Raw genomic sequence first — 72,089 nt, forward strand, 5'->3', positions numbered from 1 at the left:
AGGAGTCTGTAAAAATTTGTGAGGGGATCATAGTTGCTTGAAAGGGAGGAACATTAAATAATACGGGGAAGGAGCAGGAGAGCGGGATTAGATTGAACATGAATGAAACCATTGGCATAAGCTTCAACGTGGCTTGTATCTGAGATGTAACATTCTAAGATACTGGACTGGATTCTCTACGGGTCTGCACCGCTACTGCTGCTAGCGAAGACGGAGAATTTGGCCGTGCCGTTCGCTGGTGGTGGGATTCTATGCTCCCTCCACTTGTCAATGGGATTTCCCATTGAAACCACTCCACACCTACGGGAAACCCGCGGGAGGCAGTGTGCTGCCGGTGGGACTGGAGAATCCTGTCGCCAGTGAATGGCCGGGGAATTCCAGTCACGATGAACTCAGTTTGTTCACAATGTCATCAATTGGTTTACGGGTGCGACAAATTTAGATTATTTTCTTTCCAATGTTGTCCCTTAATCTCCTCTCATTTGCGTTGAGTTCTACTGAATAGAACCACCTTCAAATATTTCATCCATGTGACAATTAGTTTTGTATGACACTTGACTATGTGCTCGATCCTCCGGTTACCCCAGCCCCATGTTTCTCGACGGCGCGCCATTCCCTGGCGGCAGGATTCACTGCTCCTGCCACTTGTCAATGGGATTCCCATCAAAGCCACCCCATGCTGCCAGGAAACCCATCGGCTGTCGATGCAGAAAAAAATCCCAATAGTCGGAGAATTCAGGCCTATGAATATCTGCCTGTGGATCAAATTATATCAAAATCCAGTTCTACTTTCACTGAATATCCACACCTACAAACTTACAGTAAGTGGTATTATGTGCTGATCAGCAGAGGGAATTATAATTAATTGTTCTTTTCCCTAAAGCGCTGGAACTAATTGTACCAAACAATCACTGCTGAGCTAAGGTCAGAACCAACAGGCAATTGAATCAGAGGCCTTCCTGCTCAGTGTGTTTCCAAGAATTTGCCACAGCTATCAGATAGCAGAAATGAATTTCTGAGCAAGGGTCAGATACAATAGAATCGCAGCAAGAAAAGTCAACTTGGAGCATTCCACAAATATGGTGCATCAAGTTGTCTGATAAGCCGGTGAGTAAATGCACCATGTGCTGTGCTGTTCAAACAGCCCTGTTTCTCAGATTTATGCTGCATTGTCTCATTTCAACCTGCACCGTGGTTAGGAGTGTGACAGTTCACTTCAGCAACTCTAGGCTAAAGAGGGGAAAGTTCAGTCTGAGCATTCACAAGAGATGCAAATTAAGAGGCCCTGGAATGACACTTCAATTCTGGGCTGCCTGCATGCTTTCAATACAATGCAGTTTGCAGAGGAGGTGTAACAAAAGGAAGTTGTGATTGGATTGCCCTCCTCATCCTTGTGACAAAGGTGATAATATCAAAGGTGGTGATAAAAAGTGAAGATGGAATGCCGTGAGCATCCATATGAGTGTGGCGAGAATATGAAGGAATGCTCTTCTTGATCCCAGGTGGAAGATAGAATCTCTACAGTGCAGAAGGAGGCCATGCGGCCCATCGAGTCTGCACTGACCCTCGAAAGATAACCCAACTTAGGCCCACTCTACTGCCCTAACCCCATAACCCCAGCTAACCTGCACATCTTGACACACTAAGGGACAATTTGATCATGGCCAATTAACCTAACCTGCACATCTTTGGACTGTGGGAGGAAACCGGAGCACCCGGAGGAAAGCCACGCAGATACGGGGAGAACATGCAAACTCCACACAGTCACTCAAGGCCGGAATTGAACCCGGGTCCCTGACACTGTGCCACCATGCCGCCCTTTTCTCTCTCTTGATCCTCCATTCCCCATAAACGCAAACTCCTTTATCTACATTCTATATCCGATATCAAGTCCTGCATATTTATTGCCTCTGTTCTCGCTATCCTGCATCAGCGGTCGATCACAGTTTGCCTAAATTATAAATTTTCATGGCCTTGCACTTCCCTGACTCTGTAACCTTTTCCACATAAAGGGCAGGATTCTCCGACTCCCCGCCGGGTCAGAGAATCCCCGGGGGGTGGGGCGAATCCTGCCCCGACGTCGGCTGTAGTATTCTCCGGTGCCGGTTTTCGGGCGGGGTTCACGCCACGCCGGTCGGGGGCCATTGGCAGCGGCCTCCCCGACAATTCTCTGGGCCCCGATGGGCCAAGCAGCCGTCCGTTTTTGCCCAGTCCCGCCGGCATGGGTTACGCACGGTCCCACACGGCGGGACCTGGCAGATAAGTCAGCGGGGGCGGTCCTCGGGCGGGCATGGGGGGATCCGTCCCCGGGGCGGGCCCCACCGGTGGCCTGGCCTGCGATCGGTGCCCACCAATCTGCAGACGGGCCTGTGCCATGAAGGCACTCCTTCCTTCCTGTAGGGCTCTGCAATGGCCGGCGCGGAGAGGAGAACAAAATGCAGTCTGCGCATGCGCCGAACCACGCCGGCGGTTCTGCTCAAGTGCAAACTCGTGCAGTCCCTACGGCGCTGGCTGAAGTGGTGCCAACCCCACCGGCATCCACCTAGCCCCCGGAAGTGCGAAGAACTCCTTACTTTTGGGAGCTGTTGACCCGGAGTGGTTGGCGCCGGTTTTCCCGCCGGCCTGGGGACTTAGTCCCCAGAAGGGAGAATCCCGCTGAAGTTCTATGTTTCCATAACTGCGACCACCACTTCTTTTTTCTCACTATTCGTTGCTATTCCTACAGCTGTCCGTGCCCTACACATTGAAATTCTCTCCGGAACCTTTTCCTTCTTTCCTGAAATCTTTCCATCTCTTCATATGCCTCTTCTCTTTTGAACATTTTGAACACAAACTTTCATCACCTCCCCTAATCTCTCCTCCTTGGGCTCAAGTTAAATTTTTATCAGATTATTTTAATCAAGCACCGTTGAATACCTTTCTACACTAAAGATGCTGTATAAATTCAAGTTGCTATTGTTGGATAGGATAGGATTAAGAGTTCCTGCAAACCTAAATTGGTACACAGGATAGATAAGCCTTGTCGTTGTCCATTTGCAGGCTGTTGAATTGCAATATATGTACTGGTTTGCCCAATTAACCAGTTTCAGCGTCATGCTGTCAATGTAAGGTAGGAATTCAGACCCAATGTTTTCAAAAAGCTTGAATAATTCACCTCTGAAACATATGACAATGCAACACTGTTGATGTCCTGTTGTGTATTTTCAAAACTTTCTGTTTATTTCCACCATTTACATTACCTGAAAAAAAATGTTCAATCTTGCAAAGTTGAAAGGGAATCGTTATGGCTCAGGGTGGGAAGGAATCATATACCATGATGGGCAGCACATGTAAACAATGCCCATGGTAGTCTCATGGTTATTGTAAATCGCATCAACGTGTTTTGTATTCATCGGCAATAGATAAACATTTCCTAATTAGTTTTCCGGTACCTGTAATTTGTCCGTAAATGGAAAGGAATTCTGGCACATACTTCATTGTTTTTCAAACGACAGAGTTAAACATTTCACACTTCCATCAGTTTAATACACTGGAATATCGTTTGAACTCTCAAATGTAATCACTGTCTTTAACTTCTGGTTTAATTTGTACAACACTTTGTTATTTGGTAACTTATTGAACTTCCTTTCAAGAAACACTTACGTTTTTATAGCACCTTTCCTCAGCTCAGAAACCTCTCAAAATACTTCAGAGTGAATTAATTTGAAGTGTGGTCAATCAGCAAATCTAACATATATTCATTTACACAGTGGCTGACAAACAGCAATGAGATGAATGAAGGGTAATCTTTTTTTTGGTTGAAGGGGAATTGGTGCTCAGAGCAACAGTATATCTCCTTCCTGTTGTTGAATCATTCTATGAGTTCTTTAATATCTACCTAAGTCACAATAATACTAATCTGGACCTTAGTATACAAATCATCTAAACAATAGGACATCAGTCAAAGCAACACTCCTTCAGTAAAGTAAAGTAAATTCACCATAGTCGCAGATGACCACAGGCTGCTTTCCCCTTTGAGGGGGAGAGCTGACTGTTGGTGATTTAACCTGAGGGTCACCACACCTCAGCGAGGGGCAAGGTTGAGAAGGCGAGGCCTTCACGAATAACCTCAACCGGTACGACAATTGAACTCAAGCTGTTGGCCTTGCTCTGCATCGCAAACTAACTGAACAGCCAACTGCTTTCTCAATCTTGTGTGGTGATCCTCAGGTTGAATCACCACCAGTCAGCTCTCCCCCTCAAAGGGGAAAGCAGCCGACAGTCATCTGGGACTACGGCGTCTTTACTTCTTCAGTATTCCACTAATAACTTGTGTGCTTAACTCCTGGAGTAGAACTTGTTTTTTAAATGAAGTACTGGGTTGGTCCTCCTGTAAGAAAAGGATGGGGACAAGAAATATGTCCCCACCATCTTGTCTATGACACTGGCCTCTCTTCTGTTCCTTTGAAGTGTGCTGTCTGTAGTGATCTCTGTACTAAATAATACATGATCAGACTATGTTAAGCAAGTACAGGCAAATGAACACTCAATGGCCTCACAGCAGGACCTAGATAAATATTTTCCCGCTCTCTCTTAGAGAAGTGTGTGTCAGGATTGCAGAGAGAACAGAAGTGAGAAAGCTAGTGATAAGAAGTTATTAGTTATCATAGTTTTATATCTACTTATTTAATAGTTAATATTCTACAGTTGTTGATTTGTTTTACTAGTTTAGTATTAAGTAAAAAGAACTCACGAGATTAGTTTGTGTTACTCAAAAAATTACTTAATCGTTACTGGAAGATTACGGCTATCATTTAACAACTCAGTTTGATTAAGAGAGTAAGAAATATATTACATATCGTAATATAATACTGCCTTCAGGCACTGCAGCAGGACAGTCACTTTAGCATGGAACAGTTACCACTTCTATGAAACAATAGAGCCGCAAAGATACGAGGGCTATGAAAGATAAATCTTTGCGACCTGATTGAAAATGGGATGCCCAATGCCTTGGAAGTGAACATCAGTAGGCTCTCCGCCACTGCACAGTGGTCTCTCACTACCCTGTGGTCACTAGTGTGAGTAACTGGGAGCAAGAAAGTTCATTGGATTGATTGATCAGGTCGGCCTCCCTACTGTCATTTCCATGAGGTAACAGATTTCCCTGTGAGTGGAGAAAATCCAAGTTGGAGTGGGGATGGCATACTTCATATTTTTTTTCTTTATTTTCCCTTGGAGTGCATCTTTGTATCAGTGTGACATCTAGATTGCTGCCAGTTTTGCAATTAGGTCTGGAAGCAGGTTTTTACAAGCAAAAAATATACATTGGAATGAATGACTTGCTAAAACCTCAAGGTAATCTAATGTTTTGAATGATATTTTCAGTGTCTTGTTGCTCAGGATTATTGCCTTTGATGTGGCGACTCATGTTAGTTGTGTTAGGAAGATAAGTGCTGCGTTGAAATGACATGGATAAGAATGAATTAAAGTTGTCCATATTTGGCATGAAAATAACAGCATTGCATAATGTGAACCATCGGAAAATGATCTTGTGGTGTTCAACTGAACTGGGAGAGAAAAGGAAAGGAAAGAAGTATCACAACTACATCAACACACCCAGTAACTAGGCAAATCTGGCTAACTAATTTCCTCAGTGAGTGGTAAGTTACAGCGAGTGCACCTGATTTTATTTCTGTGAGAATCATTGAATCCCTGCAGTGCAGAAGGAGGCCATTCAGCCCATTGAGTCTTCACCAACCCTCCGACAGAGAACCCTATCTAGGCCCAATCCTTCACCCTATCCCCATAACCCTAGAATACAAGAGGAGGGATGTACCTCTGAGGCTAGATAAGGCTCTGGCCAGACCCCATTTGGAGCACTGTGAGCAGTTTTGGGCCCTCAGGAAGGATGTTCGGGGCTTGGAAAGCATCCAGAGGGGGTTCACAAGAATGATCCGTGGAATGAAGAGCTTTTCATATGAGGAGCGGTTGAGGACTCTGGGCCTGTACTCTTTGGAGTTTAGAAGGATGACGGGAGGATTTTATTGAAACTTACAGGATACTGAGAGACCTAGATAGAGTGAACGTGGAGTGGATCTTTCCACTAATAGGAAAAACTAGAACTCGAGGGCACAGCCTCAGACTGAAGGGACAATCTTTTAACACTGAGATGAGGAGGAATGTCTTCAGCCAGAGGGTGGTGAATCTGTGAACTCTTTGCTGGAGAAGGCTGTGGAGGCCAAATCATTAAGACAGAGATAGGTAGGTTCTTGATTAATAAGGGGATCAGGGGTTATGGGGAGAAGGCAGGAGAATGAGGATGAGAAACATATCAGCTATGATAGAATGGCAGAGCGTACCCGATGGGCTGAATGGCCTAATTCAGCTTCTATGTCTTATGGTTTTGTACTCTAACTCCACCAAACCTTTGGACACTTAGGGGCAGTGTAGCATGGCCAATCCACCTAACCTGTACACCTTTGGACTGTGGGAGCAACCGGAGGAAACCCACGGAGACACGGGGAGAACGTACAAACTCCACACTGTCTCGTCTTTTAGTAGCAACAGCAGAATATTTATCCTGCAAACATTGTTCACTGTGGAAGAATACTGATGTATTCTAAGTCTTACACTCTTGCCGCTTAACCGCTTTGGACACTTTCCAAACTATGCTGTTATGGTCAGAGAAGATGAATCCTCAACTTATTATTGGTGGCACTTATCGTATTGCACTGAAGTTTCTGTGAAGCCATGTGATCTTCAAGCTAGTAGCATTTGATGATAAAAATGAAATATAACTGTAGAAGGATCTCTGGTTTTATCTGGGCATGGTGCAGAGGGATGTTTTGTGCTTGCCTGCTGTTTACTTTTGCATTGCAAGTGTTAAATCAGGGAAAATCTCTCACTTTGTATGGACTCTATCTACACTAATCCTTCGGCATAATCTTTGTAACTGCACTGCAAAAACCCAGTGAGAGAATATCAGCCCATTTTCATCTGGAAACTCCAAAATTATGCCTCACATTTGAATCATACAACATAGCAGCAAACTCAATTATCTCTCAAGAAAATTGCAAAGGTATTTGTTCAAATGTACTACCCAAGGCACAGTGGTTTGCTTGATTGATATCCACTCTTTTCACCACTGACTCATATACTGATAGTACATAAAGATCTTTGGCATGCACTGCTGCAAGCCACAGAGTTTAGTTGACAGCAATTCCCTCCTCTGCAACTTCTACCATCTCTACTAGTTGTAGCAAGGTCACGAGGACATCATCATTTCCAGGTTACCCTTCAATCCACATTCCACCCTAGAATATATGTCGCAGTTCCCTCATTTTTAGTGAACCAGCATCCTGGAAATTTATTTTATTCATTCTTGGTATGCGACGCTACTGGCAAGACCAAAATATACTGTCCATCCCTAGTTGCCCTGACAACTTAGTAACTAGCCAGTCCACGTCACAGTGGCAGTTAAGACTTAACACAATGGCGTGGTTTAAAAAAATTTTTTATTGTTAGCCCCGCTGGCTAGGCCAGCATTTATTGCCTTTCCCTAATTCCCATGGAAAGGTGGCAGTGAGCTGCCTTCTTGAATCGCTGCAGTCAGTGTTGTATTGCGACATCCACTTCGGAAGGGAGTTCCCGGGTTTTTACCAAGGAACAGTGTAGGAAGAACGGTACAGTTCTAAATCAAGGTGGTGTGTGGCCTGTGATGTGTTGGGTGCTCTGCTGCACAGACGAACCAACACGGTTGCGCATGGTACAACTCAGTTTTATTACTTACATATATTTATAGTGGTAAACTTGTTACTGTGGTTCGATCATAACCCTTGAATCTTTGGACCTATTCCTAACACTATCTTGGAGTGGCACTCAGCACATGGTGGATGTCTGAGTGGCTTGCTGTGAGCTCTGTGCCCTGAGCTGTCTCCTGCTGGAATGCGCGGGAAGTGTCATGTTCCCTGTTTTATAGTGTGTATGCTCTTGCCTGTGATTGGCTGTGGTGTTGTGTGTGTACTGATTGGTCCGTTGATCTGTCCATCAGTATGTATGTATGTTTGCACCATGATGTTTACCTGAATATCATGACATCCCCCTTTTTTACAAGAACATGAGCCTATGTGGTTTTAAATTGAGATGTGTACTGAGAGCAGCTGAATGTGTGTGTGTGCAATATCTACAGCATGTACATGAGGCTAAACTATATACAAGGGGCGATGTCAGGTGTGACATAGCAACGAGGTTGTACCATAAACAAATGACGGGGAAATGTTGAAGGTCAAAACGAACTCCTGTAACGACAAGGAAAAATAGAAACATATTAACACAGTGGTATTACGAGTTCAATGTTCAAACAGGCTCATAAGTCCAGTCTAGTAGGTGGGCGACGAATTCGGGTTGACCGCCTCAAGGTTGGGTCAGGATCCACCGGCTGAGGAATGGGCCTGGCCACTGGCGACGACGGAATGGGCATGGTGGCAGGAAGCTCCACAAAGTCGACATCAGGAACAACAGGAGGGCGTGGTACCGGTGTAAGTTCCCGTAGCGAGCGTGGAAGCAGGCGAAGAGCCCGGCGATTGCGCCTGCGAATGGAGCCATCAGGCATGCAAACCAGGAACGAGCGGGGAGCCACGCGTCGGAGAACTTCGGCAGGTGCTGACCAGCCACCTTCTGGTAGGTGGATGCGGACATCGTCTCCAGGCGCCAGGGCGGGAAGATCAGTTGCCCGTGTGTCATATGCCATCTTCTGGCGAACGCGCTGCTGTTGCATCCTGTGCAGTACCGGAGCATGGTTGGTTGTGGGTACCAGAATGGATGGCACAGTGGTCCTGAGGGCGCGACCCATCAACAGCTGGGCTGGTGAGAGGCCAGTGGCTAGTGGGGCCGAGCGATAGGCTAGCAGGGATAAGCAGAAATCCGATCCGGCAGCAGCAGCCTTACAGAGGAGCCGCTTGACGATGTGAACGCCCTTCTCCACCTTTCCATTGGACTGGGGATGCAGAGGGCTGGACGTCACGTGTGTGAAGCCATATGAAGCAGCAAAGGATGACCATTCCTGGCTGGCAAAACAGGGCCCATTGTCCGACATGACAGTAATCGGAACGCGAAGGTGTCTTTGCAGGCCCTTATAACAGCGGACGATGTCAAATCGTGCAGGCGTATGACCTCTGGATAGTTTGAAAAGTAATCAATGATGATTACATAGTCCCTGCCAAGCGCGTGAAAAAGGTCCACACCCACCTTCGCCCAGGGGGACGTCACCAGCTCATGGGGCTGAAGCGTCTCAGGAGGTTGCGCCGGCTGAAACCTTTGGCAGGTGGGGCAGTTGAGCGCCATATTGGCAATGTCATCGCTGATGCCCGGCCAGTATACCGCCTCTCGGGCCTTCTGTTTGCACTTCTCGGCCCCCAGATGGCCTTCGTGTAGTTGATCGAGGATCAGCTTGTGCATGCTGTGCGGAATCACAATCCGGTCCAGCTTTAGGAGGACACCATCAATGACGGCCAAGTCGTCCCGGACATTGTGGAACTGCGGGCACTGTTCTTTTTAGCCACCCTCCCATCATGTGGTGCATCACACGTTGTAGAAGGGGGTCAGCCGCCGTCTCCCGGCGAATACGGGCAGACTGGAGTCGTCGGCTAGCAGATTTGCCGATGTGAAGGCCACCTGTGCTTCGACCTGACAGACGAACCCCTCCGAGTCGGGCGGTGTGCTCACTGCTCTAGATAGGGCATCGCAATGATAAGGTCCTTTCCCGGAGTGTTGACCAGTTGGAAGTCGTACCTCCTGAGTTTGAGTAGGATGCGCTGGAGGCGAGGGGTCATTTCATTCAGGTCCTTATGTATGATGCTGACCAGGGGGCGATGGTCAGTCTCAACGGTAAACTGGGGGAGACCATACACGTAGTCATGGAACTTGTCTATTCCGGTTAGCAAACCCAGGCACTCCTTTTCGATCTGCGCATAGCGCTGTTCTGTGGGGGTCATGTCCCGCGAGGCATAGGCGACCAGGGTCCATGATGCAGTGTCATCCCGCTGTAGGAGTACCGCCCCAATGCTGGATTGGCTGGCATCAGTCGAAATTTTAGTGTCACGAGATGTGTCGAAAAACGGCAATACCAGGGCTGTGGTGAGCTTAATTTTGAGCTCCTCCCATTCCTTCTGGTGTGCGGGCAGCCACTGGAACTCCGTGGACTTCTTGACTAGGTGGCGAAGAGCCGTCGTGTGGGAGGCAAGGTTGGGAATGAACTTCCCCAGGAAGTTGACCATGCCTAGGAAGCGTAGCACTGCTTTCTTGTCTGCCGGCTGCGGCATGGCTGTAATGGCGCTCACCTTGTCTGCATCCGGACGTCCCCCAGAAACTTCAGCTCGGTTTGGCCGAAAGAACACTTGGCTCGGTTGAGGCGCAGGCCGTGTTCCCGTATCCGCGCAAAAACGCGCTGGAGACGACTGATGTGCTCCTGTGGTGTGGTGGACCAGGTGATGACGTCGTCACCATAGACGCGCACCCCTTCGATACCCTCCATCATCTGTTCCATGATTCTGTGAAAGACCTCGGATGCCGAGATGATGCCAAATGGCATACTGTTATAGCAGAACCTGCCGAAAGGAGTGTTGAAGGTGCACAGCTTCTTGCTGGACTGATCCAGTTGGATCTGCCAAAAGCCCTTCGAGGCATCCAGTTTTTGAAAGATTTTAGCCCGAGCCATTTCGCTCGTGATCTCTTCCCGTTTGGGTATTGGGTAGTGCTCCCTCATTATGTTGTTGTTGAGGTCTTTTGGATCAATGCAGATCCGGAGCTCGCCAGAGGGCTTCTTGACACACACCATGGAGCTGACCCATGGCGTGGGCTCCATGACCCGGGATAGCACCCCTTGGTCCTGGAGATCCTGCAGCTGCTGCTTGAGGCAGTCTTTGAGTGGCGCTGGGACCCTGCGAGGTGCCTGAATGACCGGGGTGGAGTCCAGTTTGAGCCGTATTCTGTAGGTATAGGGCAGTGTGCCCTTGCCCTCGAATGCCTCCTTGTTGTGGGCGAGGAACGATTGAAGCTGTGCCCTAAATTCTGCATCCGGGAAGTCTGATGTGCCTTCTGGAGACAGAGTATGGACCCGCTGCACAAGGTGGAGAACCTTGCATGCCTGTGCACCTAGCAGGGAGTCCTTTGATGATCCGACTATTTTGAATGACAGTGTGGCCGTGTATGTGTTGTGTGTCACCTGGAGCTGGCAGGATCCCATGGCCGGGATAACGTTTCCATTGTAGTCGACCATCTTGCAACGGGACGGCCGAATTGGTGGTCTGACCTTCATGGCGTAGAATGTTGACCATGCTATGAGGTTGGCGGAGGCGCCAGTGTCCAGACGGAATGTTATCGGTGATCGGTTGACCGTTAGGGTGGCACCCCATTCATCAACCGGATTGACACTACTCACTTGCAACGGCTGGTGGGTCCTGTCTGGAGACATCCAGTTCCTATCAATGACCGCAACACGGAAGGCGTCACAGTCGTCTGTGTCACTGGTCTGGATATCGTCTGGGCACGACTCGTAGTAAGGAGGCTGAATGGTCCGCACGTCCCTGCGAGGTTGTCGGAATTGGGGAGCATTGGCAGGTTGAGCTGCTCGACAGCAGGCAGCGTAGTGGCTCATCCTGCCACAGCGGAGGCATTGTCGGGTTCTTGCCGGACATTGTCGCTTTAAATGTGCGGCTCCGCAGTTGCTGCACGTCGTGACGTCATGGCGTTCGTTGCGCCACCGCGCATGCGCAGTTCGGTCTTGCATCGAGCGCGCCTGCGCAACACGTCCCTCTGTGTTGACGTCTTTTTTGACGCGCACAAACGCAGGAGGCCGCGGAAAGCGCGCGAAATGGCCGCCCTCGTCCGGGCCTAGGGCCGGGAGGAACTCGATCGCCTGGACCCGTTCGGCCTCGTAGGACGCCTGCCTTGCCGATCCGGCCACGTAGGACCCCTGCCGCGCCGATTTGGCCGCTTGAAATTGGGAGTAGCGGCTGGTCGCGTTTTCATGAAGGACACAGGCTTCGATTGCGGAGGCTAGGGTGAGGCCTTTAATTTTGAGGAGCTGCTGGCGTAGGGTGCCCGAGGTGACCCCAAAAACAATCTGGTCCGGAATCATTGAATCGGAGGCGGTGTCGTAACCGCAGGACTGCGCGTGGTGTGTTAGGAAAGATTGAAAGGGCTCATCCTTACCCTGCAGGTGCTGCTGGAAGAGATACCTCTCGGAAACTCTCGTTTACCTCGACGCTGAAGTGTTGGTCGAGTTTGAGAAGCATCGTCTTGTACTTGGTTTGGTCTTGTCCTCACCTTCCGCGAACACCAGGGAGTTGTAGACATGACTGGCATGTTGCCCTGCCGTGGAGAGGAGGAGGGCGATTTTCCTGGTGTCCGAAGCGCTCTCCCTTTTGGTGGCTTCCAGGAAGAACTGCAAGCGCTGTTTGAACAGCTTCCAATTGATGCCGAGGTTTCCAGCGATTTGTAACGGCTGCGGTGTGCTGACGGTGTCCATGGCGCAGGATGGCAGATTCCTGAGGATTCGTAGGTAGGTCTCACAGTTACCGGGTTCCACTCCTGGTACTATGATGTGTTGGGTGCTCTGCTACACAGACGAAGCAACACGGTTGCGGATGGTACAACTCAGTTTTATTACTAACATATATTTACAGTGGTAAACTGGTTACTGTGGTTCGATCATAACCCTTGAATCTGTGGACCTATCCCTAACACTATCTTGGAGTGGCACTCAGCATATGGTGGATGTCTGAGTGGCTTGCTGTGATCTCTGTGCCCTGAGCTGTCTCCTGCTGGAATGCACGGGAAGTGTCGTGTTCCCCGTTTTATAATGTGTATGCTCTTGCCTGTGATTGGCTGTGGTGTTGTGTGTGTATTGATTGGTCCGTTGATCTGTCCATCAGTATGTATGTATGTTTGCACCATGATGTTTACCTGAATATCATGACAGCCTGATGGGGAACATGCCAGTAGTGGTGTTCCCACGACCCTGCTACCTTGCTCTTCTAGATGGTAGAGGTCGCAGGTTTGAAAGGTGCTGTCAAAAGAGCCTCGGTGAGCTAATGGTGGGAAGAGTAAATGCTTAAGGTGCTGAATGGGGTGCAAATCAAGTGGGGTGCTTTGTCCTGGATGGTGTCGAGCTTCTTGAGTGTTGTTGAAGTTGCACTCAGACAGTTAAGTAGAGAATATTCAACTTGCACACTGATCTATGTCTTGTAGATGGTGGACAGGCTTTGGCGAGTCAGAAAGTGAGTTACTTGCTTCAAAATTCCCAGCCTCTGACCTTGCCTTGCAGCCACTGCATTTATACGGCTGCTCCAGATATGTTCCGAGTAATTGGTGACCCCCAGGATATTGGCATTGGCCGATTCAGTGGGTAGTGCTGTAAAATACCAAGGGTTGATGGTGTGATTCTCTCTTTTTGGTGATGCTGATGACATGGCACTTGCATGGACTGAATGTTACTTGCCACGTACAAGCCCAATCTTAAATGTTCTCTAAGTCTTGCTGTATTTGGACATGAACTGCTTCAGTATCTAACAAGTCTCAAATGGTGCTGAACTTGGCACAATCATCAGCAAATATCCCCACTTCTGACCTTATGATGAGGGGAAGGTCATTGACGAAGCAACTGAAGATCGTTGGACCTAGGACACTACCCTGAAGAACTCTGACAGTGATGTCCTGGGACTGAAATGATTGGCATCCAGCAACCCAACCATCTTCGCTTGTGCTCGGTATGATTCCAGACGGTGGAGGAATTTCCCCCAATTCCCATTGACCTCAATGTTGCTTGGGCTCCTTGATACTATACATGGTAAATGCTGCCTAGATGTCAAGGGGAATCACTCTCATTTCATCTCTGGAATCCAGCTTTTATGTCTATGTTTGGATCAAAACTAATTATGTCTGGAGAGGAATGGCCCTGGTGAAACCAAAATTGAGCATTCATGTGCAGGTTATTGGTGAGTTAGTGCCACCTGATAGCACTGTTGATGATAATTTCCATCACTTTGTGGTGATCAAGGGTAGACTGATGGGGTGGCAATTACTAGATTGGATTTGTTCTACCTTTTGTGAACATAATACATCTGGACAACTTCCCACATTTTCGTATCAATACCAGTGTTGTTTCTGTACTAGAACTGGTTAACCTGGGGTGTGGTAAGTATCAGATCATAAGTGTTTAGTACTACAGCCAAAATGTTGTCAGGGCCCTTAATCTTTGCTGAATCCAGTACATTCACCCATTTCATGCTCTCATGTGGAATGAATCGAATTGGTTGAAGACTTGCATCTGCGATGCTGGGTCCTCAGGAGGAGGCCAAGATGAATCCTCTACTCGGTGCTTCTGAGCTCCTCCATCACGGAAGATGGGAATGTTTGTGGACCCTTCTCCTCTGGTGAGTTGTTCACCATCATTCACAACTGGATGTGGCAGAACTGCAGAGTTTTGATCTGATCCTTTGGTTGTGGGATCGCTTCACTCTGACTATAACATGCTGCTTCGAGTGTTTAGCATACATGTCGTCCTTTGTTGTCGGCACCTGATGTTTAAGTATGCCTGCTGCTGCTCCTACCCTCTTCATTGAAGTAGTGTTGGTCCACTGATTTGATGGTAAAGAGGAATGGTAATACAGGGCCTTTGAGTTACAGATTGGAGTTGAATAGCACCCTGCTTCAAGATTATTTATAACAGGATCAGCAGAAAAATAAACTTCATTTTGAGAGCATTATCACCACAAGGACGCAGGGGTTAAAGAGAAGGCCTTACATCAGGATAACAAGGGAGGGAGGGACAAAATACTGGGGAGCACTATCACCACAAAATTGCAGCAATTATAAGGAGAAGGTCCAACGTCACCAGTCACCTATGGATGAGCAATCAGTGAAGTTTAGCCAGCATTGTCCATCCCTGGAACATACAATTCTTTCTATTCAGACTGCATGAAAGACAGGGTGCACACTGTGAAAATACCCCTGCCAAAACTTTTCCACGAGCTCCACCAGTGCTTAACAGAATCCTACCCTGAATTATCTTTGCTTTTTGATTGTCACGCGTACCGAGGTACGGTGAAAAGTATTTGAAAAGTATTTTTCTGCGAGCAGCTCAACAGATCATTAAGTACATGAAATGAAAAGGAAATAAAAGAAAATACATAATAAGGCAACAGAAGGTACACAATGTAGCTACATAAGCACCGGCATCGGGTGAAGCATACAGGGATGTTGTGTTAATGAGGTCAGTCCATAAGAGGGTCGTTTAGGAGTCTGGTAGCAGACGGGAAGAAGCTGTTTTTGAGCCTGTTCGTGCGTGTTCTCAGACTTCTGTATCTCCTGCCCGATGGAAGTAGTTGGAAGAGTGAGTAAGCCGAGTGGGAGGGGTCTTTGATTATGCTGCCTGCTTTCCTCAGGCAGCGGGAGGTGCAGATGGAGTCAATGGATGGGAGGCAGGTTCGTGTGATGGACTGGGCTGTGTTCACGACTCTGAAGTTTCTTGCGGTCCTGGGCCGAGCTGTTGCCATACCAGGCTGTGATGCAGCCAGATAGGATGCTTTCTCTGGTGCGTCTGTAAAAGATTCTGGTTTATAGCATCACTTCTGGTTTAGAGCATCAGTTTGCATCCAAAATAAGATTATTATTAATGTGTCTGTTCTTTATTTTACTGAATTCTTGTTGCAACATTATTAATGACAAAATATTACTTGTTATTAAAGACAACGGGTGGGGTCCTCCTTGACTGATGCCGAAATCGCGAAACGCGATTGGGCGGAGAATACGTTCCGATGCTAAAATCACAGCAGGACCCAATTTGACGCCAAATCACAATTCTCTATCACCTCGAGAGCGGCGTCAACGCGGTCCGGAATGCACATACAGTAAACACGTTTGCATGTCATTAGCGGGCCCGATCGGTATTTTCTGGGCCTCCGAGATGATCCACCTCCGATGGGTCAAGTTTCCAACGGCGCGGTTCACTTGTGCTTTTAAAAATGTGAAACTGCCATTGTGACTGCTGAGGGAGAGAGAAGGGGTACAGAAAGTGCCCAACATCGCCATACTTTGCTGACAGTTGTGCCACTGGCCGTGGGGGCTCCTGCCAGGGCGAGGGGTTGGCCTGGAGGTGGACTGTGGGGTTGAGGTGGACAGGCACGGAACACCTTTGCCGCATCCGGCAAGGCAGCCATGCAGCCGCACACACTAACAGCCCACTATGAACTTAAGGCCATGGGTCGTGTAGGTGTCTCCCCAGGCCATCCCCTAGGTGCCCTCTGGCCCCAGCCGACCCATCAGCTGTATGGGCATGCTCAAGCACAACCAGTGCCACCTTGTTGACTGGGATGAGAGTGCGTGTAGATTGTAATGTGTATATGCGGCTGCAGTTTGTTAGCCTCCCGGGTGTTGATCATGGACCCGGCAATTCCCGCACCGGTTTTATTGGAATCGATTGTGTTCCACGTGGTGTCAGTGCTAGCCCCTCCACAGTCGCTGAATCGGTCCAGGTTCAGCACCAGCTTTGCTGTGGTGAGAGTCCACGAATTCTGCATCAACATCAACACTTAATCTCAGAAATGGAGAATCCTGCCCAACATGGTTATAGCTTGGAGTATAAATCTGAGTGAGAGTTGCTGAAATTGGCAATACATTTCATATTGCACAGGGTATTCCCTGTGAAATGTGCACACTTGTGCTATTTCGCCATGTTATGCACCAGGGTTTAGAGAACCCCAAAGTGTATCATGGCGTTCACCTGACCCACAGCTTTTAATAGATTGTGGTATGGGGAGCACACAGCCCACTCTACAGGTGTGGTACAGCAGAAATGGAAAAGTGTTTTTTAAAGCAAAACAATGTTTATTCTATGAACTCACGTTAACCTTTTTAAAATATACAGTGAACATCTTAGCAACCATCAATTCAAATACAACCCCAAAAGAATACAACACTAAGTAATCCTTAATAACTTCGCAAACAACATCTAGAAGACAAAAGAAACACCTTTTAACAGAAGCACATATGTTTACATTCACTACTGAGAACATTTAGAATTCTGAATTCATCAAATGATCAAGAAATAGTATTTTCATGGCAGAGAGATCAACAGTACACCTGCTCTGTCTGGCTTCAGCTTCAACACTGAAAACGAAACTAAAACACACCCTGCAGCAAACAGCCTAAAACAAAAGTAAAAAGCTGACAGACAGGCCAGCTCCACCCACTCTCTGACACCACTGCAGTAGTAAACACCCATTTCTTAAAGGTACTCTCACTACAGAAATTTATATACACACTCATTTATAAACACCCATTTCTTAAAGGTACTCTCACATGACAATACACATGCACCAAATGTTTTGGCCAGGCTTTTGGGTTCAATTGTCAAATGCAAAATCATCTTCAGTGTTTCAATTTGCTGATTAACCAGGAAATGGTAATGGAGATATGTAATGTTTGGTCACAGCTCAAACATATGGAACACTGCACATTCAGACTAATTTTCATGGTTTTTTTTGTTTCAATACAGGGCTGAGGGCAAACATCAGTTGATATTAGTGGACGCCCTGCCTCAATAAGACAGGACTTACAGTCTGTTTCCATGCAATGCGTGACTTTTACTGCAGGCTCCATGAAATTGCGTTTCCAATTAATTTACTTTAATAGTTTGTGGAATTGACTGTGTTGGGGACTAAATAGGTTCATGCAAATAGTTATTTAATTTAGGATAAAATTGAACAGGATAATTTAAAATTAAGTTTGTTTTTTTCATTCTAATTTGTCTTGTTAATGAGAGGAAACAAGCTGTCTGGAACTATACGTAAAACAACGTCCATTCTTAATCTAAATGTTTTAGTGAGTGTAACATCTGTACAAGCGTTCCATCCATTTGAGCCTGAAGTATGTAACCCTAATTATGTTTAGCTTTTTTTCTGAATGTGATATCTCCAAGCATGAATAAAAATAGTGCCTCTGAAGAATATGATTGAAGAGATTCCACGGCGCAAAGTGAATCAGGTAAAGTTGCTGCTCTTGCAGGGACAGCACTGATAAAGATGAAAAGAAAGAGCCTGTCTGTGATTGACAGTTCAGGGCTATTTTATCCTTAAATCCAATGCCAAGCTTTATTTCCTGCGGATCAAATTTCACTGCAAGTGTCAAAATGTAAAACATGCTTCTTATATTGCAGCTTCAGTCCAACATTTTACATTCTAGGTTCAGAATTATCAAGAATCTGGATCAGTTAACATTTCCGTAATAGAACTGAGATGTGTTTGAATCTTTTTGAGCTGTATGTACTAAGATAGGCTGTGCGCTCTAAATAACTTGCTACCAAGTTCCAGTTTTACTCCCTATATGAGTCATTTTCAAACCCAGGGTGTCGGGAGAGTTGCGGGGCCAGGCGTCACGTTGTTCCTGATCGCACGAAAAAGTGCTCAATGACACAACCGGCTTTTAAAAATGTCAGCCGTGATCGGCTCTCAGAATTCCGGCCATTCTGCACATGCGTGCCCCCTCAGCAATGCGTGGGCCTGGAGCTTGGGGGCGGGGGGGGGGGGGGGGGGGGGGTGGGGGGGGGGGGTGCAGAACATCTCCTCCTGACATCAGCTCACTGACCGAGGAGCAGTTTTGTTTTAAATCGCTGGAGTCTTCCTGCCTGGAGCAGCAGCAGAGCCCAGATCACTGACGTCACATGTTCTGGGTGTGTGAGAGCGACACCTCCATTTTACAGCTGCCAGCATTGCTGGTGTGAACTCCAGGGCGTCTGGTGAACACCCCATGAAGAAGAAGTTGAAAACAGGAACAAAGCAGTATAAAGATGACTACTTGAGGTATGCGTTCTTAATTGTGCCACTGCAAATCAGGATTCAAAGTTCATATGGGTTATATGCAAGGAAGTACTGGCAAATGAAAGTTTAAAACCCTCAAAACTTCTAAGACACTTGAAGACTAAGCATGGCGAGTTCGAGGACAAACATTTTTTTTTCAATGGATGCAGTGAGATCTTAAATTATCATCGAAAGTCATTATCAGAAATGTAACTTGAATGAAAAAGCAAGTGAGATCGTGAGGACCGAGCAGGCTCACCTGCCATATTAAAGGTAAGTGAAAATGGTGGGTCGCGAAGTTCGGGCAGTGTGGGTCGTGAAGATCAGCTGCCATGGGTTACGAAGTTCAGCTGGCTAGGGCCCCGAAGGATGGCCGGTTGGTAAAAATGGGTCCCGGGCAAAAAGTTTGAAAAACACTGCCTTATATGATCAATAATGATTTGTCGTTTTGTCTATAGTGTTGCTCTCGATTACAGTAGAGATAAAATTAGTCTGAATCTTCAAAACATGTTGGATGGGAGAAGTAGGATATTAGAGAGACGAACTGCAAGGTCTGAATGGCCTTTATTTACTTTTTCCCCTTTCTTGATCGAGATAACTAGACTTCTACTCTCTCTGAAATGAATTTAGTGAAAGATGGCAATGTGATCGCAATTTCGGAATCTGACACGTCACCGTCTTTTTCAGTTATAACCTCCAACTAAAATGTGATTTTCTGGATAGTTATTGTGAGTAAGAAAAATAGCCATCTGTCCTTCAACTAATTCACCTAAGTGGGAATAGTCTTCAGACTGTGACAATAGCTAGCAATAAATGAAGGATGGTCATGTATATTTGTGATGACAATGTAGACTAAACATGCTTCTGCATATATAGACACATTTAATGAAGGTAAGTCAAAGGAGGAGGATCTCTGCCTACTGATATTCTCTTTTATACATAGTGAAGTGCCAGAAGCATTGGATTCTGGGGTAAAGGCCAAATAGCTGAGTCAATGGATATGACCAGCTCTGATGGACACTCTGCAATGATTGCTCTAATTCTTGCTTGACACTTTTTCTTCTCTCTCTTCATCTTCCTTTCTCAATTAGGCACAGGATTCAATTCAGTTTGTTAAAACATGTTTTTGTTAACTACTGACGTTATTTCATTGAGTTAGCTCCATTACCTTCATTGGATAAGCAATTTTAGCAAATGGGCATGTTCTCAACAAATATCAGAGCAACAGGTTAAATACTTTACATTACTGTCCCTTGTGTTTCCTGAAGGAATGGTGGCGCAAAACACAAAGTTCTGAGTGAAAGTGATGCAAATTGTAATACAGTTCAAAGCTGAGACATGGGATGGGATTTTCCAGCCCTTCCCACACAGCGGGATCTCCCAGTCCTGCTGAAGGTGACCCCCAAGCCGTGTTGCCCAGCAGTGGGATGGATGAGGCCCGCAAACGCCATAGACATCGGCGGGACCAGAAGATCCCATTGGCGGCCAATGGCGAGGCACTCCTGCCACCAGAAAACAGGCCGCGGGGAAGGGCTGGAACATCCCGTTCACTGATTTAGCCTTTCCCATAATTATGGAATAAATCAACTGTTTCACTCAGCTAGCAAGAATTAAAACCCTAAAGCTAGATTGCATCTTTCCTTTTTTCAACCAGTAGATCCTTCCAAAAGGGCATGCTAACCAATTAATTCCTGCGAACATACCTGTTTATATTCTTCAGACAGACTTCTTTTTATTCAGATATTGGCACAGTGCTGCAAAGTCTTTCCTTTTTGTTATGTGTTCTCAGATATAGAAAACTGAGGTAAATTCAATTGTTCCAACCACTCAGAACCGTCACAAATAAACAAGCAATGTAAAAACTCAGACGCCAAGTTTCATTTGCTACACCGATCATTTTTCATTTCACTGATGAAATCTGGACACAGGGTCTAAAAACTTGACAGTGAACCTGGAAATGTTCACGTTCACCTGTGCATCATGGACCTTTTTTTTTACCCTGAATGGATATCAAAGTTCAGCTGGTATTTTTCAGCCTGAAATAAAACAATAAATAACGAACAGCTCTGAAATTTCAGTTGTGGCCTCAGGAGATGTTTAGGGATTTTCTTTTAATCTGCAAGAAATATGCAGAGGATTTTAATTCTACATCAGCTTATTTGTGTGACTTGTGGTGGTTACAGTTTTCAAATTATGCAGTTTGTTTTTTATTTGCCTTTCAAAATAACCATTATAACATGCAGCATTGCAAGCTTATAATTTTCTGACTTAAAGCTAAATTCCATGTTATACTTATGACTTTTGGGTTGAACATATTATTCTCCTCACAGAGTTAATATAGCTTATCTGAGGGAACATAAAAAGCGAAGGGTCAAATTTTTGAAGCAAAGCTATTTGTGACTCAAAATTTTATGGCACTAATGGCTTTTTCATGACTGAGAGGTTTTTTTTGCCAAAGCATAAAATCCCAGTTGCCACAGGGGACTTACACCATTTCCTTCTTACAAAGAAAGTCCAGAATGTCCTTTCCACCCCCCCCCGCCCCCCCTCACTCTAGAGATATTGTGTGCTTTATTGGGAGCAAAAATCCAAATGATGGCTGTGTGTTGTCAAGAGGGGAGGCAGAAAACATTGCTGTCCAAAGTGAGTTATTATGTAGGAAAAGGTTTTCCACTTAACTGGGTGCTCCCTGGTGATCAAATGGTTTGTTACGTACTCCATTTTCAGCATTGGTAAGATTAGAATTTTTGAGCTCCGTATATTGTGATGTTCACAATTCACTGCCACATTTAATGATGTGGACAGAATGGGCTGGATTGCAATCGTCTGTGAAGGCGAGTACAGGTGCAGGCGCACATTAAAAATAGCATTCTCAGATGGCGTCACTGGATCTCAGTGCCCCTCGAACATGATGCATCTTTCAAAGGGATGGTGATGAAGGGTAGGTGGCAAATCACAAGTGTCCCGTTAACTGTTTGTTGAGCTCATTATAGGGCTTGTTAACAGTCTATTGAGCAGTAGTCTGCCTCTGTCATTTGTGAAGCAGGGGAAAATGGCGGGTATTGAACACCTGAGGGTGCAGCTGTCATGGACAAGGTCAGGAGCCATGCGAGCCAGTGGGTGCATTGGCCAAAATTTGTGGAAGATGGAGATTTAAACTTAGCTGCTCAACCAATGGCACAGAGTTCACATCACTGATGTTGAGAGGCTTGGGTTTGTGAATCAAGAGTGCCTGGGCTCCTGAAAGGGACGTGAGGAAGCTGGCATCACTTGGGCTTCAGAGGTAGGTAGAGAAAGCCCTGGTCAACCAAGGAGTAGTAGCTGAGGGAGTTGAGATGGAAGCCAGTTAATCTGCCACTGGACAGAGTAGCAAGGCGGAGTTTCAAAAGATGTATCCTACTGGTCAGGAAGAGGAGCATAACAAGGGGCTACGTGGAGAAGAAGGAACTACCCAAGGCAACAGTGTATCACCCAAGAGTCAGCTGCCTGCAAATGAAAGAGTATCAGTGCCTTAGGAGACTGTGCCTATCCAACCGCCCCCTCCGCCCCCCCCCCCCCCACCGGACTGCCGTCCTCCCCACACAGCAAACCCCACCCCGCGGCCCATGCAACCATCAAGATCACCGTGGCACTGAATGTTTATCCTTCCAAGGATCAGCTGTAGACCTGGGAGGCATTTCACAATAGGCAGTACATTGTGCCATCATGCAACTCATGGAAGCCCACCTCCTGAAGGCGGATGACTACATCCATTTTCAGATAGATGGTTTAGTGCAGGCACAGAGGACATTGGAATTTGTTGCCTTTGATGGATACCATCAGCTCTGAGGGCATATTTGATTATACCCACATAGCCATCAGCACACTGACAGATCAGACACTTAGAATCCTGAACAGGAAAGACTTCCACTCATTGGCTGTGGCCACAGATAGTACATCATACAGGTCTGCGCTGATGTGATGGGGCTGGTTCTGACACATCTCTCCTCACCAAGAAAGCTAGTGATAACTGAGCTGGTACATCCTGTTCACATTCTGCAAGTGATGTTGCGGGAAACTCAAGAAGGTGATGAAGAAAACTCCAGCTCCTCAGCAGATGCCTCAACAGAACCAACCCCATTGTTGATAGCAGCTGTACATTCACAGTGTGTATTGAGCAGGAGTATCCGCCATCTATATGCTGCACTGGCCTGCTTTGCTCCCTGCTACTCCATAGCTTCACTCAATGGTTCAGACTTTTCAAAGGACCCTCCCTTTCTATGTCACACCTCCTGGCACTGTTAATTGGGTGCCACACTCACCCAAGGAAATTATGTCATTTGCGTTTCAAAATTATATTGGATTACCGTGGCTGACACAACATGGGGTCAGGGCCCAGAAATGATTCCATTGTTGGATTCCTGACACCAAATTGAAAGCCCAGATCCATGTATCTGCTACATTATCATCATTGCATTGTAGAATACAACAGAAAAATTGCAGTACTCAACTCCTCAATATTTAACAGCAAAGGTGGACCTAGTCATAATGAAACAGTTTTCATTGCAACAAGCTATGATTTCGCAATTAGCTAATGAATTTTCTAAAGAATGGATCCTGTTGCACGCTGGGATTGTGCTGCAGTGAATTCTGTTCCCAATCCGCTATGTCATACATAGGTAAATAAGGGATGATGCTTGTGATTCTCCCAAGAGTTATGAGCCACTTACAGGCAATGGTGCAAGGTGCCCAGTCAGAGTAATCAAAGCAAAATCTCTGACTCATAATAGTAGTTCTGGAAATATTACAGAGGTGCAGGAGCAGGTTGCCTGTCCACTCTTTCAACTGAGAATAATGTTTCACATGAGGGGGCCTGAGAAAGGGGATGAGAGGAAATAAATACCAGCAATAAATGCCTGAAATAAATTGGACCCAATGAAACAATGACACATGAACATAGATGATATGGGTGCGATTCACTCGAAAAATTACGAAGGATGCGATCTAATGGTAATGCTGCATCCAAAAGCCTCCAACTACATGCCCTTTGGGAAGGGTAGTCCCTGGTGCTGCTGGTGTCAACTGAACACCCTGGCACTGCCCAGGTGGGACTGGCAGGGGCACTGCCAGGGTGTCAAGCTGGCATTTTTTGTGCATGTGTAATTGAGCTGGGGTGATGTGTGTGGGTATTTGGGGGGGTGGGTGGGGGGTGCAGGGACCCTCCCATAGTGAGTTCAGGCTGGGGGGGGGGGGGGGGGGTAGGGGGCCGCTTTGGGGGCTTAGGAGATTCGGACACTGTTTTTAATTGGCATCCCGATCTCTCGCTACACTGGGGAGTTCTGGCAAGCGGTGCTCCCCAGTGTACAAAACGGGGCTGTGTGCAGCCTCAGCCATGCGTTCACTGCGGAGGCCCCTTATACAACGTGAGTCGCATTGTATAGCTATGTGTTTTTCGGCACTGCGAGCGCCAGGAAATATGTGACTAAATGCCCTCGCCATGGGACTTTATTCCCAATTAGTTGAATCGTGCCCGAAGTCATTCTGGGCCAGTATGGCAGGATGTTTCACGTCGGCTGTAATGGGAAGATTGTAACCTGTATTAACACGCAATTAGTGCAAAAAATGATTCGCCTGACTCGCGCCTCAGCTGCTCACTGCTGACAAGGGGGAGCTGATTTTAAACCCGCCCTCGGCGCTAATTCACAGTCAGAATGCGAGGACGGCAAAGTGGAGACTTACTCCTTGCTTTGGGGATGCTGACCTGGCCAGGCCGCTCGACACCGTGGATGAGAGGCAGGTCACCCTGTTACCCCCCAGGGAGTCAGGGAACCAGCAGCAGGGTCAGCGATGCTGCCTGGGAGGCAGTGGCAGCAGCTGTCTTGTAGGCAGCATGACCTGGAGGACTGCCATCCAATCTAGGAAGAAGATGAATGACCTCCGACGAGCTGCAAGGGTATATTACCACCTCTCTCCAGGCATTAGTCCCCTTGCAACCCTTCAATTTCTCAATCCCCCCCCCTCCAATCCACTGGCTGATACCTCACACCCTTCCAGCAACTGATCTCCAAGCTTGTTCCTCAGTATGCCCGGGCACTCACCATCACAACCCCTTCATGTCTAGATGCACTGCCCACACATGCCACCTGCTTTAGACCCAGCTGACCGATCAAGCATGCGGTTCACAATGTCCTCTCTTTGTTCCCGCAGGAGAAGATTGTCCATAATAGATCGGAATCCTAGATATCCGGGAGGCAGCACGGTGGTGCAGTGGTTAGCACTGCTTCCTCACGGTGCCAAGGACCCATGTTCGACCTCGGCCCCGGGTCACTGTACGCCTGGGGTTTGCACATTCTCCCCGTGTCTGCGTGTGTCTCATCCCCATAATCCAAAAATGCGCAGGCTAGGCAGATTGGCCACGCTAAATTGCCCCTTAATTGTAAAAATAAAAATAAAAAACAAATCCCAGAGATTCGAGTCCTCAACCCATATAAGGAATGGGCCCTGGAAATTGCAGGGTTGCACAGGGAGAGCGCAGTGCCTGACAGCGAGGTTGGCCTACCAGAGAAGTGATGCCCCTTCTTCCAGAGTTGTTCTCTCAAGTGAGTTGTTGATGCCCCAGACAATTACCCTTCCCTTTCACTGAACCCATGTCCATTGTCTTGTAGGATCAACATCCGATGAGGCAGGGCCATCCGGGGTCACTGCCCCCTCTGCCACCCAAGAAAACACCTTGGAGGAGGGTGCCAAGGAGAACGCTGGAAATATGCCACAACTTTCACCCCCACCTTCCCCCAGTGCAGTGACACATACTTTGGAGGGTGATATTAGTAGACAGGCTTTGGGGCACTATCTGGTGAGCACCACACAGCTGCTGATGCACATCAGGTGGAGACAGGAACATCCAAGAGAAACAGCAGTTGGAGGTCTGCTGGATCCCAGGGCTCAGCTGGATCCCAGCCAGATGTCGAGCCTCTGGACAAGGTTCTCCCAGAGTTGATGCGGATGATAGGACATGGCCGTGACATTCAGGAGGGAGTGTCAGTGACATTCCAAGAGCGTACAAGGCTGATTGGAGGAGTCCCAAAGTCTTCAGGCACAAGAAATGGTGCAGACATTCAATGGCACTCAAACCAACACTGCTAGGTGGTGACCTCTGTTGCAATCCTGGAACATGACATTCATGCCTTGAGTGGTGGTGCCCAAGACATTGATAAGTCTGTGACCATGGCTGAGGGACATTATGTCTCATTCACTGAGCGACATATCCCAGACACAGGTGGACATTGCTGAGACACTGCAGAGCGTGGCCTGTCACTGAGGACCAATGGGGGGCCTCCAAGACTGGCAGCGCTTGATGGCTCAGAGGCTTCTGGAGCTCACTCCAGCTGCCCCTCCATTTCATGGAGTCACCCGAGGCCCTACGTTTACCCTCAGGCTGGAGGAAGCGCTGGAGCCCATCCCAGGGCTTTCCACCAAGGAGACTAAGGCAGTGTCCAGTTTCTCTCAATCGCCCCACTCCCCACACCGACTTATCTCAAGGGCAGCGGGCAGAACAGGATGACACGGCAATGCCTGTGACACCGGTAAGTCGACTGAGGCACCCAGACTCCAGGCCTTCCAGAGGACGACCGCCAAGGGCAACAAGGCCACAGGGCATGGAAGGCAGCACGCTGTCTCCACCTCTGATGTGCATCCTGGGGGTAGACCTAGATATAGCACTAGACCACAAAAGATCAAGAAGAGTGAGAAGCACTGAATGGGCACTGGTGGGGTCACTGTCCATAGCTTTGGAGAATGGAACTCTGTCACATTAAAATATTCACTATTAAAACATCTCACATCTGATACATATGAAACCTCTGTTACTTTAACCTTCACAGTGGGCCTGTCCACACCCCCACCCCTCTTCCCCCCCACCTCCCATGCCTTTCAGCACAGTGGTCCAAGATCAAACGGCCCCAGTGCAGACCCCGGCGTCAGGTTGGGTGTGGGTGCGCTGTCAGCAGAAAGGCAGGAGTCAGAATTAATCAGACCCTGAGGAGCACCAGAGCATTCCTCACAGTGAGGGGTGATCACTCTCCTGCCTTGTATAGGGACCCGCTGACAGGGCCAATACAGGTCCATCAGCCTTGAGTGATGTTACATAGACCATTAGAAGGGGAAACATGGTGGAGGGGAAGGGTTGGTGTGATATGAGGGGCGTTGTGGGTGTGGAGCTGACGGGCACGGCCTCGTCTCATGAGAATTTAGAGACGATGAGGGCCTCCCTAATCATCCTTGCATGTCGGAACCTTGCTGCTGCCTGTCCTCCATCCTCCTGCTCCTCCTCAAGCTCATACTCCAGCCCATCCTGGTCCTCCTCCTCAGACGAGTGCAAATGTTCCTCCCTCTCCTCCTCTTTGCCCAGCATGTCACCCTACTGCTGTGTCAGATTGTGGAGGGCACAGTAGACCACGCTCTGAGGGATGTACTGTAGGGCCCCACCAGAGCGGAGCAGGCAGCGGACCGCATTTTGAGCAACCCGATGCATTGCTCATTGACAGCATAGATGGCAGCACGGGCCACATAATACGGGCCTCCGCCTCGGTCTCAGGAATCCACCTCGGTCTCAGGAATCCACCTCGGTCTCAGGACTCCGCACTGGCGTCATCAGCCATGACCTCAGCAGGTATTCCTTGTTCTCCATGAGCCAACCTGTCATCCTAGGGTGGTCCTTGAAGACCCCAGGGGTCTCCGAGTGCCTCAGGATGTAGCTGTCATGCATGTTCCCAGGATAGAGTGCATCCATGTGCATGATCCTGAAGTGATGGTCGTACATTACCTGAACATTAGGGAATGACACCCCTTCCTGTTAATATAAGGCACTCCCTGATATCCTGGTGCTCGCAGGGTGACATGCGTGCCCCTGGATTGGGCCATCCCGATGATGGCAGCGAATCCTCCAGGTTGAAGGTGATATAATCGGATGCCCAGGTATACAGAGCACCTGTCACCTCCCGGATACACCTGTGGGCTGATGACTGTGAAATGCAACACAGGTCCCTGCTCGAACCCCAGTGGTATAGGAATTTAGGGCTGCAATGACCTCCACAGTCACCAGGAGCAGGTGTCCGCTTCCTCCACGGGGCGCCATGTCCACGAGAATGAGGAGCACGGGTGCCGAACTGTCTCTCTGTTGAAATGCAGTCTTGTGAAGCATATGCTGTCTGTCAGCTCATTGAATGACCAATGATTCCTGTACACCTTGGCACGTCACTGGACTCCCCTTCTGGCCCCCTCCTCAGCCTGATGGGTGGCTGGATCCTGAGGGTGTGGAAGCACCCTGAACATGTAGTGCTGTCTCCAGTGTGCGTTGATCTTGCTGACTGCGGCAACCACAATGAGGGCAGCCACCGCAGGATCGACACAAGTAAAAATTTTTGCATCTGGAAGAAATTGGAGAAGTAGAGAGACTGACGATCAGTTAGATCTTCCATCCAGGAACCCTCATATCTCCTAAGCCTCTCCCACCCTTACCTTGACTGTCTCACCTTCTCTCAGAGTGCCAACCAGTGCCAGCCAGATCAGAAACCCCTAGACCCTAGACCCCTGCCAGCATCATTAGAGACTGTTCAGCTGTCATCTGCTCATCCAGGAACTTACCATTTAGCCACGAGAGAGTCCTCAGTGGTGAATCCCTGCTCTTTAATGTTTGATTGCTGACAGCTGTGTCTATGGCACTGACGCTCCTAGAGTACAGACACACTGCTCAGTCATAAAAGGTTGCAGGACATCCAGTCCACTAATCATGATCTCAGACAGGGCACCTGTTCCTTCGACAAGACGCCTGAGAGTTGAAGAGTGCAAAATGCTATCACATTTAACAAGGCTAATCCCTCCTTTGAGATAGCCTTCAACCGTGAAGCTAGAGGCTGCTCACAGTCAAAGGGGATGAAATTGACTTTCGTGAGAGAAGCTGCAGCAGGGCTCTGTTCTGGGAGGGTTTGGTAGGACAGACAGGCCACAGCTGTGATTGCCCCTTCTATGCATCTGCACCATATTGAAAGATGGTTTGATGGCCTTACAGATGCAAAGCCCTCCCCCACCGGCCCAGGGATCAACCCCGCTCAGGTGCTCTTGGGCTGCATGCCGGTCAATGGAAAAGGCTATTCATCTTATCACTTCCCCTTGGTAGCCATTGTGCCAGCTCCCCATTTTTGTGGAGGAGTACTAAATGGTGCCCGTGTGGCATCTACCTGGGGAGTCAGGTGACTCCCGGGAGGCCACTGCATTTGATTTCAATCTCGTGAATGAGATTGAAATGAATACAAATTAGACTAAATGAGCTTCTCACCATATTTGGGTGAGATACAGATCTCGCCATTGAAAGCGGGCCGGGTGAATTGCAAAATGGTTCATGCCTGGCACAAATCTTGATTTTGGCCTCTCCCGCTATTCTCCCAGTGCAACGGGATTGACACTCTGCAAGGGATAGAGAATTCTTGACCAGTCGCTAATTTCTTTGGTCAAGTGAGTCCTAGTGATTGAAACAATTTGGGTTTTTACAAATGGGCAATAACATATATTGGTTAAGTAATTTTTCAGAACATAAATAGAAAGCTGCAGTTTAGCAAATATCCAATTTCAAATCTTGCAGAAAAAAACTATGAGTTTTTGTGCAATGTCTTAGTAATGGGGAAATGGAATTGCCACATTAATGACACTGGATCATTTCATCCGAAATATTGACCCATTGAACTTTTAAATCAGGGGCTGGATTCTGCCAAAATGGGGCTATGCCCCCACGCTGGCGTAAAAACGCTGCCGTTTCACCCCGGAGTTTCCTCACAAAAATGTAAGCTAATTCACTCACCTTCAGGGGGCCAGCAGGGACCCGGAGTGATTCACGCAGCTTTAGCTGCGGATACGGGCCCCCGCACTTCCGGTCTGGAGTTCGAGCATGCACACGGGGTCGGCCAGCCATGGCAGACTCGGACCGTGGAGGCAGCTGGAAAATGTAGCCCCCCCCCCCCCCAATCGGTCGCGTGCCCGAAGATCCGCCTGGCCCGATCTGCCCCCCCGGCCGCCCATAAAGACCCCCCCCAGTGCCTGATCCCCCCCACCAGGGTGGGGGATCAGGCAGTCCGCGGCAGCCACACAAGATTCCTGAATGGCAATAGGTAGTTAGAACCACTCCGTTGGGAACTCGGCTGGTTGGGAGCGGAGGATCACTGAGCGGGCCTCTGGCAATGGGTCCCCAGCCAGGCGGAGCACTCTGCGGAATCGGAAATTCCCAGGGCCCGGAGAATCGTCTGACCGGCGGCGAGCCTGATTTCAGCGCGAAAGTTGATTCTCCACCCCCGCGCCATACGCAATTTTGGCGCGGGGCTGCGGAGAATCCAGCCCTAGACGTTCTAAAAACACAGAGTGACTTGAACTCACAGCCCAAAATGGCTAACCCCAATTTACATTATTATACATTCCACATTCCAATTCATTTGAGTGGAGTCAGTCTGTCTACAAAGCACATCAAATACAATTGCTTCAGGAGAGTGTGAAGGACTCAAATTTCCCGTCTCACTAGCAACTCATCTGTGGCAATCACCTGAGTTAATAAACTGCTGGAGATGGGCCATTAAGACAAATTGCTTGGACAGTGGGACCCTTTCCAAATTAGCTTCCGGACATGAGCTAATCAAATTACCTTTGGAATGCACAGACAATGTCTGTTTTTCAAATTAGTAAGGCATCCTGGGGAGCAGTGATCATAACATGGTGGAATGTCATGTTCAATTCAAGGGAGAGAAGAGTGGGTCTAAGACTCATGTCTTGAACTTAAAAAAGAGCAGTTATGAGGATATGATGACAGAGCTGGCTAAAGTAAACTGGGACATTAGGTTAAGGGATAAAGCAACAGAAATGTAACAGCAGACATTTAAGGAGATATGTCATAACACTCAGCAAAGATAAATTCCAGTGAGAAATAAACACTATCTGGGGAAAGAGATATCACCTGTGGTTTACTGATTTCATTAAAGGTAGTATCAAATTGAAATATGATTAGTAGCAGTGTTATTATCCAGGGTTTAGAGAACCCCAAAGTGTATCATGGAGTTCACCTGACTCACAACTTTAAATAGATTTTGGTTCTGGGGATCACAAGCGCCCACTTTATGGGTGTGATGCAGAGAACTAAGAGTATTTTTAAACAAAAACAATGTTTATTCTATGAACACGGTTAACATTTTATAAACATACAGTGAACATCTTAGCACCCATCAATTCAAATACACCCCCCAAAGAATACAGTACTCTATAAGACATCCATAAGACACAAACACTTTTTACAGAAGGACAGCAGGTTTAAATTCTCTACTGAGAGCAGTTACCACTTTGAAATCACCAAATGAACATTCTTTAGCTTGCAGAGATTCATACATATCTTGCTGTGACTGTAGCTTCTCCAAATCTAAAACGAAACTAAGCAGAGCCACAAAGCAGCTTTTCAGCTCACAATGAAAGTGAAAGACAGAAAAGACAGCCCAGCTCCACCCACACTCTGACATCACTGCTGCCATTTGAGAATCACACATTTCTTAAAGGGACTCTTACATGACAGCAGGTTAGAAGATTGGACAGAATATAAAAAACAGCAAAGAAAGGCTAAAAATATATAATGAGGGAGAAATTAGAGTAGAGAAAAATATAAAAGCAGAGAATAAGAACTTCTGCAGGTATTTAAAATGGAAAATTAAGTAGTGAACATTAATCCTATATAATACTTGGAGTCTGCAAAGAATTAAAGATAGGTTAAGCAAGCGGGAAAAAATTAGCAGATGGTGGGAAAATGTGAGCCTGTCCACTTCAGCACAATGAATATAAAAACAGCATATTATTTAAATGAGAAGAGACTGCAGAATACTGAGGTACAGAGGAATCTGGTTGTCCTGGTGGATGAATCGTAAAACATTACCATGCAGGAACAGCAAGTGATTAGGAAGGTAAATTATTTATTTGATTTATTGCTGTAATTTATTTCAAGGGCAATGGAATATAAAAGTAGGGATGTTTTGCTACAGTTTGACAGTGTATTGGTGAGACCACATCAAGAGCATTGTACAGCTTTGATCTCCTTATTTTAAAAAAAGGACAGAATTGCTTGCGAAGCAGATAAAGTTCATCCAACTGATTCCTGATATGAGGGTCCTGTCTTATGAGGAAAGGTTGGGACCTGTATCCCTTGGAGTTTAGAAGGATATGAGGTGATCTTATTGAATCATATAAGATCCTGAGGTGACTTGACAGGGTGGATGCTGAAATAATGTTTGCTCCCTGTGGGAGAAACTAGTAGCAGGGGACACCATTTAAAATAAGGGGGCTCCCATTTTAAACCTGAGATGAGGAGAATTTTGTTCATCTCAGAGGTTTGTGAGTTTGTGGAACTCTCTTCCCCAGAGGGCAGTGGAAGCTGTGTCATAGATTATTTTAAAGGCTGAGGTAGATAGATTCTTGATTAATATGGGAGTCAAATGTCATTGGCAGTAGCAAGGAAAGTGGAGTTGAGGCCATATCAACTATGATTTTATTGAATGACAGAGCAGGCCCGAGGGCCTGAATGCCCTAATTTATCTTCTTATGTTCATATGGTTTCCCCTGGCAATGAGAGAAGGAAGGTCACTGGTCACTTGACAAGCCAACCCTTTGTATGTTTTAAGCAAATGTTTTCTCAACATAACAGAGGACAAGCAACTTCAGGAGAAGACCTAAAATAGTTCCTTCCTGCCTTGTATTTTTCTTCCAACCCACCTGGTAAACATCGAACCCTGTTGGCTGGTTTTGGACATCCTGCTGCAGATGGAGATTTCTTAAACAAATCTAACTCAGCACAACTGTTTTCTCAGAGAAGCCTATGCGAGGTTGCATTCTTCAGGAACCAGGGTTGTGCCTTCACCTGCCCAACAGCCAAGTAACTTTCGGATGTGCTGGGGCTAAAGTAAAACCGCATCAAAATATCCTTCACTCTCCTGTTAATGACAACTCTCACCCTGGGCACGATTCACCCAAAAGGGAACAAAGCTCCCTAGTGAGCGCATTTAGCTGCGTGTTTCCTGTCGCTCGCAGTACCGAGAAACACATGGCTATTCAACGCGACTCGCATTGAATAAGGAGCCTGAACGATGAACGCGCGACCAAGAATGCACGTGGCCCCATTTTGTACGTTTTGCTCGCCGGATCTCCTCGTTGTAGCGAGAGATCGGACGCCATTTTTAAATGCTGTCCTGATCTCCAAGGCCCCCAAAGCTTGGCAGTACCAACCTGGCACCCTGGGAGTGCCCATGCCAGCTGACCATCTTACCACTGGCACTGCCACAGTACCCAGGTGTCATCAGCAGTGCCAGAGCACCACCTTGCCCAAACAGCATGCAGCTAGGTCCCTCCTTGGAGACCCCCCACAAGTGCCATCTGGTCCCCAATTTGTGAGGACCAGTACCAAACGGCACTCACCCGAGGTCTCTGAGATGAATGGAATGTATCCTAAAGTGTCAGGTACTTCAAGAATCTGCACATTAAAGTGAGGCTTGCTGCTTCGCTCTAATATGCAGATTTGCCAAAAAGTGATCCCACATTGGATCTCGTAAGGTATGACGAGCCGGGCAGACCCCAGGCGTGGGGTCTCCTGGCTTTCATTGGCCACGCTGCACTGCGTGCTGCTTTTTGGACGCAGTGTGGCCGTTGGATCGTAATCATCTCTCCTCTCCAACTTCAAAGTGCTGTTTCCCCCGCCCCACCAAAACCAAGCACATATTTCCCACAACTCCATGTTTGATCCTCTCCAATCAGGTTTCCACCCACCACGACACTGAAATGCCCCTTACCAAAGTTAGAAATGAAAGGACTGTGAGACTGTAGTGCACTGTAATGATTGTGACTGTAGTGCACTGTCACGCCTCAGCCATTTTGACCTGAGGAGCTGAGATCCTCTCTAATTGAATATCGGCAAGTCCAAAGCCATTTGGTGGAATCTAATTATATTTTTGTCAAAGTGTCAGGTTCAGACAAAAGCTGGCATGTAGCTCGCCAGTTGCACAGACCAGTTTTCCCTCCGGATATTAAGCCTCTTTAAACAAAAAAAAAGTGGGTGGACGTCTGCCAGACAGGCCGGGGCCTGATAGAGCCGGCAATTTACAGGGCACCCCGATCAAAACAGGTGTTAATCTGCCCTCCCCACCTCCGAGGTATCGGGGTTCCCCCGCCCCTCCTGGACAATCATCAGGGGCTCCTTCACCCCCCCCCCCCCCAAGTGTTTTCAGTTTTTTTACTGTTGGAGTGAAAATGGAGTAATTTTCTCCTCAATAAATTAAAAAAGAATGAAATACGTACTTTCTTTCTATCCACATTTGATATTGGCTCAGTATAACGAGAGGAATTATTGGGCAACCCCTTCCAACTGCATATATACCATCTGCATTGTGTGTGAGGAGCAATGGCAAAATGTAAGTGAGGATTATATGGATGTTCTAACGTTGTCATACTAGAAGATAAATCATAAATGCTATCTCTCCAAATCTTCAAATATATCTGATTACGCCAAATGTGCTGCACAAGAGCAGGCCATTCAGCCCACCTGGTCTGCACCAGTGTTTATGTTGCACATGAATTTTCATGAAGTTGCTCCCATTGTTTCTTAAGTGCTCTGGATGGAAGTATGATTGATCACTTTGTATATGCTGTAGATCCCATCTCAAAGTGAGAATTCCATTTGTTCAAGCTATTCATTACTTAGGGCACCACAAGTAAAGTCATCAGAGGGCTGCTTTACCCTTTGAGGGAAAGAGCTGACTGATGGTGACTTACCCTGAGGCTCACTGCACCTCAAATGAGAGGCAAGATTGGGATTCACCTCAGCTGGTACAGGAATTGAACCCAGACTGTTAACCTCACTGTGCATCATGAACCAGCTGTCCTGCCAAGTGAGCTAAACCAGAGCCACTATAATAGGACATCTGGATATAAACTTGACAGAACAACTTAGAGGAGGTTTTGTATGAGTCCAAAGAGGCTCCACCAGTTTTACAGCCCATTTGATTTTGCCCTAAATACCACTGTGGGTTTGGGTGTAAGATGAGCCCATTCTAATCAATGTCTCATCAGGGAAGTGATGGCTTTAGGCCAAAAGGTCTTTATAAATATTAAATATGTCATTTCTGCTGTAGAAACAGCTAATCTGATTTATGTAATCATAAAATAGGAGCAATATATACCAGTAACTGAGTAACAATGACACTGGTAAATTGTGCTGTTAAATAGATAATTCTAACTACTTTGGATTGGTCCTAAGTCCATTGTTTTGATCTTGAAATTTGAAGCCATGAGTTTTTTTTTCGAAATCTCCCATGAGACTATTAGTTGTTTGTGTAAGTCTCCCAAAATTAAGATACAGGTTTCAAAATGTATTCTTCATGGGGTCGCTCGTCTTTATTTCATGGTGGAGATGGTGGAGGACGAGGAACTGCAGAGAAGCCAGACTTGGAAGCACCACTGGAGAGCCAGATCACATAGAAACCCAGGCCTATTTCTATGTTGTGATTGCTGTGCATTTCCATTGCAAGAATTTGAAGTGCTGTGTATGGATGCTTGGCCAACCTGACCTCGCACGAAAACGTACGATGCAACGTCCCGATGTCAGGGCGATGTGGTCAGGCACGCATGGCGTCAGAAGTGCCTCCACCGACAATGAAAGTTCCAACTCTGCCAATTAAAGCTCCAATCGACTGGGATTTTTAGTGGCCTATGTACTTTTATGTTTGCCAGTCGGTCAAGCGGCCATCACATTTTGGCATCATTCTTGATCCAGAGTAGGATAAAAGGTCAAAGATGTCTGAAGGTTGAGGAATTAGGAGTACTGCTGTCAGTTGTTTGCAGTTGCATTAGAGATAGTTTGCGGCTTTTTTGTGTGTGTGGAAATATCTTTTGAGCAATACTGCAGCTCCCCGAGGCAGCACTGCAACAGTTGTCAGCCTTCAGGGATCTCATGGTAAACAGTCCGCCCTCCTCTCCCTCGTCTCGGCACCCGTCCTCAAACACCAAACAATTGACCAATTGAATACAACATCTTCCACATGGCTCTAGCTGCTATAGTAACAGATCTCTTACAACTCATTCCCACTGTTGCATGCCACTCACCTAATTCAGGCAGGTACCCCGCTGTCCACGATTAGGCCCATGGGAACATGCCGTGGTCACATCACGGCCCGAGGAGGTGGTGGTGTAGAAGTAATGCCACTGGACTAGTAATCCAGAGACCAAGGTTAATGTGTTCAGGACACAGGCTCAAATCCCATCAGAAATTTGGATTCAGTTAATAAATCTGGAATTGAAAAACTAGTCTCAGCAATGGTGACCGTGAAATCATTGTTGACCATTGTAAAAATCTATTTGCTTCACTAATGTCCTTTAGGGAAGGAAATAGAGTAGAGTCATAGAGCTTTACAACAGAAAAGGAGGCCCTTATACCCATTATGGCTGCGCTGGCCATCAAGCACCTATCTATTCCAATGGAATTTTCCAGCACTTGGTCCTTGGCCTTGTATGTTATGGCATTTCAAGTGCTCATCTAAATACTTCTTCAATGTTGTGACGGTTTCAACTTTCAACCTTCTGAAATGGTTTCGTAAACCATTCAGTTTCAAGGGCCAATAGGGATTTGCAACAAATGCTGGCCTTGTTGGCAATGCCTACATCCTTCAATGAATCAAGGATACCATTGGCAAGAATGGTGAATTAAGTCAAACCCTGCCATTTTTTGAACACAACCATCTTTTTCTTCCAGTTGATGACATTCAAAGTTAAGCAGACACTTTTTAGTCTAATCTGTTTTATCAAACAGACCAGTGGAGATGCTGGCCCAAGATGTTTCGAGGTTTCATAAAATCGAATTGATGCTATTTTCCGTACATGATGCAGTGGTGAAAGTTGGGATTCTCTCAGCCCGGGTCGGAGAATCCCCGGGGGGCCATGCGAATCCCGCCACGCCGCTCCGACGCAGGAACGCGATTCTCTGACTGGGAGCAGAGTCGGAGGGCGGAGATCTAGTTAGTCCACAGGGCAGCTATATTCTGTCAGGTAAGAGGGGATGGAGGCTAGGCCAGTTACATGCTCCTCCTGTAGGATGTGGGTGGTGAGGGATACCACCGGTGTCCCCACTGACTATACCTGCGGGAAGTGCACCCAACTTCAGCTCCTCAAAGACCGTGTTAGGGAACTGGAGCTGAAGCTGGATGAACCTCGGATCATCCGGGAGGCAGAGGGGGTGATTGAGAAGAGTTACAAGGAGGTAACCACACCCAAGGTACAGGACAAGAATAGCTGGGTTACAGTCAGGGGGAAAAAAACAAACAGGCAGAAAGTGCAGGGATCCCTCGTGGCCGTTCCCCTTCAAAACAAGTATACCGTTTTGGATGCTGTTGGGGGGATGACCTACCGGGGGAATGCCCTAGCGGCCAGGTCTCTGGCACTGAGTCTGGCTCTGGGTCTCAGAAGGGAAGGGGGAGAATAGAAAAGCAATAGTTGTAGGAGATTCAATGGTTAGGGGAATAGATAGGAGATTCTGTGGTCGCAAGCGAGACTCCCGGAAGGTATGTTGCCTCCCGGGTGCCAGGGCCAGGGATGTCTCGGATCGTGTCTTCAGGATCCTTAAGGGGGAGGGTGAGCAGTCAGAAGTCGTGGTGCACATTGGTACCAACGACATAGGTAGGAAAAGGGGTGTGGAGGTAATAAACAAGTTTAGGGAGTTAGGCTGGAAGTTAAAAGCCAGGACAGACAGAGTTGTCATCTCTGGTTTGTTGCCGGTGCCACGTGATAGCGAGGCTAGGAATAGGGAGAGAGTGCAGTTGAACACGTGGCTGCAGGAATGGTGTAGGAGGGAGGGCTTCAGGTATTTGGATAATTGGAGCGCATTCTGGGGAAGGTGGGACCTGTACAAGCAGGACGGGTTGCATCTGAACCAGAGGGGCACCAATATCCTGGGAGGGAGGTTTTCTAGTACTCTTCGGGAGGGTTTAAACTAATTTGGCAGGGGAATGGGAACCGGATTTGTAGTCCAGCAACTAAGGTAGCCGATATTCAGGACGCCAAAGCGTGTAATGAGGCAGTGGGGAAGGGAACACTGACAAAGGAGAGTACTTGCAGGCACGGAGAGGGGTTGAAGTGTGTATACTTCAACGCAAGAAGCATCAGGAATAAGGTGGGTGAACTTAAGGCATGGATCGGTACTTGGGACTACGATGTGGTGGCCATCACGGAAACTTGGATAGAAGAGGGGCAGAAATGGTTGTTGGAGGTCCCTGGTTATAGATGTTTCAATAAGATTAGGGAGGGTGGTAAAAGAGGTGGGGGGGTGGCATTATTAATTAGAGATAGTATAACAGCTGCAGAAAGGCAGTTCGAGGAGTATCACCCTAATGGGGTAGTATGGGTTGAAGTCAGAAATAGGAAAGGAGCAGTCACCTTGTTAGGGGTTTTCTCTAGGCCCCCCAATAGTAGCAGAGATGTGGAGGAACAGATTGGGAAACAGATTTTGGAAAGGTGCAGAAGTCATAGGGTAGTAGTCATGGGCGACTTTAACTTCCCAAATATTGAGTGGAAACTCTTTAGATCAAATAGTTTGGATGGGGTGGTGTTTGTGCAGTGTGTCCAGGAAGCTTTTCTAACACAGTATGTAAATTGTCCGACCAGAGGAGGGGCAATATTGGATTTAGTACTGGGTAATGAGCCAGGGCAAGTGATAGATTTGTTAGTGGGGGAGCATTTTGGAGATAGTGACCACAATTCTGTGACTTTCACTTTAGTAATGGAGAGGGATAGGTACGTGCAACAGGGCAAGGTTTACAATTGGGGGAAGGGTAAATACGATGTTGTCAGACAAGAATTGAAGTGCATAAGTTGGGAACATAGGCTGGCAGGGAAGGACACAAGTGAAATGTGGAACTTGTTCAAGGAACAGGTGCTACGTGTCCTTGATATGCATGTCCCTGTCAGGCAGGGAAGAGATGGTCGAGTGAGGGAACCATGGTTGACAAGAGAGGTTGAATGTCTTGTTAAGAGGAAAAAGGTGACTTATGAAAGGCTGAGGAAACAAGGTTCAGACAGGGCATTGGAGGGATACAAGATAGCCAGGAGGGAACTGAAGAAAGGGATTAGGAGAGCTAAGAGAGGGCATGAACAATCTTTGGCGGGTAGGATCAAGGAAACCCCAAGGCCTTTTACACATATGTGAGAAATATGAGAATGACTAGAGCGAGGGTAGGTCCGATCAAGGACAGTAGCGGGAGATTGTGTATTGAGTCTGAAGAGATAGGAGAGGTCTTGAACGAGTACTTTTCTTCTGTATTTACAAATGAGAGGGGCGATATTGTTGGAGAGGACAGTGTGAAACAGATTGGTAAGCTCGAGGAAATACTTGTTAGGAAGGAAGATGTGTTGGGCATTTTGAAAAACTTGAGGATAGACAAGTCCCCCGGGCCTGACGGGATATATTCAAGGATTCTATGGGAAGCAAGAGATGAAATTGCAGAGCCGTTGGCAATGATCTTTTCGTCCTCACTGTCAACAGGGGTGGTACCAGGGGATTGGAGAGTGGCGAATGTCGTGCCCCTGTTCAAAAAAGGGACTAGGGATAACCCTGGGAATTACAGGCCAGTTAGTCTTACTTCGGTGGTAGGCAAAGTAATGGAAAGGGTACTGAAGGATAGGATTTCTGAGCATCTGGAAAGACACTGCTTGATTAGGGATAGTCAGCATGGATTTGTGAGGGGTAGGTCTTGCCTTACAAATCTTATTGAATTCTTTGAGGAGGTGACCAAGCATGTGGATGAAGGTAAAGCAGTGGATGTAGTGTACATGGATTTTAGTAAGGCATTTGATAAAGTTCCCCATGGTAGGCTTATGCAGAAAGTAAGGAGGCATGGAATAGTGGGAAATTTGGCCAGTTGGATAACGAACTGGCTAACCGATAGAAGTCAGAGAGTGGTGGTGGATGGCAAATATTCAGCCTGGATCCCAGTTACCAGTGGCGTACCGCAGGGATCAGTTCTGGGTCCTCTGCTGTTTGTGATTTTCATTAATGACTTGGATGAGGGAGTTGAAGGGTGGGTCAGTAAATTTGCAGACGATACGAAGATTGGTGGAGTTGTGGATAGTAAGGAGGGCTGTTGTCGGCTGCAAAGAGACATAGATAGGATGCAGAGCTGGGCTGAGAAGTGGCAGATGGAGTTTAACCCTGAAAAGTGTGAGGTTGTCCATTTTGGAAGGACAAATATGAATGCGGAATACAGGGTTAACGGTAGAGTTCTTGGCAATGTGGAGGAGCAGAGAGATCTTGGGGTTTATGTTCATACATCTTTGAAAGTTGCCACTCAAGTGGATAGAGCTGTGAAGAAGGCCTATGGTGTGCTCGCGTTCATTAACAGAGGGATTGAATTTAAGAGCCGTGAGGTGATGATGCAGCTGTACAAAACTTTGGTAAGGCCACATTTGGAGTACTGTGTACAGTTCTGGTCGCCTCATTTTAGGAAGGATGTGGAAGCTTTGGAAAAGGTGCAAAGAAGATTTACCAGGATGTTGCCTGGAATGGAGAGTAGGTCTTACGAGGAAAGGTTGAGGGTGCTAGGCCTTTTCTCATTAGAACGGAGAAGGATGAGGGGCGACTTGATAGAGGTTTATAAGATGATCAGGGGAATAGATAGAGTAGACAGTCAGAGACTTTTTCCCCGGGTGGAACAAACCATTACAAGGGGACATAAATTTAAGGTGAAAGGTGGAAGATATAGGAGGGATATCAGAGGTAGGTTCTTTACCCAGCGAGTAGTGGGGGCATGGAATGCACTGCCTGTGGAAGTAGTTGAGTCGGAAACATTATGGACCTTCAAGCAGCTATTGGATAGGTACATGGATTACGGTTAAATGATATAGTGTAGATTTATTTGTTCTGAAGGGCAGCACGGTAGCATTGTGGATAGCACAATTGCTCCACAGCTCCAGGGTCCCAGGTTCGATTCCGGCTTGGGTCACTGACTGTGCGGAGTCTGCACGTCCTCCCCGTGTCTGCGTGGGTTTCCTCCGGGTGCTCCGGTTTCCTCCCACAATCCAAAGATGTGCGGGTTAGGTGAATTGGCCAATGATAAATTGCCCTTAATGTCCAAATTGCCCTTGGTGTTGGGTGAAGGTGTTGAGTTTGGGTAGGGTGCTCTTTCCAAGAGCTGGTGCAGACTCAAAGGGCCGAATGGCCTCCTTCTGCACTGTAAATTCAATGGTAATCTATGATTAATCTAGGACAAAGGTTCGGCACAACATCGTGGGCCGAAGGGCCTGTTCTGTGCTGTATTTTCTATGTTCTATGTTCCAATGCAGAAAAAAACAGGCGCGCGCGCATGGCGCCCCGCCACACGGAGAATTGCGGCAAGCGGTCGTAGCAGCAATTCTCCGGTGGGCCAGTGATACTCCTGGCCAGATGGACCAAAGTCCCGATGGCATGACCGGATGTCATGCCAGCACCGTTCTAATGTGGTCTGCAAAAGCGTCAACCAGTCGTGCTGGCTGACACTGTGGGAGGAGGTGGTTGACGGCGTTGGGGGTGGGGACCCCGGGAGGGGGAGCGGCACGGCCGTGGGTGCGGGCGGTGTCGGAGATGACTCCCGGGAGGGTGTGGGGTTGGTTGACGGCGTTGGGGGTGGGGACCTCGGGAGAGGGAGCAGCACAGCCGTGGTTGCAGGCGGTGTGGGAGAGGACTCCCGGGAGGGTGTGGGGTTGGTTGACGGCGTTGGGGGTGGGGACCTCGGGAGGGGGAGCAGCACAGCCGTGGTTGCAGGCAGTGTGGGGGAGGTCCCCCGGGGGTTGAGGGGGTGGTGTTTCCACACATACGCTGCTGGGGGGTGGTTGGCAAAGGAGCGGTGGGGGAGACAAAGTCAGCGGGCGGCCACGGCCCGCCATGGCAGGGCGGATCCAATGGCCCAGACGCCATGACAGTGGACACGTGGATGTCCACCCAACCCGTTCGCTGTGGCGGCTCAGTCGTCCCGGCCGTCCTCATGTGTGCCAGAACCCCCATGTCCCCCCAGCTGGCGGCACCCACCAGTGGGTAGGTGCAGGGCAGCACACACGGCAGCCCCCGGTGAGGGCAGTGCCACCAGACGGTGGCCCTGGCAGAGGGGTATGCTAATGATGAAATTCTGTCTACACCTACCCCCTGCAGATCGTACAATGTTTAGCCATCTTCCAGCGTTGTTGGCCGCCCTGGCGGGGGCCGCTGCCCTGCATGAGGAGCTGGAGTAGGGGCGTGACAGGGATGTGGTGGAGCCTGCTATAGAGGAGCGGGCCACAGTCAGGCAAGTGCAAGCCGCAGGTCCACATGCCCGAGAGGCGCAAGAGGCGCACCGCGACGTGGGGGAGCCACAGCACGAGGAGGAGGGTGTGCCATGGCCATGGAGGCGTCCGATGAGGCCTCATGTTTACCGGCGCCGCATTTCCTTCGAGGACCTCCCGGACAGGGAGTACAGGAGGAGACTCCGGGTGAGCCGGGAGACTGCCGCCCACATCTGCCACCTTCTGGCACACCTGGCACCACGTGAGACTGGGAGTGGGCATGCCCTCCCGATGGCCATCAAGGTTATGGTCGCCGTCAACCTCTTCGCAACGGGGTCGTTCCAGTCCCCAAGTGGGGACATATCTGGCATCTCGCAGCCATCGGTGCACAGGTGCATCCAGGCTATGACTGATGCCCTGTACGACATCGCGGACCGATACATACAGTTCCCTGTGGGCCGCGCCCACCAGGATGCCCTCGCAGCGGGGTTCACCGCTGTTGCTCGGATACCCATGGTCCAGGGGGCAATAGATGGAGTGCACATCACCATGCGGACCACATTGGATGAAAGGGCCATGTGCATGAACAGGAAGGGTACGTACTCAATGAACGTGCAGTTGGTCTGTGACCACAGGATGACGATCCTGCACGTCTGCGCCAGGTACCCTGGCAGTGTGCATGACTCTTTTATATTGGCCCAATCGTTCATCCCTGGCATGTTCGAGGGACACCCTCCCCGGCTGCGAGCCTGGTTGCTGGGCGACAGGCCATTGCGGTCGTGGCTGATGACGCCTATACTGAGGCCACAGACCGCCGCGGAGCACCGCTACAATGATGCCCATCGGGCGACCAGAGGTGTGGTTGAGAGGTGTTTCGGGCTGCTCAAGATGCGCTTCAGGTGCCTGGACCGCTCTGGAGGGACCCTCCAGTACCCATCGGTGAGGATCAGCCGCATCGTTGTGGTCTGCTGCGTCCTGCACAACATGGCCCAGCAGAGGGGCGATGTGCTGGAGGAGGAGGAGGATCAGGACAAAGGGCACTCCTCTCCAAGTGAGGGGGTGGTGAGGGGGGGTGGGCCGATGCACGGGACATGGGGGATGGATGGCAACGGGATGCTGCCCGACGCCGCCGGCTGGGCCAGCAAGCACGGGAAGCTCTGATAGCCGCACATTTCAGCGACCACGGTGGGTGGCAGGATTGATGTGCATGGGCACAGACAGCAGAGTGCGGCACCACCCACACCACCAACCACCCTCACCTCTCCCACCACCACATCACCCACATGCATACCACCCCTCCATGACACATTCACCTGCGGCACAACAGGATGGGGGTCACACGGTTGACGGTGTAAGCGAGTCCGGCACAAGGCATGGAGGATGATGACAGCCCGCCCTGCGATGGGCTCCGAGCTGTACATCGTTCGACAGTGTCTGACTCATGGCCACATCAAGACCCTCCACCTGGGTGGACCCTGCATGCGGCCTAGACACTGCATCTCATGGCCCTGTCGTATGGCTGGGGGCGGGTTGGCGTGGGATAGCCATGGGGGCGGGGCGGGGCGTGGGGCCGCATGTCACACTCACCGGAGCTCAACAGTCCATCGCAGCAACCCGCACCCACACTGGTACCCAGTCCCCGCCCCACCCCCGCACACATCGGACAGAGCACAGAGGCAGCGTACATAGGTGTGAAAGGTGTTTAATAACGGACGTCCTGTACATGTGGCCTAGCAGATTTAACTATTCTGTGCCCTGCACCCATGCCAACTTACTCAGTGTCTACCTTTCTGGCCTTACGGGCCATATTACTACGTCTAGGTGTTCCCCCAGACGGTACAGCAGAACTGGAGGCGGACTCCTGTGACCCCTGCCCTGTGACTAGGGTCCCCTTTGGCGGCCGTTTCCTGCAGCTGCCCAGCCTGGATGGGCCGGCTGCACCTCGGGCGATTGGGATGGTGTGGTGCCACCCTGTTCTGCCCGCGGCCCACCAGATGCACCAAGGACGATAGGGAGGGAGTCCGAGGTGGCGGGGAGTTCCGGGACCTCCCCTGCAAGGTCTGTCTGTCCCCTGTGTGCTAGTGTCCTGTGCCGTTGTGTCGTCGCTGGACTGGGCCGGAGGGTTGTTGTTGGAGCTGCGCTCTCTGTCACTGCTGGAGTCCATGTGGGCTGCCTGCCCAGGTGCTGGGTGGGGGTGGTGTAAGCCTGATGGACCCAGTCGACCTGCGTCGGCTGGCTGGCCAGGCGCTGGGAGAGGGTGGGGTCTGACAGGTGGGCCAGGTCAGTCACCGAGTGGCCCTGTAAGACACAATACACCATCATGGTTAGTTAGGTGGACAGGGGTGTGGGTTGTAGTAAGGGGTTAGGGGAGAGTGCTGAGGGAAAAGGGCTGAGGGGAATGTGCTGAGGGTAGAGTGCAGAGGGGAGAGGGCTGAGGGGAGAGGGTTGAGAGGAAAGGGCTGAGGGGAGAGTGCTGAGGGGAGAGTGCTGAGGGGAGAGTGCTGAGGGGAAAATGCTGAGGCGAGAGGGCTGAGGCGAGAGGGCTGAGGGGAGAGGGCTGAGGGGAATGGGGCCAGGCAGGGAGGGAATCTCACTTGGTGGCGTGCCCCCAATCTCAGCATTGGCAATCTCCCGGTCCTCGGGTGCACCAGCTATGCCCAGTGCCCTCTGCTCGTGCATGGTGAGGGGCTGAAAGTCAGGTTCGCCCCCTCGGGTTTGGGCCCACTGTTGCTCTATTTATTTATCTCGGTGAACCACAAGCCTTTTCCTTATATCAATCAAATGACCACACAACCAATTAGTTAGTTCAAAAGTAGGTTTATTTACATACACAAGAGTTATCTCAACATGCAAACACAATATCTACTACGAGGTAAACTACACCTAACCTATACTTAACTTTAGGCCGGGTGCCTTGGTAGCTGGGCGGGTCATTAGCGGTCATTAACATTGGCAGTTGCGCTTTCTGAGTAAGGGGAGTGGTGCCAATCAGTCTGTGGCTGTACCGGTTGCTTGATTGGAGTTCTATTGTCCTGGGAAAATGGGCCATTAAAATGTAAACGAGCGGGGGTTTTGGTCAGGTCTGGCTACCTGTGTTTTAGATACACAATGGCTGTGTATCTGTCTGAGTCCTGAGTTGGCCATAATTCCCATGGTCCTTTGCAGGTGGCCATCTTAGATGGCTACAACGCTCTTGTTGGTTATGGGCGCTCTTCTCCGGAGGTGGGGCACACAAATAACAGCATTGTCAGGCAGTCCGATGCATACAGCAGTTGGATCTATGTTGGCATGGGTGCACAGGGCACACGGCCAACGCGGCTTGCATGGGTGGCTGCAGCCTGTGGGTCACGGCTGTGGTTGTACCGTCCCCTGGGGGAGGGGGTGGGTGTCACAGGTATGTGGGGAAGAGGGGTTGGTGCCATGGGCACATCGCTGGGTACTCACCCTGGCTGTCCTGGGTAGGTCGTTCACCTTTTTGCGACACTGCTCGCCAGTCCTGGGTGTCACCGCGATGGCACTGACGGCGGCGCCCATCCCCCCTCCCCAGACTGCGGGCCAAGTTGGCTGGGGCCCTATGGCCGGGTCCGGGGTACAGGCGCCCCCTCCTCTCCTCGAGGGCATCCAGGAGCGTCTCTATGTCGTTACCATTTAGCCGATGTATGGGAGAATCCCGTCCAATTTATTTTTCACCACTTCACACGGACAAGATGGCCTCAAACCGGGGACATTACTGCACTTTTCTGTATATCATTGTAAACTGGCAGGATGCGGATTATTCTGATGATTTCCCCACAGTGAGTTTTCAAGCTTAGCTGACGCCATCTGTGAAGGAGCACGACAGGAACATTAGAGAGAGGGTCAATGCACCTCTTAGTGCTGTAAACAGACTGGAAATAAATTGTCTGCTTTCTCAGTCTACGAATGCCAATTATTGCTGTGTAATCTAAACACCAGATAAAGGCAAATCTTGTAAACAACTAATTAGGATCTTCCAGGAATTGTTACGTTGATGGCAACATTACGATCCAACATTACGATTCGTCAGGCAAATGTTTGCATTGATGTACCTTTGTATGTGGGGCTGTTAATCATTGTTTTATAAAATAATAAATGAACCTTTGTTTTAGTCAAGCCCAGCTGAGAATGTGCACAGGTATTATTAGCAATGGCTGTCTAGGGAAGACTTGGGGTGGAATTCTCCATCCGTCTTGGCAACGGGATTCTCCCGTCCTGCTGCAGGGAATGGGAGATTGGCCTGAATGCCAAATTGCCCCTCCTCGCTAGCAGCGGTAGCATGGTAGACTCGCAACGGAGAATCCCGGCCTTAATCTCAAATATACACCTAGGCACATGACTCTATGGGGTCAAGAGTGCAACTTTAGCCTTGAACCAAAGACAGCATGATAGTTTCCAAGGTAAATGAGCATTCACTTGCATGATTTCTATTGACAGAGAGCACCCTTTTCCAAACTGGGTTCTGCAGAACCCTAGGATTCCAGAGAAGAGATCCGGGGCTTCCGCAATAAGCCATTGTAAATTTGAAAAAGCTATCCTTCCAGCTAGTCTAATTAGAGGCAGTTTTCAAGCTGCGTTCACTACTGATCGGCGCAATAGTCAGCCTACACATTGCCAATGCACTGGGATGTCGGCCATGATTGGACGAGCTGGAAGTATCAACAAAGTGAATACTTAAGGTCCGAGGCAAGGGCGAAGGGTGTTGATGGCAGAGTGAGGTAGATCACGGCCATAGGCAAGAGGGGAAGTGGCCACAGGGCGGGAGGGGAAGAGAGGTGAGCGCGTGGGTATGTAAGAGAGAGAGAGAGAGGTGATGATCTAAGTGTGTATGTTTGTGGTGAGAGATTTGAGAGTGTGAGTGTGTGTGCATGTGAGAGAGTGAATTGAGACTGTGGATGTATATGTTTGTATGTGAGAGAGGCGCGAGTGTGAATGTGTGTGTGTGTGAGAGAGAAGTGAGAGTGTAAGTGTATGTTTGCGAGTGAGAGAGGTGAAGGTATGTTTGTGTGTGAGAGGTGAGAGTGTGAGCATGTGTATGAGAGAGAGAGGCGAGAGCATGAGTGTGTGTGTGAGGGAAAGAGGTGGGAGTCTGTTTGTGTGTGTGAGAGAGAGGTGGGAGTGTATTTGGGTGTATGAAAGAGAGAGACGGGAGTGTGTTTGTGTGTGGGAGAGAGAGGTGGGAGTGTGTTTGTGTGTGAGAGAGAGGTGGGAGTCTGTGTGTGTGTGAGAGAGAGAGGTGGGAGTGTGTTTGTGTGTGAGAAAGAGGTGGGAATCTGTGTGTGTGTATGAGAGAGAGATGACCATGTGAGTGTCTATGTTTGTGTGTAAGAGAGGTCGGAGTGTGTTTGTGTGTGAGAAAGAGAGAGGTGGGAGTGTGTTTGTGTGTGAGAGAGAGGTGGGAGTGTGTGTGTGTGTGAGAGAGAGAGAGGTGGGAGTGTGTTTGTGTGTGAGAATGAGGTGGGAGTCTGTGCATGTGTATGATAGAGAGATGACCATGTGAGTGTCTATGTTTGTGTGTAAGAGGGGTCGGAGTGTGTTTGTGTGTGTGAGAGAGAGGTGGGAGTGTGTGTGTGAGAGAGGGGTGGGAGTGTGTTTGGGTGTATGAAAGAGAGAGGCGGGAATGTTTTTGTGTGTGTGAGAGAGAGGAGGGAGTGTGTTTGTGTGTGAGAAAGAGAGAGATGGGAGTATGTGTGTGTGTGTGTGAGAGAGAGGTGGGAGTGTGTTTGTGTATGAGAAAGAGAGAGGTGGGAGTGTGTTTGTGTGTGAGAGAGAGGTGGGAGTCTGTGTGTGTGTGAGAGAGAGATGACCGTGTGAGTGTCTATGTTTGTGTGTAAGAGGGGTCGGAGTGTGTTTGTGTGTGAGAGAGGTGGGAGTGTGTTTGTGTATGAGAGAGAGAGGTGGGAGTGTGTTTGTGTGTGTGAGAGAGAGGGGTGGGAGTGTGTTTGTGCCTGTGAGAGAGGTGGAGTGTGTTTGTGTGTGTGAGTGAGGTGGGAGTGTGTTTGAATGTTAGAGAGAGGGGTGGGAGTGTGTTTGCATGTGAGAGATAAGGGTGGGAGTGTGTTTGTATGTGAGAGAGAGGGGTGGGAGTGGGTTTGTGTGTGTGAGAGAGAGGTGGGAGTGTGTTTGTTTGTGAGAGAAAGAGGTGGGAGTGTGTTTGTATATGAGAGAGAGACGTGGGAGTGTGTTTGTGTGTGTGAGAGAGAGGGGTGGGAGTGTGTTTGTGTATGAGAGAGAGTGGTGGGAGTGTGTTTGTGTGAGAGAGAGGGGTGGGAGTGTGTTTGTCTGTGAGAGAGAGAGAAGTGGGTGTGTGTTTGTGTGTGAGAGAGGTGGGAGTGTGTTTGTATGTGAGAGAGAGGTGAATGTTGATGTGTTGGGTGTTCTGGATCACATACAGGTCACCAACACTTGAAGTAGTGCAACACTATTTTATTAAAAGGTTAACTATTTAACTCTACTTGAACTGTGGGTAAATACGATACTAGCTTTAACTAAATAACCAGTTGATGCACTCAGCACATGGTGAATGTCTGTGTTGCAGGCTGTGAGCTCTGTGCTCCTAGCTAGCTGTTACTCGAATGAGCGGGAACTCTGATACCCCCTGTCTTTATAGTGCATGTGCTCTCACTGGTCATTGGCTGCAGTGTTGTGTATGTTGATTGGTCCCATTGTGTGTCCATCAGTGTGTGCCTGCACCATGATATACTGGTGTATATTATGACATCCCCCCTTTTATATAAAAAAATGTGCCTGCGTGACAATAAATAGTGTGTGGTGAATGTTCCTGACTACGTGTGCGTGAAATATTTACAGGACTATGGACATAAAACTAAGCTATTTACATGGGAAGGTGCCTGGTGCAGAAAAAACAGTGTGTCACACAAATAACGAGATGAACACTATATACAAATCACTTGAACGATTAAACGGAAGAACAGAACAGACCAGAGAGTCCATTAGTGCACAAAGTTCACAAATTAAGTCTCTGAGGTGGGCGACGAATTCTGGTTGACCGCCTCAAGGGTGGGTCAGGAGCCACCGGCTGAGGAGTGGGCTGGACTGCGTCAGAGTGAGGAGGATGCAGAGTAACCGGAATCTCCACATAGTCCAGGTCAGGGACAACATGAGGGCGTGGCAATGGTGGAGGATCACGTAGCGAGTGCGGAACGAGACGAAGGGCACGTCGATTACGGCGCAGAATGGAATCATCCGGTAGACGAACCAGGAACGAGCGGGGAGCCACCTGCCGAAGAACCACCGCAGTTGCAGACCAGCCACCATCCGGAAGATGGATGCGGATGTTGTCATCTGGAGCCAGAGCAGGGAGATCAGCTGCACGGGAGTCATGAGCCGCCTTGTGCTGTGCACGAGACAGTTGCATTCGATAAAGGACCGGAACGTGGTCGAGGTCTGGGACATGAATGGACGGCACCGTCGTCCTCAGGGTGCGACCCATGAGCAGCTGGGCTGGCGACAGGCCAGTGGACAGTGGGGCCGAGTGATTGGCCATCAGGGCGAGGTAGAAGTCGGATCCCGCATCGGCAGTCTTGCAGAGGAGCCGTTTGACTATGTGGACGCCCGTCTCCTCTTTGCCATTGGATTGGGGGTACAGGGGACTGGATGTCACATGCACAAAGTTTTACCTCCTGGCAACGTTGGACCATTCATGGCTTGCGAAGCAGGGGCCATTGTCCGACATCACAGTGATTAGGATGCCGTGACGAGGAAAGGTGTCCTTACAGGCACAGATGACTGCAGACAATGTGATGTTGTTCAAACGTACCACCTCCGGGTAGTTTGAAAAATAGTCTACAATCAGAACATAGTCCCTGCCCAGCGCGTGGAACAGGTCGATGCCGACCTTGGACCAAGGGGACGTGACCAACTCATGGGGCTGTAGGGTCTCATGTGGTTGGGCCGGCTGGTACCGCTGACAGGTGGGGCAGTTGACCACTGTGTTGGCGATGTCGTCATTGATGCCGGACCAGTACACTGCCTCTCGGGCCTGTCGGCGGCACTTCTCCAAGCCAAGATGGCCCTCGTCTAGCTGTTCCAAGACAAGCTGGTGCATGCTGTGTGGGATGACAATACGGTCCAGCTTCAGGAGGATGCCATCGACTACCGCCAGATCATCTCTGATGTTGTAGAATTGCGGGCATTGGCCCTTGAGCCACCCGTCTGTTAGGTAGCGCATGACACGCTGTAGCAGGGGGTCAGCCGCAGTCTCGCAGCAAATTTGGATGAGGCGTTCATCCGTGGCCGGTAGATTGGAGGCCACGAATGCCACATGGGCGTCAACCTGGCAGACGAATCCCGCTGGGTCACACGGGGTGTTGACTGCCCTGGACAGAGCGTCGGCTATGATCAGGTCTTTGCCCGGGGTGTATACGAGCTGGAAGTCGTATTGGCGGAGTTTGAGCAGAATGCGCTGGAGGCGAGGCGTCATGTCGTTCAAGTCTTTTTGTATTATATTGACCAGCGGCCGATGGTCGGTCTCGACGGTGAATTGGGGAAGGCCGTACACATAATCATGAAACATGACGACACCGGTCAAAAGGCCCAGGCACTCCTTTTCTATCTGCGCGTAGCGCTGTTCTGTGGGGGTCATGGCGCGTGACGCATATGCAACGGGGGCCCAAGATGAGGCCTCATCGCATTGCAGGAGCACTGCCCTAATGCCAGATTGGCTGGCATCGGTCAAAATAGTTGTCTCTTTCGCTGGATCAAAAAAGGCCAATACCGGGGCCGTGGTAAGTTTGGTTTTAAGTTCTCTCCATTCGTCCTCGTGGGCAGGAAGCCATTGGAAGTCTGTCGTATTCCTGACCAGGTTCCTGAGAGCTGTGGTATGAGAGGCGAGGTTAGGGATGAACTTCCCTAGGAAGTTGACCATGTCCAGAAATCGGAGGGCCACCTTCTTGTCCTCTAGCTTTTTCATGGCTGTGATGGCAGCCACCTTGTCTGCATCCGGCCGCACACCCAACTGGGAGATGTGGTCCCCTAGGAACTTGAGTTCCGTCTGGCCGAAGGAGCATTTGGCTCTGTTGAGGCGTAGGCCCTGCTCTCGTATACGTTTGAACACGCGCTGGAGGCGATTGACATGCTCCTGCAAAGGTGAGAGAGTTTGGTGGACCAAATGATTATGTCGTCGACATAGACGCGAACACCTTCAATGCCTTCCATTATTTGTTCCATGATCCTGTGGAACACTTCTGACGCCGATATGATCCCAAACGGCATCCTGTTGTAACAATATCTGCCAAAAGGGGTGTTAAAGGTACACAGTTTCCTGCTGGATCTGTCTATTTGAATTTGCCAGAATCCTTTTGAGGTGTCAAGTTTGGTGAAGAGCTTGGCGCGAGCCATCTCGCACGTGATCTCCTCGCGCTTGGGGATTGGATAATGCTCCCTCATTATGTTGCGATTCAGATCCTTTGGATCAATGCAGATTCTGAGCTCGCTGGAAGGCTTTTTTACGCACACCATGGAACTGACCCAGTCAGTTGGTTCCGTAACTCTGGAGATCGCTCCTTGATCTTGGAAGTCCTGCAGCTGCTGCTTGAGGCAGTCCTTGAGGGGTGCTGGGACTCTGCGAGGTGCATGCACCACAGGCGTGGCGTTCTGTTTGAGTAGGATCTTGTAAGTATATGTGAGCGTGCCCATGCCTTCGAAGACGTCGCGGTGCTGGTCGATGATGGCGTTGAGTTGCGCCCTGAAGTCAGCATCCTGGAAGGCAGACGTGTCATCAGGGGAGAGAGAGTGAATGCTTTGAACGAGGTTTAGCAGCTTGCACGTCTGTGCGTCAAGCAGAGAGTCCTTCGAGGATGGCTTTTCGTGACTTGTGCGTCACTTCGAGTTGACATGAGCCGGTAGCAGGACTGATGTTGCCATTGTAGTCCAGTAGCTGGCAGGCCGATGGAAGAATGGTTGGTTTGACACAAAGGCTTTGGAAAGCAGACCACGCCATGAGATTGGCGGAGGCCCCAGTGTCCAGGCGGAATCGTATTTGGGACCGGTCGACCGTCAGGGTGGTACACCACTCATCGTCTGGATCGATGCTGTATACCGACAGCGGCTGGTGTCTTTGCTTCGGGGACAGCCTGTTTTTCGTTATGACACCGACTCGAAAAGGCGCCTTCGGGTCTCGGTGTCACTGCTGTGTGGGAGGTCCGCATCGGACTCGGTGACCGTGGGTTGAATTGCCCGAACATTCCTGCGAGGCTGGCTGAAGCGATATGAATTGGAAGGCTGAGCTTCTCGACAGCAGGCAGCATAGTGGCATATCGTAGGCATTGTCGAGATTTTGTGGGGCATGCCGCTTTAAATGGGCGGAGCCAAAGTTGCCGCACGTCGTGACGTCAGCACGTTCGCTGCGCCAGCACGCATGCGCGGTGCGGTCATGCGTGGTGCGCGCCTGCGCATTACATTCCTTCACATCGCCGTCCCCTCGTTTGGTACGTACAAGCGCGGGAGTCTGCAAAAAGCGCACAAAATGGCCGCCCTCATCCAGGCTGAGGCCCTGGAGGTGCTTAATCATTTGGACCCGTTCTGCCTCGTGGGGACCTTGCCGCGCCGTTTCAGCCGCTTGTATATGGGAGTACCGACTGGTGGCATTTTCATGTAGGACACAGGTCTCGATGGCAGTCGCTAGGGTGAGTTGCTTTACTTTGAGGAGCTGCTGACGTAGGGGGTCCGACTGAACACCAAAAACGATCTGGTCGCGTATCATGGAGTCGGAGGTGGGCCCGTAGCTGCAAGATTGCGCAAGGATGCGGAGGTGCGTTAGAAATGATTGGAAAGGTTCGTCCTTACCCTGCAAACGCTGCTGGAACTTGTAGCGTTCAAAACTTTCATTCACCTCTACGCTGTAGTGAGTGTCAAATTTGAGGAGAACCGTCTTGAACTTCGTCTTGTCTTCGTCATCTGCAAAGGTGAGAGAGTTGAAAATGTGGATGGCATGGTCCCCAGCCATGGAGAGGAGAAGAGCAATCTTTCTGGTGTCCTAGGCGCCCTCCCTGTCCGTGGCTTCGAGGAAGAGCTGGAAGCGCTATTTGAAAATCTTCCAGTTGGCCCCGAGGTTGCCGACGATGCGGAGCGGCGGCGGCGGGCTGATGTTGTCCATGTTGCAGGATGACGGAATGCTGGCGGAAGGCAGATCACTTGCAGGTAGGTCTAAGAAGTGCTAGTATGTAACCACTCCTGGTATCATGATGTGTTGGGTGTTCTGGATCTCATACAGGTCACCAATGCTTGAAGTAGTGCAACACTATTTTATTAAAAGGTTGACTATTTAAACATACTTGAACTGTGGATAAATACGATACTAGCTTTAACGAAAGACCTTTGCCTTGTCCTAACCAGTTGATGCATTCAGCACATGGTGAATGTCTGTGTTGCAGGCTGTGAGCTCTGTGCTCCTAGCTGGCTGCTATTCGAATGAGCGGGAACTCTGATGCCCCCTGTCTTTATAGTGCGTGTGCTCTCACTGGTGATTGGCTGCGGTGTTGTGTATGTTGGTTGGTCTCACTGTGTGTCCATCAGTGTGTGTCTGCACCATGATATACTGGTGTATATTATGACAAGTGTGTGTGGGAAAGAGAGGAAGAAGTGAGAATGTGATTGTGAGTGTGTATGTGTGCATTTATGTGTGAGTCCCCATGGAATGTTTAACGTTGTACTTCATTCTATGTCTGAACTAAATTATGAGACCCCTACCTCAAATACATAGACTCCAGTTTGACTGACTTGCTCTTCCTGAGATTTCTATGAGTGAATTCAATTCAACTTAGGCCGGGAGTGGGGCACAGTGGTTAGCACTGCTGCCTCACAGTGTCAGGGACCTGGGTTCAATTCTGGCCTTGGGTGACTGCAGAGTTTGCTCATTCTCCCCGTTTCTGCCTGGGTTTCCTCCGGGTGCTCTGATTTCCTCCCACAGTCCAAAGATGTACAGGTTAGGTGGACTGACAATGCTAAATTGCCCCTTAGTGTCCAAAAGGTTAGGTGGGGTTACTGGGTTACGGGGATAATGTCGGGGCTTGAGCCTAGTTTGGGTACTTTAAGGATCGTTGCAGACTCAATTTGTGAATGGCCCCCTTCTGCACTGTCGACATTCTATGATTTTACGAGAGAATCATTCTATGATTCTATGTGTCAGATAGAGGGAGATGTGTGTGTGTTTGAGAGAGAGAGTGAGTGTGTGTGCGCCTTATATGACAGTCTCTTAATATTAAACAAATCTGTGAGCAAAACAAGGATCATCGTTCCTCCCATTAAAAATGACAAAAATGACAAAAAGAAAGTAAGGATAGGATTTTGTTGGATAGGAAAATGTTTAAATTATAAATAATACAGACAAAAAAGAAATTGAGAAGACTTTGCTAAATTTGTTTTTGCATACTTGTACTTATTGTACAATTTAGTGTGGGTTGACTCTTCAACATAATAAGAATGTTTCTCGGGGGTTCCGTCAGTACTCTCGGTCCAAAGATTTCCCTCTCCCTGACACACACATACATACACTCCCACCTCTCTAGAGGGTGGGATATATCTCTGGTGCAAGAATTGCAAAGCACGGCAGCATTCTATAATACTTTGTAACCCGAGGAGGCCTGCGACAAGGTGATGTTGTAGTACTCTGTCACACTGTCACAAGTTTGCCTATGGGGAAGTGAATAGACTGGCTAACTGGAGCAAATAATGTGCCCATAACCTGCTTAATGCAGCTGTGCACAGATGATTAGTTAACCCTAACCCTAACCCAATGGAGAAAACTCTAATGTGTTCTTGGAGTAAAAATGGTTGGGATTTCTATGGCAAAGCCATAATAATAAGCCATATACAAATCCTTTCAGAATAGCATCTGGCCTGTTGAATGTACTTGTGCAGGTCACTTCCCAGAAAGAAACACTGTATACTAGTTTTATTTTACTGTGACCTTACATGCAGGTGTGAAACGAGTCAGTTAACAACTGAATCAGCTTGTTGATATGACAACATCACATCATTATTGCCTCATTTCATGTCCCTGCCTGGCATTGTGGAATTGACACCCCGAGAATCAGATTGTTGAGAATCCAACCCTCTGGATCTCCAAGCCAGTGTGAAGAGAAAAATCTTGGGCTAGACAAATGAATGTCGGCACTTCCATTACCTACACACTTTACCTGCTGTGTAATTTTAACACCTCATTGTTGTAGGCATACAGTTTACTTCAGGAATTTATTTTCGGCAAGTAATTCAATGTCGGTTAATCCAATGTGCTTTGAACGAAGGGGTTTAATTTCTTGAGACGTAGTATAATTCATGAACAATTTGGCTGCAGACATTGCATTTGAATAATCTCCTAATTAGCTAAAATTTGTAAATTAAATATAGCAGAAGTATCATTCTCCAAAGCATCTATATAAATAGAGCCACTAAGATGCTCATGAGCCACACAACACCAGATGTGAGTGAATTATTAGCCTTTGCCCTGTATGAACTGGGAAAGCATTGATATTGAGACATACACAATCCCTGCAGTAACTGTTAAACTCTCATCCACTGAGTACTGTAGATCTGTTTAAAAACACAGCTGTCCAACAAATCCTGGCTGCTGATATGGTGCTTGTATCTCAGACCTGCATTCAGCAGTATTTGTGACACCAGAGCTGATGTGTAATGGAATACATATAATTTTGTTTGTGAAGCTGTACAGTGGATAATTGCAAAGAGCAGACGAGCTGACAGAAAAGAAAACGCCCTCTTTGGCGCAGGGGATCAATGAAGAGATGATTAAATGAGTGTATCTTTTTGTAATCAAATATCGCTAAAAAGATCCCGTCGCTCGTTATTAAAAGCTCACTTGGGTTTCACATTTGCATTTTCCTGTAATTTTTATGGTATCATTTAGTATAGACCGGGGAGTTCAGAGGATTAGACAATCCAAGGAAGCACAGATTTGGTTCCATTCTTCCCTGCTGTTTTTGATGAAACTGGTGGCAGGTGTGTTGTACTTAATCCCAGCATCCCATTCCCTGGACGCCGGCCAGTCTGAATTAGTCAGTCCCTGCAGCTGCCCAGTTTTTTCAGAAGTCATGGACCCTGCAAGGTAAGGCCACGTCAGCTATGAGGACAGACTGTACAACTGCATTATCTATAATCCGAGCTAATTCCTCTACAGTAACACGATATTAATAGGGCAGCAGTTGCGTCAGCTTCCTATTAAACAAACAGCTGATTTGGAAACTAATGTAACTTATTTTTGCACTGCAGACATCTGTGCTATCGTTTACAGCCACTCCAGACTTAATTACCCTTTATTATCCCGGGAAAGGTAAATAATGGAATTCATGGAATCTGCTAATTTGTTATGGATTCCATTGTGGTTTTGAAAACACCATTTTTATGGGAAAGTTCTTTAGTTTAGTAATAAATTAAAGATTTGTTCGAGCATTTACTCTCCAAGCTGGTAATGCAATAAATTGTGTGTGATGGTTGAAATAAAAAGCGGATTAATTTTCCTTCTAAAGATTTGATACTTTTTTCTTTATTAAAATATCTTATTGTATCCTTGTTAGACTAAGATTCGAAGAAACCAAGCAATGGAAGGACAGAAAAATAACATCCACACCCATGGTTAATGTAGCATCAAGGACAACAGGTTAAGAATGAGATTGTGGAAATATTCCGCCCTTGAAGTTGGGAATGGCATTTTCACACTAATGTAGTGGGGGTGGTGATTTTAAGTTAAGATTAAGGCACTCGGTTGGGAGTGGGGTTGCACCTTGTCTTGACCATTAGGGAGCCAGTAGATCCATTTACACTCTATTCAATTTTGTGCCAGGAAATGTCAGCCTCATTATCTGATCAATGTTGTGCCTGATCTAAGCTTGACCTTTGGCAAACTCTACCTGTAAACTCTGCTGCCCATGTCTGAACTTGCTGCAAGTCAGCTTCCTCTACAGACCCTGCGTTTGCTGACTTACATCTGAAACTGAAAAACTAAAAGTCACCATAGTCCCTGAGGACCATAGGCCGCTCTCCCTTTTGAGAGAGAGAGCTAACTGGTGATGATTTAACCTGGGGGTCACCACACCTCAGGCGAAGGTCAAGGTTGAGAAGGCAAAGCCTTCATGGATAAACATAGCCGGTACAGGAAATGAACTAGCACTGTTGGCATCACATTCCAGCCAACTGAGCTAACCGACCCCCACTTACCTCCAACTTACATCACCTCCTTGTCAAGCAGAAACATTTTCATCCTTGCATTTGAATCCTTCCTCACTCCTCTCTAGCTCAGTCTCCACCAGTCCCACAACACACTGAAATATCAGCAGTCATCTCATTCTGACCTCTTGAGTATCCATGATTTTCATTGGTCCAACACTGGAGTCCATGCTTTCAGTTGCCTAGGCCGAGGCCGTGTCTTCATTTGCCTTGACCCCCAAGCTCAGGAATACCCTTGTTAAACCTCTCTGCCTCTCTACCTCTCAACCTCTCTTTCCTCCTGTAAGATGCTCCTTAAATCCTGCCTCTTTGACCAAACCTTTGGTCACGTGACCCTTTAAAAAGTGTTTAGAGTACCCAATTTTTTTTTCCCAATTAAGGGGCAATTTAGCATGGCCAATCCACCTACCCTGCACATCTTTGGGTTGTGGGGGGTGAGACCTTCGCAAACAAAGGGAGAATGTGCAAACTCCACAAGAACAGTGACCCAGGGCTGGGATCGAACCTGGGTCCTCAGCACCAGGAGGCAGCAGTGAGAACCGCTGTGCCACCATGCCGCCCTTTGGTCATCTGACCTAATATCTCATTATGCAGCTTTTAAATGCTCCTGTGAAGTGACAGAGTACGCCTCACAATGTGAAAGATATTATGGGCTGGATTTCCTGGTTCCCTCAGCAAATATTTCTCGCCAACGCTGTTCGTTGACGGCAGGATTCGATCTTCCCGCTGCTTGTCAATGGAATTTCCCATTGAAGCCACTCCACACCACCATGAAACTCGCTGGCGGGAGTGGACTACCGGCGGGAAAAGTGAATCCCCACAACTGGAGAAATGTAGGTAAATGCAAATGTTCAGCCAGAAAATGCATGGGTTAGATGTGAAGTAAAACTGCTCGAATGAAAATAATTTGCAATCATCCAAATCTATTTAAACCCTATCAAAACTGGTTGAAGAATAGCAAACAGGTAGAGGATTTACAATGGAGGTGGAGGTTGTGATCTGAATAATATGCCTCAGGGACCAGCATTGTAAATATTGGAAATTCTAATTTACACCAATGGCCTCAATTCAGAAACTCAATGCAAACTGGTCAAATGTGCAAATTATGTCAAACTGAAAGGGACATTTGTTTCTGAGGAGGCAGTTTGAGAAATACAAAGATAAGTAGACAAAATATGTAAGTGTGCAGACCAATGACAGATAAGGTGGACAAAAAATTGAGTGGCAAGTATCTATTTTGTATGAGCAGATGAAGTTGAAATTCTCAACATTGCAGAGTGACAAATGGAATATTTATTGACAGAATAGTATAGTACAAGGCATATGCTCAAAATATACAGTGCTGTGTACATCAGGAACACAGTATACAGTTCTGGTGGCCAAGGCTTAAGAGAGTAACTTAATTGAATGATGTCTGAGGTGGAATATGGGAATAGTTACAGCATAGAGGGGGGGAGAGTGTGGTTTGACATTTCGCCAGTGCAATTCATCTAGTCCAGCTTTCCCTTTCACCCTAGCCTTACTCATTCTTTTCTCTTCAGGTAAATGACCAATATGAGAAAAGATGCAAAACAGAAAAGTTAAATTTTCAGCCTTGAAAGGAGGCGGCAGAAAGGTTTTTAAAAAAAGTAGATTTAGAAAATTGCTTCAAACTAATTTGCAAGAATTGGACACGAGTACGGACACAAATTCAAACCAGTGAAAGGCAAATTTAAAACCGATGTCTGAAAGTTCTTCATGCACAATGATCAACACATGGGATGTGAAATGTTAATACACTATGTAAAGTGCTGACATCTTCGTCCATCCATCGAGAAAGATCCAACAGCATTCAAATGTTGCCAAAATGATTCCAATGTTTTCACCTCCACATGTTTCCCCAGCGTCGCATCCCCTGTGTTGATCGTTGTGTATGAAGAACTTCCAGACGTCCGGTTTTAAATTTGCCTTTCACTGGTTTGAATACGTGTCCATACTTGCGTCCAATTCTTGCACTTTAATAAGATATAATTTTCTAAATCTACTTTTTCATCTGTCTGCTCCTTTCAAGGCTGAAAATGTAAAACTTTTTCTCCTCTTTCCTCATATTGGTCAATTGGGACTATGGATCAGGAAACAAAAGTTCCAGCCAAAACATCCATTTGTCCATCTCCTTTGGATGTCGGCCTGCTATGTATGTCCAACTTTTTCTATTTGTATTTGAGTGTATTTGCCTCATTCTAACAAAGGTACAACTGTGCTATTTAATTTTATTCTGAAATTAATTGAAACTACATGGCACATGTAGTCCATTACATGGTAAAGTTAAATCTACATGTGCAAAACACTTGCAGCACCGAACAATTAACCAGAGTCTTGACATAATTCATTGCATATTGAAATTGAGCTTTAGGCCAAAAACCACATGCTTTGATGTATTTGGTCTCTTAGCAAATAATTCCAAAAAAGGACACGTAATCAGAGCATTTATTACAGAACACAGTTGACTACGAGGGTGTAAATGTGAGTGTATAAATTTCCCAATTTGATTTAATACAATCAGATGCAAAACGTTAGCTATCACTGAGGCAGACGTGCTCATTTAAAGGCAGGTGGAGGTATTCATCTCAGAGATAAATCCTTCCGTCCATCCCAGCCTTTGTCCATTATTGTGTAGGTAGTAGACATGGCATTTTTGGGTTCACGTTGATGCTCTCGTAATCTTACCTCTTTAATCTGTAACATTCCTTTTGCCGGTCCTATGATGAAGAGACTCTTCAAGGCAATCGCAGGCAGTAGAGGACTGCATCTTCTGCTGTCTGTGAGGGCTCTAGTTGACCAGGAGGTTAAGTATTAATTCAGTGTGTGTTGCAATAGTACTTAGGTATCTCAAGGTGGTCTGTAACCATTGTTTAATATAGGGACTGGATGGTATACAAAGCTGACAATCATAGTTGATAATGTATGCACTTTGCACAGTACTTTTCCTATTAATTAGAATGCAGTGAACATGATGGTATTGAAGAGATGGCACTTTCCGTATCCACGCCATTGAACATCTCAAAATAGCATATTAAGTACCTTTTTGCCACAATCTTAGAATCATAGGATAGAATCATAGAATCCCTGCAGTGCAGAAGGAGACCATTCGGCCCATCAAGTTTGCACCGACCCTCTGAAAGAGCACCCCACCCAGGCCCAATACACCACCCTATCCCCGTAACCCCACCTAGGGGCAATTTAGCATAGCCAATCCACCTACCCCGCACATCTTTGGACTGTGGGAGGAAACCGGTGCAGCCAGAGGAAACCCACGCAGACAGGGTGAGAATGTGCAAACTCCACATAGACAGTCACCCGAGGTTGGAATCGAACCCAGTTTCAGGAATTGTTGAGACTTTCCATTATCGCTAAAATGTTTAGATCAGCAATATTTGGTTCATACAAATAAGTCATGAGCAGGATTTTATGAAGCTGGGTGACCTTGTAAAATGCAGCATGTGGCACCAGAACCTGACTCCACCGTTATGTCTGCCAGTGAGTTTCGAGAGGCCTCAGAGTCATCATCGAGCTTCTGCTTTCAACCTTCTTTTCCTTGACTTTTTGGGGCATTTCAGTCACACAAGATCTTCATTACAATAATTCTATGGCTTTTCGAGAACAAACACTCCGTGGTACTAAGAAAAGGGGAACAAAATACAGTACTCCAGCGGAGAGCCACCTTGTGCATGTCTTCCCCATATCTTACGCCACCGGAGAACCCTGCCCCTGACTGGTGGTGCAGACCTGCACAAGGCTGCATAGTGTCCAGGCTTCCTGCAGTTTAAACATTGCCTGCCTCTTGTAGGGCAGTGTTTCTTTAAGTGGGCGTTACCACAGTTGGAGCACGTCATGACGTCGGCGTCCTGACGCTACGCGCGTCGTCGCACGTGCGCAGTGCGGGTGTCAGCTGCTTCGTTATCCCGTTTGCATCGGGCATGCGTGGGGCCCTGGGAAAAGCGCACAAAATGGCCGCTTTCATCAATGCTGAGGCGCTGCGTCCGGGAGATGGCCTGCTCACTCTGCCTCGTTGGAGGCAAGTTTCTCATTTTCAGCCGATTTGTACTGGGCATAGCGATTTTTGGCATGCTCATGCACTGTGCATGTTTCAATCGCGACTGGCAGGGTCATATGCTTGATTTTCAGCAGCTGCTCTCTCAGAGGAACAGAGTGAACTCCAAAAACGATTTGGTCTCTGATCATGGAGTCAGCAATATCACCAAAGTCGCAGGACTGCGCTAGCAGGCGGAGGTTAGTTAAGAAGGAGTTGAAAGATTCATCTTTACCTTGTAGATGCTGTTTGAATATGTAGCGCTCAAAGATGTCATTGGTATCCACTTCACAGTGACTGTCAGGATGTCCAGGATGGTCTGAAACTTTGTCTTGTCCTGGTCTTCAGTGAAGTGAAAAGAGATGAAGAGTTTGATGGAGTGATCACCTGCTGTTGAGAGGAGAAGCGCGATCTTCCTTGCGTCAGACTAACCCACGAGGTCTGAAGCTTCGATGTACAGCAGAAACTTTTGCTTGAATGTCCGCCAGTTGGCACTGAGATTGCCGGAGGTCCTGAGCTGGTGAGGAGCCTGAATCTTCTCCATGGTGCCGGGATACATTCGCTGGTCTTCACGGAACGGACTGAAGTAAACCACCTAGATTAAGCAGTCTCCTGGTAGCATGTTGTGTTATGTACTCTGGGATAGCACAGGCTGCAACTGGATGCAGCTTTAACCAAAAGATACTCCAGACCTTCAAGTTAGTTCAATCTGGGGCGAAATTCTCCGGAAACGGCGCGATGTCTGCCGACTGGCGCCCAAAACGGCGCCAATCAGACGGGCATCGCGCCGCCCCAAAGGTGCGGAATGCTCCGCATCTTTGGGGGCCGAGCCCCAACATTGAGGGGCTAGGCCGACGCCGGAGGAATTTCCGCCCCGCCATCTGGCGGAAAAGGCCTTTGTTGCCCCGCCAGCTGGCGCGGAAATGACATCTCGGGGCGGCGCATGCGCGGGAGCGTCAGCGGCCGCTGACAGTTTCCCACGCATGCGCAGTGGGGGGAGTCTCTTCCGCCTCCGCCATGGGGGAGACCGTGGCGGAGGCGGAAGGGAAGGAGTGCCCCCACAGCACAGGCCCGCCCGCGGATCGGTGGGCCCCGATCGTGGGCCAGGCCACCCTGGGGGCACCCCTCGGGGCCAGATCGCCCTGCGCTCCCCCCAGGACCCCGGAGCCTGCCCACGCCGCCTTGTCCCGCCGGTAAGGTAGGTGGTCTAATTTACGCCGGCGGGGCAGGCAATTTATCGGCGGGACTTCGGCCTATCTGGGCCGGAGAATCGAGCGGGGGGGCCCGCCAACCGGCGCGGCGCGATTCCCGCCCCCGCCAAATCTCCGGTGCTAATTGTGCTACTGGTTCAATAAATCAGGGGCGACATTCTCCGACCCCCCGCCGGGTCGGAGAATCGCCGGGGGCTGGCGTAAATCCCGCCCCCGGCGATTCTCCGACCTGGCGGGGGGTCGGAGAATGTCGCCCCTGATTTATTGAACCAGTAGCACAATTAGCACAGTTCTCTATGAGTTCGACTCTCTGCTAACCTAAGTGTGGTTACTCTGTCTGACTGAACCAGACTAGCTCTTAGCCACGTGCTGGAGGTGTGATACTGTACATACACCCTGAAGCACTCTGTAGATGTTCATCAGTGGAAAGAGGTGGAGTGTGAGCGCCTCGTGCCTTTTATAGTGAGATACCACCCCGGAGTGTCCTGCCTGCTCATTGGTCAGGTCCTGTTCTCTGTGTTCCTTAGCTGCCTGTCTGTGCCTGTCTGTATATCATTATCTGCATGTCTGCATATCATGACATGCTTACAAATTGTTTACCTTGCATAAACTATCCCTCTTCTAAAGGCCAGACCAATTGTTACCTGAACAATTGACCTTTTAAATTAAACCTGAAAAGCATTTAAACTTGGTACAGAGAAACCAATTCATGCCAGATTGTGTATACGTTTTATTTACATATCAAGGAGATAGGGTTTTCCCATTGGGTACAATTGGCCATGAATTATACTCATTTGATAGTTTTTGCATCATTGGATGGAAAACCTACCATGACCCATTACTATTGAGCAATATTTTAGGAATCATATTTTGGGGATGAGAGTTATTCCATGATAAATGTAAAAGTGGTAACCCGGAATAGTCCCATTAATGCAACTGAAAATAGGTTTATCACAAAAATTAGGAGTTTTAATAAAAGTGTCTCTATTTTATTCTTTCATGGGATGTGGGTGTCGTTGGCTCGTCCAGCATTTATTGCCCATCCCTCATTGCCCTCGAGAAGGCGATGGTGAACTGGCTTCTTGTAGTCCACCTGGTGTATATATCCACAGTGCTGTTCGGAAGGGAACTTTAGGCTTTTGGCCCAGTGACAGTGAAGGAATAGCAATATATTTCCGAGCTAGGATAGTGTGTGACTTGAAAGGACACTTGCAGGTAAGTGGTGTTTCCATGCCTCTGCTGGCCTTGTCCTGTTTGGTGGTGGAGGCCACGGTGATGGAAGGTGCGGTCGAAGGAGCCATGGTGAGGTGCCGCAGTGCCTCTTCTATTTGGCACATACTGCTGCCACTGTCCGCTGGTGGTGGGGGTGAAAATTTAAGGTGGTGGATGGGATGCCAATCAAGTGGGCTGCTTTGCCTTGGATGTTGTTGAGCTACATGTGTGTGGTTGGAGATGAACTCATCCAGGCAAGTGCAACATATTCCATCCCATTCTTAACTTATGCCTTGTAGATGGTGGACAGTCTTTGGGGAGTCAGGAGGTGGGTTGCCCACCATAGTCTCTCTCCAGTTAAATTTGTGGTCAAAGGTGACACCCTAGGACATTGAAGGTAATGTTGCTGAATGATAAGAGGATTATGGTTAAATTCTGTCTTCTTGGATATGGTCATTGCCTAACACCTCTGTGGTGCAAATGTTTCTTTCCACTTATCAACCCAAGTCTGAATGGGTTGCTGCATAAAGACACAGGATGCTTTAGTAAGTCTGAGGATTTGTAAATAGTACTGAACACTGTGCAAACACGAGTAAATATCCTCACTTTTGACATTAAGATAAAGGAATGGTCATTGCTTAAATAGCTGAAAGTGGTTGGGCCTAAAATACTATCCTGAACAGCTTCTGCAGCACTGTCCTGAGGATGGGATGGTTGGTCTCAAAAATCCATAACTATTTTCCTGTGTTCGAGGTGTGATTCCCATTGATTCCCAAGGAGCCAGAGTTCCTTGATGCCACACTCGGTCAAATGTCATAGAATTTACAGTGCAGAAGGAAGCCATTCGGCCCATCGAGTCTGCACCAGCTCTTGGAAAGTGCAACCTACCCAAGGTCCACACCTCCACCCTATCCCCACAACCCAGCAACCTCACCCAACACTATGGGCAATTTTGGACACTAAGGGCAATTTAGCATGGCCAATCCACCTAACCTGCACATCTTTGGACTGCCTTGCTGCCTTGGTGACAAGTGCAGCCACTCTCGTGTCATCTCTTGAGCTCAGCTCTTTTGTCCATGTTTGGATCAAGGCTGTAATGAGGTCAGCATCTGGAGTTCCAAGTGGAACCCAAACGATCAGGTTATTACTAAGTAAGTGGCACCGGATAGCACTGTCAATGATCCCTTCCATCAGTTTGTTTGTTTGATGATGGAGAGGATGCTGATTGGGTAATAATTGGGTGAGTTGGACTTTTCCTTTTTTCTTGTGAACAGGACATACCTGGATAATTTTCCCCATTGCTGGGTAGATGCCAATGTAATATCTACACTAGAACAGCTTGACTAGGGACATGGTTAGTTCTGGAGCACAGGTCTTCAGTACTACAAACAGGATCTTATCAGGGGCCTATCGCCTTTATAGTATCCTCTCCAGTGCCTTCAGCCATTTAGTCCATTACCTAAGAGTAATTTGATTTTAAATAACCAAACATTTTTTTTAAATACATGCAGTACCATTTATCAGTGTCAGTAGTCAGTTTCTTAGTGTCTTTTCATATTTAAAAGCTTTTAAAATGTGCCAATTAGTGTCCTTATACAAAATGTTTAATTATAAGAACATCCTTGAAGACCTGCAAAAGGGCAGAATGAGCAGTGTTGCTCATTTTAGTCTTAGTTTACTTTATTCTTATTCTGCCACCTTTGCTCATGAGTCGCCAGGTATCTTTCTGATACCGCCACGTGGTTCAAGTCCAAGTAATGATTAATAATGCAACACACCGCTTACTAAGAGTTAAATCAACACTCATTTATTATATACAGCAATTAATACTTATACAATAATCCTACTTCTAGACTACTACCTACCACTAAAGGCCAATACTTAACTTTGGAAATGGCCCACCAGGTCAGGGAAATGAATGGTCTTTCGAATTGGTTCTGAGCCTGCGGGATTCAAAAGCTGTACAAGTCGATAGTCAGGAGCGCCTATCTGGTAGCGATCGCTGGAGTAACACTTACAGTTTTCTTGTTGAAGGGTCTCGAAGGTTGCGAGCAGGAGAAGAAGGGTCGAGTTGAACTTGGCCCCTATTCTTATAGTCCCCAGGGGCTTCCCGCCTCTCGGGGCAGACCTCGTACCTGGTTCCAAGTGATTGGACTTGGTCCCAATCACTTGGTTCGATATGCTCCAATAATGGGGCGATTCCTTGATCGGGGGGTGGTCGTTTACCTTTCTTTGTGTCAGCCCCTGCTGGCGCCGAAAGGTCTGGGTCGGCTTTCAATTGCTAATTTGTAACAATTGTTCCCGGGGATGGCTGCTTACTATGCAGATGGCTGGGTTGTTGTGATGTTGATGGCTGCAGGTATCGGTCTGGGCTGACTTCCCCAGAGGCGAATACACTGTTTTACCTGCAGCTGTCCGTTTGAGTCCTGTTGGCTGATTTTCCCATCAGCCTCTTCCGTTCGCCATTTTAGATCGGGGTTTGACCATTCTAATCGGGAATCAGCCATTTTACGTGGCTACAGCAGAAACTTGACATAATTATTAATTTGATGTTTTCTTGCGCAGGGCAGGTTCCAGCGTAATTTATTTGTAAACTAGCGCAAGAGATTGTGGAAACTCAGTTTTGTGCTGGATTTAGTTTGCGCTTGATCCTTGGCACTGGTTTTGCTCATGTTGGGCCAATTGTACTGAAAACAAAACTGAGTGTAGCTTATCAGAAATCCCAGTCCCTGAGTTAAATGCTTTGTGTGTATTATACCTGTTAAACATCAGAGACTTGAATGTCTGTAGGCTCCTAGCGCCAGAACTTCAATGGAAACCCAGGAGAAATGTCATTTGTTGCCCTTTTTCACCAATTGCCCTGATTCTTCAGTGGCTCTGCCAAGCTTCCGGCACAGATACCCTGCGGAAACTCCAGGCACGTACTATTCTTCGAGGGGGGGGGGGAGGGGGGGGGGGACAGGGGGAGATTTCCTGTGTATGCTCAGACTTACAAAATCATGGAGCTGCTTCTTTTCATCATCTTTATGATGTTGGTAAACATTGTGCATTGTGGCTCCAGTTTGCAATATCGAATTGACACATTTCTTTTGTCTTGCTTCTCAATAACATCATTGCCTGTTATCGCGTATTTTCTCCCCAAGTAGGTAAGTATTAAAATTCAAGGGTGGGTATTTTTGCATTTTTGGTTTCCTAATGGTGTGCCGTCTAATTAATTATCATAGAAATCATTCCACTTAACTGAAATGTTACCTGTCATACATTGCTGAATTCTCAGTCTTAAGTAACAGATACATATGTATTTATATGACTGGAAGTTCCACAGGGTATCCGTGGCGGAAGATTGACAGAGGCACTGAAGAAATAGGGCAAAAGGTGAAAAAGAGCAATTAATGCATGAATCCCTACCCGTCCCACACAGGCACAGTAATAGTAAATCTTTACAAATGCCACTTAAATAAGACTAATTATTCTATAAATCACATCCACGTAAACCTATGTCCACTTTGCAGGATCTTGCTAATGTCATGACACCAGTCTGTATCACGGGCATTTGACCTGCTGTTGATGCTATCCATTATCAGCGTAGCTGTGTATGGTAAGAGGGAACCCTACAGGTTTTAATCCAAATTCTTGTTTCTTAACACATCATCTCTCCTGAACGATATCTTTCAGCAAGCTGGTTCCTAGTGATAAGCCAGTGGCATTTTTCACAGCCAGTGCCTAATCAGGAATTATCATAAGAAAGTGCAGGCATCCATCAACCTTTTACCACACTGATTGATGTTCAAAGTTAGGATTATTTATTCAGCTGAAAATCCCTTCAAACAACAAACTGGATAAAAGAGCATCGCTCTCTGGATTAGATTGCTCACATAATAAATTGAGAAAATAGGTTCCGGCAACAAAATGACAGGCCGTGTTTATCTTTGAACTGCTTCAGCTGTTTAATTTTGTTAGTGCCTGTTCTTTTATCCCTCCTGACTGGGAGCACATGGAAACTCTTTGACTGACTTAAATGACATACCAGGACAACACAACATGGCTGCAAGGGTTTTGGCCGTCCTACATAAAGCCCCAGTTTTTAATATTCAGCTGAATACTGAGAGATAAAAATGTGTATTTAGCAGGCTAAAGAACTGGAAACTGATTACAACTGTGAACAGTAAATGAGCACAAAGAATACTGGCTCAAATTTCATGATAGTAATGACAGCCAAACTGTCAGCATTCATTGAAATGTTCATATCCGAAAGGAAAAGCAGCTTCTAGGAGTCCATCCATGTACAGTTAAAGGTGCAAACCCAAAGTTGTTGTCAACGATTCAAATGCTTTTTCATTCTATATGCTGTTGAAGTTCTCCTTTTTCTCCAGTCTAAAATTAATCAGAAATCACTGACCCATTTTGTGCTAACAGTTTCACTGTACAATCCCTTTAAAAAAAGGTGGTAAAAGGTTTCTGACAACATATTAAGTTCATAATTACTGCTGAACAGCCTTGCGAGTCCTGAAAACGAATTCTACGTTTGTGCGATATCGGAGGCGGGATTGCCTGGTCCCCCAGTCGCGTGTTTCTCAGTGACACGCCGTTTACTGGCAGCCGGATTCCCTCTTCCCACCGCTTGTCAATGGGATTCCCATTGAAGCCACCCTACACCACCGGGAAACCCACCGGCCGGGGTGCACTGCCAGCAGGAAAAGAGAATCCCAACAGCCGGAGAATTCCGGCCCAGGTTTCTCTATTATGATTTTAAAAATCCAGTTAGAAATAAAATGTACATGACATTCCAGCCTGTAATTTAAACCCATGCACATGGCTTGGTCATATATTTAACTTCATATAAAATTTACTTGAAAGTGAAGGTTAGTCGAGCGAGATGTTTGTAGTCCAGGCAAGAGGTCAGGAGGGTCGGCTGGGGAGCTACCATTTAGGTTAGTGGGGGACAGACTTAGGTACCTAGGGATACAAGTGGTGTGCCACTGGGGCCGGTTGCACAAGCTGAACTTGTCCCGGATGGTCGAGCAGATGAGGGGATGGTTTCGGAGATGGGATGCGCTACCACTGTCGCTGGCTGGGAGGATTTCATAGAATTTACAGAGCAGAAGGAGGCCATTCAGCCCATCGAGTCTGCACCGGCTCTTGGAAAGAGCACCCTACCCAAGGTCAACACCGCCACCCTATCCCCATAACCCAGTAACCCAGTAACCCCACCCACCACTAAGGGCAATTTTGGACACTAAGGGCAATTTATCATGGCCAATCCACCTAACCCGCACATCTTTGGATTGGAGACCGGAGCACCCGGAGGAAACCCACGCACACACGGGGAGGATGTGCAGACTTCGCACAGACAGTGACCCAAGCCAGAATCGAACCTGGGACCCTGGAGCTGTGAAGCAATTGTGCTATCCACAAGGCTACCGTGCTGCCCCTGATGCAGACGGTTAAGATGACGGTCCTACTGAGATTTTGATTTGTATTCCAGTGCCTCCCAATTTTCATCCCACGGTCCTTTTTTAAGAGGATTAATAAAATCATTTTGGGCTTTGTGTGGGCGGGTAAGTCCCCGCGGGTGAAGAAGGCGATGCTCGAGAGGAATTCGGGGGAGAGGGGGCTTGCCCTGCCAAACTTCAGTAATTACTACTGGACAGCCAATATTGCTATGAGAAGGAAGTGGGTGGTGGGGGCGCGGTCGGTTTGGGAGCGGATGGAGGCAGCTTCATGTAGGGGCACCAGATTGATAGCGGCACTTCTGCCGTTCCCGCCGGCGAGATATTCCACCAGTCCTGTGGTGGTGGCGGCCTTGAGGATCTGGGGTCAGTGGAGGAGGTACGTTGGAGCAGTGGGTGCATCGGTTTGGTCCCCAATATGTGACAATCACCGGTTTGCCCCAGGGAGCCTGGATGGGGGGTTTCGAATATGGTGAAGGGCGGGAAAATGAGAGGATGGGGGACCTTTTCCTGGAAGGGAGCTTCCCTAGCTTGAGGGTGCTGGAGGAGAAGTTTAGGTTCTCAAGAGGGAACAAATGCAGGTATTTACAGGTGCGGGTCTTCCTGCGCAGGCAGGTATCATCCTTCCCACTCCTGCCACTAAGGGGGATCCAGGATAGGGCAGTGTCTAGGGGATGGGTGGGAGAGGGGAGCGTCTCGGACATCGACAAAGAACTAATGGGGGCGGAGGAGACTCAGACCGAGGAGCTGAAGGGTAAGTGGGAGGAGGAGCTTGGGGGAGAGATGGAGGATGGCTTATGGGCGGGCGCATTGAGCAGAGTGAACGCGACTGCTACATTCACAAGGCTCAGCTTGATCCAATTCAAGGTGGTACACCGGGCCCAGAGGACAGTGGCCCGGATGAGTAGATTCTTTGGGGTGGAGGACACGTGTAAAATGTGCGGGAGGACCAGCGAACCATGTCAACATGTTCTGGGCGTGTCCAAAACTTCGGGGATATTGGCAGGGGTTTGCAGACGTCATGTCCAGAGTATTGAAAACAAGAGTGGCAATGAGTCCAGAGGTGGCGATTTTTGGGGTGTCAGAAGATCCGGGAGTCCAGGAGGAGAAAGAGGCAGATGTTCTTGCCTTTGCCTCCCTGGTAGCCAGGAGACGGATATTATTAGCCTGGAGGGACTCAAAGCCCCCGAAGTCGGAGGCCTGGTTAACTGACATGGCGAGCTTTCTCGGCCTGGAGACGATTAAGTTCGCCTTGAGAGAGTCAGTGTTAGTGTTTGCCCAGAGGTGTCAACTATTCATCGACTTCTTTGCGGATAATTAATCGTCAGCGGGGGGGGCGGGGGCTAGGGTAGCGTAGAATAGGGGGTTAAATAGGCGGGTCTTGGAGGGAAGGGTGTCGGTGTTTGCATTATGTTTATTGTTCTTTGTACACTGTTTTTATACTGTTGTTTGTAATGCCAAAAAATACCTCATTAAAATTGTTTGTTAAAAAAAAAGTGAAGGTTAGTCTTTTTATTTCCTGGTTTGCTGTCTGTGAATTCTTCAATGTGATTAGTTGCTTACACTGCTTGAAGACGTAACTATTGCTGGGCAGCTGGAGATCGCCTTGACTGGTGCCAGATTCACCACCAGATTCACCACCGCCTCGAGATTCTGCAAATGTTCTAGGTCAGTAACGAGCACGTCGTCTAAGTATAAGCAACATGTGGCAATCTGCGCATGATGTTCTCGATGATGCGCTGGAAGCGCGCACGACGAGGATACCCTGAATGAGCACGGTAGCATTGTGGGTAGCACAATTGCTTCACAGCTCCAGGGTCCCAGGTTCGATTCCGGCTTGGGTCACTGTCTGTGCGGAGTCTGCACATCCTCCCCGTGTGTGCGTGGGTTTCCTCTGGGTGCTCCGGTTTCCTCCCACAGTCCAAAGATGTGCAGGTTAGGTGCATTGGCCATGATAAATTGCCCTTAGTGTCCAAAATTGCCCTTAGTGTTGGGTGGGGTTGTTGGGTTATGGGGATAGGGTGGAGGTGTGGCCGTGGGTAGGGTGCTCTTTCCAAGAGCCAGTGCAGGCTCGATGGGCCGAATGGCCTCCTTCTGCACTGTAAATTCTATGAGAGCCGGATGCAGAGTCCCTTGTGCGCATTGATCGTGACGTACTTTTGTGATGATTTATCGAGCTCCAGCTGTAGATAAATGGTGCTCATGACAAATTTACATTGTGTATTTATCATGTGTCCTGGGCGTGATTCTCCCATCCCGCGGCAGAGTGTCCACGCTGTCCTAAACGCCATGGCGTTTTACGACGGTGTGAATGGGCCGCTCCCATGACTAATTCTGGCCCCTATAGGGGGCCAGCACGGCGCTGGAGCAGTTCATGCTGCTCCAGCTGCCGATCCTGGTGCAAACTGTGCATCACGGGATCCACGCATGCGCCAACTGAGGTGCCTGGAGTGCTGGCCCTCCTGCTGTCTGCGAGTGCACCTAGTCCGTCGCCCGCACATCGCACATGGGACAGAAATACCTTCAGCCGAGCCTGGGGGCATCCCACATCCTGATGGCTGGCTCTTTGCCCAGAGGCCAGAGTCGCTGCAGAGTTTGGTCCGGGCCATGGGGACACCACGTGATGGGCGATGCCCCAAAATGTTCACCTCCATCCCTTGTGTCGCTTGGATGCCATGTTTTGCACTTTCCCGGGATAAAGAGATCTGCAATGCCTGCTGAAAGGTCAGGGAGATTTTGCTCCAACGATTTTCTGTGTTTCCTATATTATTTATACGCAGCC

Source organism: Scyliorhinus torazame, chromosome 18 (assembly GCF_047496885.1).
Source record: "Scyliorhinus torazame isolate Kashiwa2021f chromosome 18, sScyTor2.1, whole genome shotgun sequence".
Classification (NCBI taxonomy): domain Eukaryota; kingdom Metazoa; phylum Chordata; class Chondrichthyes; order Carcharhiniformes; family Scyliorhinidae; genus Scyliorhinus; species Scyliorhinus torazame.